This window comes from Brienomyrus brachyistius, chromosome 4 (assembly GCF_023856365.1).
Source record: "Brienomyrus brachyistius isolate T26 chromosome 4, BBRACH_0.4, whole genome shotgun sequence".
Taxonomy (NCBI): Eukaryota; Metazoa; Chordata; class Actinopteri; order Osteoglossiformes; family Mormyridae; genus Brienomyrus; species Brienomyrus brachyistius.
Window position 1 is genome coordinate 25,569,686 of NC_064536.1, and position 57,772 is coordinate 25,627,457.

Here is a 57,772-nt window from a genome sequence, read left to right on the forward strand (position 1 = left end):
AGTCCGCAGTAACACTATTGATGCTGTGAGTATAAACGCGGTCCCGGTGATGGCCGTGGGGGAGGGGGGGACACGCCTTTTTGTGTGACGCCCGACCTTAAATCCCTCCCGGCCCCGCTGCCCCAGCTCTGGTCCGCTGAAGCCTCTGCAGTGACCACTGATCGCCTCCAGTTCTGACCAGCGGAGTGAGCCTCTACTTGGCCGCCCCACCTTTCCAGGTCGGACGTGCTCGATTATACGATATACTTACAGTAGTTAATTGTTTATACTAGTGTATTACTCAAACTGCCCAAGTAAACAAACAAACAAAATACTTTAATTATAGTTATCATACTGTCTAGGTTACTTAGTGGACGTCATCAAACTCCCTTAATGCTTAAAGTAAGCCTTACTCACGTGTGCGACAGGAAATTGTTACCAAAGCAATTCAGGTTAAGTATTCGCTCAAAGGTACAACAACAGAGTCCTGGAGGAATTTAGCTCGCGGCCCCCAATTCGCAGGTATTCGCTCCTCCACTCTGCAGCTACTCAGCTTACAAACTACAGGAATTTATTGAAATTAGGACAGAAATTTCAAACAAGAAAGCCACTCAGAAGCAGTGACCAAACTTTAAATGCTCCTAACCTCATAATCAGAAATTTCAGTTTTTAAAGTAATTACTTTTCATAGATGTAGTTTTATTTGGAGCGATTTATTAGTACTATAAGGTCTGTTGTTGTTGTTACGATTAAGGCAATCGCCGTTAAATTATAGCTGCAAAGTGCTGAGATGCAGAATATCTGCGATATTCTAGTAAATCTTGACATATATTTCTCATCATATTTTAGGGGCACTATAGAATAACCATCAATCAGAATAAAGACATTGACAGTATATTTTATAATATATTGCGCTGAAATGCAGCTTCTCCGTTTATGGTACAGTGAGTGCCTCTTTAGACACAGTTAACCCTTATAATATCAGGAACTATGTATGTGGCGCAACAGGGTGTACGGGGCATCTCTGCCTTCTAGACACACAGCTCCAGTTCTGACAGCGAATCCGCCTTGCGCTTCGGTGACCGCACCAGAGGACTGTTTATCTAAACACCCGGGTCGGAACCCAAAGATTACCGAGTACCAGGATGGGTTTAGCTCGAGGGTCAGCCCACATACAGGGTTTTCGGGATACATGGCTAATGGGTATTGAGTTAGTAAGTTTCACCGCTCAATTCGGGTTTGTTTTACACAGGCCAATCAATTCCACTTTGCGGTGCGCGCAATCGCTAAGTAAACAAACTATATAATCTAAAGTAACCGCTGAAATACATAGGGTACTATATACATATTGAAAGGCCAACGAAACGAGTCCAAGTACGGAGCATTTTAGCAGGGAAGTATAAGAGGTGCGGGAAAACGGGCTCCGTCATGGTTCGTTGATTTTAGTGGAAGATGAGTTTGCAGCTCTTTATTCTAGTTTACGTGTTTGCCCTTTATTAAAAAACGACGGGATCTTCAGCCAGCGAAATGATTGATGAGCCTGACCACATTTCCACTCCGCAGAAGCTTTTTGCACCAACGGAAAATGCGCCGAGTTTTCTCCGTCACCAACATTTGAACTTCAGGCCTATAATTGGTTAATATATTTTATTACCGTTAGGTTCTGTAAAGAGATACAAATGGTATACATCGAATATTTCTATATAGACTGAGTTAACTATGCTATTTAACAATTCTTGATTTTTTAAAAATCTAAACAATAAGAGAAAAACTCGACGATACAATATCACCTGTCTCAAAGTCTTGAAAAAGTGTCACAATATTTGCATTTATTCATTGCGTAAATAACGAGGCGACCCATCAACGCATCTTAAGATTTATAAGCATATGCATTTATTAGTTTTTTTTTTGTTAAAAAACCACTTACTGAAAATGCTTTTAAAATACACAAGCATTTTGTTTTAGACGTGCTGACGGGCTCTCGCGTTATTAAATTATTCACAACAACCTTTTACTGTAAACTACTTAGAGCTATTATAATGTTTACAGGTTGTATAAAGACCACAAAGTTTAACTAATGGTTTTAAGAAAATGAACCAAGTCGTATCATTCAGGCATACATATATCATTCAGGTAGACGGTCTCACTGAAATCATTCACAAAATACGTATTGTGACACACAAAAATAAATCTTTAAACAGAATATTACTAAAATTAATTCAACACTTAGCCTACTTCAGTCGCTAAACCAAATGTATAAATTTATGTAGACACTAAATGTAGTCTTAATTTTAAAACGCAGTTCTTTCAGATAAAGCCTATATCTTTATGAAAAGTGGCAATAATCTTGAATATATTTAAAAATAATACATCTACAGGCTTGCGTATGATGCGATAGCAAAACAAGTAGATAATTATCAAGAGTGTTTGAGGTAAAACTGAATGATTTACTGCACAATCGATACAGAGTTGGTGACATTAGTTTGATGTACAATATTCATATAGCAATTTAGCAATAAATTAAACATATATCTAATTATTTGTACCGTTATTACAATATGCCAAAATGTGTCGTGCGGCAATTAAAAAATGTGATTGTAAGATTGATAGAACTGCGTGTGCAATATATTTTAAAACAACCTATTTTAAATAAGACGAACACACTTTGAAGGACCAGAAGTGATCATAACTTTTTATTAAACATTATGAAAAGAAGTTCCAACATTCCTTTTCGAAACATAATAGCTGGATTCGCTCACACTCCGGACCATGTACAAGTCTATATGCATATTTCGCATGTACCGACGTATATACATCAATCGCATAGCGTTTGTTCAAGATAGGCTTTGATTTGTATGATTTAATGTTAAAGGTATCTTACAGAAATCTTAAATTCATTTTCGAAAAAGATTATGCCACCTTCAAATGAATAGAGAATGGCGGTTGAATGACAATATTTTAAAACATAAAATGGCATAAACTTTATGGCTACTTTTAAGCATGAAGGTTCGTTTTAGTATTTTAAGTATGAAGGTTCATCAGAAGTGTAAGATTGTTTCTGGCACAAAATAGCAAACGGTGACTTGGCTATTCTTGGACACTGATTGGTATTTTCACGTTGAATCATAATGACATCTCGGAAACTTTGACTAAAATAATAAACAATTTTGGATAGAAAACAAAGCGTAAAACAGTTTGAAATTAGTTTTTAAAGTTGTTTTTGCATCTGACGCCAAATGTCAGGTTTTCAAAATATGAAACATAGCTATGATATGATATTGTTCGGCATACACAAGTAATTTCATACCTATATACAATATTGCACTACATGTTTGCAGCAGAAAGAGCATAACGTTCGTCCTTGAAATATTTAGACTGAATTTACTTCCATTCCATTGCAGAAGGTGTTACTTTAGGGAAAGACATGTCAATTTCTAACAAGCACTTTGAGCACCGTTTTAAGACTTAGTTCTGGAAGATATATTTTTTCCAAGCACGGCCGCGGACCTCGCCAAAGCAGCCGTTTCCAGGAGAGCGTCCGTGTCGTATAATACACTTTTTAAAAGTAAAAAAATCTGTTTAAATATAGTTGGTGCATAGGGAATTAGCAGCAGTTGCAGACTTTTTACTATCTACATTAATTATATGTCATAATTATGTTACACCTTTTTGTATAACAACAATGGAACGACAGATCCGTTTAATATAAAACATGTTTTAACAATAATTTTGGATATAGTGCTTAAGTTTCGTTAATTGCACATAATAAATAGAATGAGATTATCGCAGAGTATTTGCATGCTGTTACATACAAACATTGTATTAAGACGTTTTGAAGTCAAGCAATTAAGAAAAAAGTTTTTGAAATAACACTCTAACAATACGCTAGATATGTTTACAAGTGGAAATAAATTACCCTAAAATCTGGCTCAGTTTGTCATGTTTTCTTTCAAACAACAGAAACAACTGAAATAACGCAGCACGTCTCGTAATTTACAGTTAGTCGCATTTCTTCAAGACAGTACATCATTCCGCGCTTGTGGGTACGTTAGGCGAGACTAATAATGCTGAAGAGAGAAAAAAAGAACCGTGGTTCATGCTTCCCATCCAGACGAACTGGGGGACAAGTGAAAGGCTTTGAAATATTTAAAACCATACATGTCCCGCATGCAGGGTTGTTGAAAGTGCGCAGATTTGCGTCGATCTGCAACGTCCAAGACACATCACGCAAAGTGCACGCTGCTCCATGTTGACAGTCCTCTAAAACTGCTTCGGACGACTGTAAACATGTATTGCTTTTTTCCGTTGTTTTTTCTTGCTTTTCCTTCTAGAAGTCCGGAATGGAGAAAAGGTTTATCATCCGTTATTTCCCTTAACATCTTACTTGAATAAGTTTATTATAATGGCTTAAAATAATAATTCTAATGGAGAAATTAAGACTGGAAAAGATTTTACATTTGCCACTCGGGTCATAATCTATACGCAAATTATTTTGGCTATTCTTCACAAGACTTTGAAAAATTATTTTTAAAAAGCTGTAGCTATTGCATCAGAACTTCTAAATTAGTAATTAAGGTGTAATTAGGACGATAATCCCCTTCAGCTGCCAAGTCTTTTTTCCGTTCGTGACTCACAGCATCTTCTTCATACTTGTACAGAACATACATGCGCACGTGTGTAAGGAGCGCACGCAATGTGCGCATATATAAAATTAATTTACACAGTTCAATTTTACATATAAAGTCTCTTTAAATTAATGTCTAAACAAAAAAGTCAATAAACGACTGAGATCGGTGCTTTTGTACAGTCTCTCACATAAAGAACTCATTTGCCGGGGGCTTGCCGTGGTTGCCGCTGGAGGGGTCCCTGTTATTTACGTTGAAGGTCCGGCTAGCTAGCTTCTCGTACTTCTCCTTATAAAGGTCCCTCTCTTTCGCCAGGCGCGCCACGTCCTGCTTCAGCTGCTCCACTTGGTTCTGCAGGGTGCACTTCTCGCTCTCCAGCATGTGCCGCTGCTGCACCCGCTTGTAGCGGCAGGATTGCGCGTAGCCCCGGTTCTTCAGGGTCCGGCGCTTTTGCTTGAGACGGATGACCTCCTCCTTGCTGAAGCCGCGCAGCTGCCGGTTCAGTTCCCGCACGGTCATGCCCACCAGCTGCTCGTCCGTGAAGCGGTCCTCCAGGCGGACGTGATGAGAGTGATGGTGGTGGTGATGGTGGACTTGGTGATGGTGATGACCATTAGATGCCACTGAGAGGTCTTCCCCCGCAAACTGCTGCGCTCGGAAGCCCTCGTATGGTTGGTGGTGGTGGTGATGATGGTGATGCGCGTTGCCTATGAGGGCCTCCACAGCGTCCTCGGGCGTTAGGTTCAGGGCTTCTGGGTTCAGATGGTGCTGGTAGTTGGGGATCCAATAAAGGTCTTCTAGTTGGGGCTTTCCCGTGGAGTTTTGGTTGCTGTTGTTGCTGCTGTTGTTGTTGTTGCCGTTGAGGCTGTTACCGGGATTCTGGACACTCTGTGCCCCGGGGCTCGGAGCGCAGAAACTGGGCGAGGAAGGCACGGAGGAACATGGGGTGCTAAGTGGGGTGGAGGAGAGGGAGCCAGGTGGCAGGCGGTGGCAGTACCGCTCCGCCTCGGGGGGCTCCTTCTTCACCTCGAATTTCATGAGGTCGAAGTCGTTGACGTACTCGATGGCCAGGGGACTGTTGGGCAGCTCGGCGCTCATGGCGAGGTCAGTGGCCATGTCAGTCCATGCGATTCCAGCGGCTCTCACAGCCAAAGCGGACGGTGTGGTGGAGGACCGCACTGTGCAGCCCTTGCACACACACCGCGGAGTTGGTCTAAAGAGGCGCACAAGCGCGCGCACACGCACCCGGGGCCGTGCGCAGATAACTCGTCAACCCTTAAAACAATTTCTATTTATAGTGTCGCGAATATATGTATGCATGTAACCGAAGGTGAGCACCTGCCAGTTTGCCTCCGCGCCTCTTGTTGACAACTTATCCCGTGTCAAATGCACACTTTGGTCCGTCGGGCAGAGCGGCTGAAACTTGAAGATGTTACATTCAGAAACACAAACCTGTCTTGTCCTCGCTTAAACTCAGCAGCGGGCTTGGGGTGTCTGCTTTAGGGCTCTTGGGTTTTTGCAAGTTTTCTTCGCCTTGTTTTTCTCCCCCTTTCGTTAGCTTATTACTTTTATCCGTCTTCGCCTCCGTTAATCAAGCAAAATATACGTAAATGCAGAACTTTTAAAAGTCCGAGCCGATCATCGGAAGCATGCGATTGTGGGTCACCCCTCGATGGGAAAGTCAGTAGTACACAGTGTCCGTCAAAAAATAGCAATTAGTAAAAACAACACTTTCTGCAGGGCAATCACCTGTCAGCTGTTACAAACATACCCGAGAGCTGGCTAAAATCCAGTCCTGTAGGATCCGCAGAAGAAATGACAATAAAAAAAGTGAAATTACCGATTCGTTAAAATCAAAACTGGTTCGCTTAAAGTAATCCAGGACTGGAATCCACATCTACCACGATGCATAATATTTATGCAAAATAAAGATATCGACGCGGTGTATCCAGTGCTTTTTCTATGGGAAGTCTGTATTGCTGTTATGTCTGCAGAAAGAAGTCCCTAACACAAGTTTCTACAACCTTTCTACTGCACAGACTGTCTCAGACCACAGCCACTACAGTGCCGTAGAGGTAGTCTGCTTATTTATAGATAGCAAAGTTCTGACCCGCCCATCTGGAGGTGTCAGGAGCCAATCGGAGGAAGTGCATTTCCCTATAGCTAGCCAGGGAGCAGCAGAGAACACACGGCAGCTTTCAGGACAGTCGAAAGCCCGCCCTCTAGCGACTGGCATTATGTAATTACAACTGGAGGCAACGCTGCAGGTGAGAGGAGCCAGCCTGAAGCAGTTTTGCAGGGATGGGAATTACGTGTACTTACGTTACTTCAGGTTGTATGAGCGGTACTTTTAACTTTTAAAAACATGTTACATCACACTAACTAAATATAAATGTAGACCTCACACGAAAACAGAAATATTTAAAAATACAAAATAATCTTTAGATGTAAGACGAAAGTGAATAATGAACAAAATGACCTGCAATGATCTATTGGATGTTTAAAAACGTGCTCGAAAATTGAAACCTTGTCTCCTCACACCGCAAAAAGCAAGGGCACAAGTGCTTTTCAGCGCAATCCAAGCAATTTGGTGTCTAATCATTTGCCACTTTCTGCCTTCCGCGTGTCTACAGTGAAATATTAGTGCAACGCATTAGCAAGTAATAATGGTAAAGCCATATTAAAATATAACATACAATCATTGCTGTCATAAAACGATGGCTTTATTTTTCATTCACAAACAAATTCTCGTTTTATTCTCGTGTTATGCAACTAATACCATTTCTCCATAAAGCTTATTTGCATATTTCGGAGAGTCATGTGTATACACGTTTTGCCTGTACAAGGCGATATAGCTTTCTGAGATTCAGCAACAAGGCGTTAAGCTACAGATATGTGTAGCTGGCGGTGCGCTTTAATTCTACCTCCTTGGCAAATGTCCATAAAGTTGACTAAGGAATTTCAGCGTATAACTTTTCTCCTCTTGAAACACCGATCACGTATTAAGTTGCAAAATTAATAACACGTTCTTAAAAATCGTCTGTTCAGGTTAATTGCTGGCTTCACCAACTAGCGGACGTATTTTGTTTTTACTTGGGTCAAAAATATATTTACATTGGAACTGAATTAAAATAACTAATATTTTATTTAGTTATTCTACGCACAAAGCAAAACAACTTTGGTCATGTATTGCACAAACGTAACAATCAATCAAAAACGAATCAAAAACACACAAAAAAAAATCACAGCTCATATGGTGAAAAAAACTGTCGGATTTATGGTAAAAACTATGTAATAAACTGAATAATATATATATATATATATATATATATATATATATATATATATATATATATATATATATATATATATATATATATATATATGTTTTGTTCACAATCATCAATACAAGCTATGTAGATAAGCTCCATTTTTATTTAATAGTGACGAGAAAAACATTTAATATGCACCAATATTGGCCTATATACGTTTTCATGCATTAAAAACTAAATTAAAACTGTAAAACAAAGCTTTTCAGCTTTCGCTTTTAAAGTATAGTTAATTACTAACACAGAAATGTAACTTCGGTATTTTTGCATATGTTACACTAATCCAACAAATACTACTAATAATAAATGCATCGTTTTACATTAGACATAAGTGATGTATTTTTCCTCGCACAGATTTAAAAACCCGCACAAATGAGCTATATGAATGTGTCCTAAAGCCACTTATTTTTGGTTCGAACTCCTGAAGACGGCAGTAGAGGCAAAAGGTGAAGCTCAGGCTTTTCTGAAACTGATCTAAATCTGGCTGGATTCAGTAGCGTATGACATATACGCCATTATCATAAATAATTCCCTGGCATAATGCATCTGTATGTCCCCAGGCCAATGAGAAACAAGGCTAAGGGGACTTCAGCTCCTCTGGGTGCGCTTCCCCCCCTCCGTCAACTCATTTACAATCAGGGGAATGTGTAATTAAGGGGACAGCCACAATATAATATACACATAGGGGTCAACACTGAAGATCCCCAGTATATCTGGGGTAATTTACACCGTTTATGTAAGAGCAGAAGAAAACAGAGTTCCGAAAGTAACATATTTTCGTAAATGTCTTTTTTTTGGTCAGTTCTCGAAGTTTAGTAATTCTCAATTAGCGCCTTGAACTCGTGAAGTACGAGAAATGAGCGAAATCTGTTGATCGCTAGAGAAGCGCATTAATAAAACACGCACCACCCGCCGAAAATTTGCTGGCGATATAGGAAAAGTAAGTAAAGTATGGAGCGGAAATCGCATCAAAGTGTTTCAAGTTTAAGGTGCGCGAAAGTCGTTTTAGGGTTTTTTTTTTCAAATAAGCAGGAGTGGCCCTTAAAGTCCAAGCTAAGCAGTCCGCATTGAAATGCCATTTTCTAAGACGATCAAGCTCAGGCCATTTATTGTGGCGAGAAGCGGGAAGCCGCGGCTTGAGACATAAATTTTGAAGTCAGTGGTTTTCATTGTGTCTCCGCGTATTAAGACCTCGCTGCTGGTGCACTTCTGCCCATTTAGGCAAAGTGGACATCAGCATGCCGGGGCTAGCGAATGACACCCCGGGTTACCCCCACCCCCCCGCGCTCCGCCCTCCGTTCAGGTAGGGTGGATGAGAGTCGGGGAGGAGAGCCCTGCCTTATCATCCGCTCTTAACCTGATGGTGCATTTTATTGCTCTGTTCTCCAGTTTAGCAGTTAAGTTTGTAAAACCTCCATCACGCCAGGAAGTGCAAAGCCTCTACAGACCACAGACGGGAATCTAATGGCGCAGAAATGATGGAATCATCTTGATCTATGCCAGAGAACTGAGCAGCCACTGAGCAGTAAGGGAGCCCCGTAACTCACCCCGCTACGGTCTCCGCTCTTTGCGGCCTTTCACGCTGCAGGCGGCACCCAGTCCTGTACGCGGCCACAGACCACTGACATTTTGAGTGAGTGCGGTTTATAGGGTGCGATGCATTCGGGGGGGGGGGGGGGGGTGTGTGCATATGTTGATCCCATAGTCGGTGGGTCTCGTTACTCGAGATTGTAATTTCCGCTGGCGTAACCCGAGGTACCTCGATCGTGACGCCTTCCTTCTTCGCGGTGGTCCGGCAGGCTTGTGCCCGTTCTCGGCTGGGTCTCGGTGTAACGCTGCGGAGCCGTTACTCCCCGGCAGATACGTACAGCTGGTGGGGGCGGGTCTCGGGTGAGGCTGATGAATCACTAGTCCCAGAGAAACTCGGATCGTTATTGATGGGACAGCCTCTCCGTGGAACTATAAGTTTGTCTTTTTTATATTTCTGCAAGCAGTCAAGGGGGAGGAAAAATTACAGTTGACCTTTTTTTGTTTCCGTGAGTTTCCACGCAGCCAAGCAGGTCCCCCCCCCGTACCCCTCTTCTCTCTCACTTTGACTAAAACTTCAAATATTGATCTTAATTAAAGCCTGCAGAGCTCAGCACGTCGGTCGGGAGGAGTGAAGGCAGGGAGCCATAGTCTCCGCCTCGTCACGGGCGCCCTAGCAAGGATCTTAAGTGCGTGCCGGGAGGGGGGCGCAGGATTGGCGGTCCGGAAACATAAGTGGCGCAGCACGATGTAATATGTCTGAATTATGGGTATTTCGGGGCGAGGTTTCATGGTGCCTGCTCCAGGGAATCAGATCACCCCGCTTCGTAAGGATGGTCAAAGATGGGTCCCCAAGGAAAGCACGTACCCCACTGACCACGTCATTACACCATGACTGAAGCGTTGGAGGACGACCTCCATCATAACCACAGAACATCACAGAGACAGGTTTTAATCAACAGCATATATAAATAAAATCTTTATTTGTCTTTTAATTCAGCGTTTATAAATTAAAATTCATTCGTTGAACAGGCCTGTCATGGCACAGGAGAGTAAAATAACAAGGTCAAAAGGGGCGTGGATAACACATCAGGGGGAGGAGCCACAGCAAGATTTGGAGGAGGAGCTGTGGAATGACTTTCTCCGGAAACGCCCCGTGACTGTTCTAGAAGCGAGGCTTAATCTGAAGCTTCCTCTCAGGAACAGCAGTTAAAGAGGACCTGTCTGTATGGGGGGAAAAAAGTAATTAGAAACTTGTTCCTTTTCTCTTAGCTAAATCAAACTACCCCCCCCCCCTTAAGAATGACCCCATGCTTCTGGCACAAAGGTTCAAACTAGAGCTGTTACGACTACTTAATTAAACTTGATTTCTTGATTATTACAAAATATTATAATTAAATATTAAAATATTAAAACTTTCATCCTTGATTACTCGGCTATATGGTGGAAGGGAGATGGAGCATAGAGGGTACGGGTCCAAATAATGAAATTCACAGTACAGTGGTACCTCGGCTCGCAAACTTAATTCATTCGAGGACTCAGTTTGCGGCCCAAAAAGTTTGCGACCAGAATCAATTTTTCCCACTTAAAATAATATAAATACAAATAATTCGTTCAAACCTCAAAAACACAGATTTTTTTCAATTTTTAAAATGTTTTTCTGTGACCAAGAATATAGACTTAAAGTAACCTTAATTATACACAAATAATTAAATAAAACAGTACGACTGAGCATACGCTTGTTGTCAGGCTGGTCGCTCGAAAGACGCCAAAACACGGAAAAGAACCACAAAACATCCCCCCAAAAAACTAACATTAAAAGACAGAGTAAACAACAATACAGTACTTTCGAAAATGTGATTTTTTTTTTATTATACTGTACATTATTTTCATATGCCTGAATTTTTTCGTAATGCCACGCGCTGTATGGCGATGGACATCTTTCTTTGTACTGCAAACAAACAATACACAGTTGTCACTATGTGTGAATGGAGAATATAACAGAAGTAGGAGTTACTTAATAATTTGTTATTAATGAAGTACTGTGATTTTATGCATTGATATGTGACTGTTAAAAACCATCACAAACATGTTCATCAATCACTGAAAGGTACCGCTATAACAGAACGTTCCGTCTCTATTTTTTTTCTTTTTTCATATTTGACTTCACCAGGGTTCGAGTCTCCGCCTGGGTCACACGCCAGACCTGTGTGGAGTTTGCATGTTCCCCCCATGTCGTCGTGGGGTTTCCTCCAGGTACTCCGGTTTCCCCCCACAGTCCAAAGACACGCTGAGGCTAACTGGAGTTGCTAAATTGCCCGTAGATGTGCATGTGTGAGTGACTGGTGTGTGAGTGTGCCCTGCGATGGACTGGCCCCCCATCCTGGGTTGTTCCCTGCCTCGTGCACATTGCTTCTGGGATAGGCTCCGGACCCCCTGCTACCCAGTAGGATAAGCGGTTTGGAAAATGGATGGATATTCGACTTCTGAAGAGATATAGTAAAGACATACATCTACAACAAGTTTTTTTTCTACATTCTACAACCATTCTTGGGCATAATGTTCACTTCTTCATGTTTCGGGTGGTTCTTTCTCTGGAGCAGTAGAAACGTGTTCTGCGGAGTGACAAATCAAACGTCTCTGTCTAGCAGTCTTTGGACGAGTCTGGGTTTGGCAGATGCCAGATCACTACCTACCTGTCTGCATTGTGCCAACTATAAAGTTTGGTGTTTTTCAGAGGCTGAGTTAAGCCTCTTAGTTCCAGTGAAGGGAACTCTTAATGCTTCACTATACCAAGACATTTTAGAGCCTGATCGCACAAATTGCTGTTCTAGATGAATGGGCAAAAATTCCCATAGATACACTCCAAAATCTTGTGGAAAGCTGTCCCAGAAGAGTGGCAGCTTTATTATTGCAAAGAGGGATCCAACTTCATATTGACTCATTTGGATTTAAAATGGGATGTCATACAAGTTCCTGTAGGTGTAATAGCCAGGTGTCCAAATACGTTTGTCCACATAGAGTGCATCTTAAAAGAAGGCATTCAGGTTTGACGGGCTCACCCGATAATCCAAAGTTAGCCATAGAAATGTGCCACTTAGTCTCTTGGAGTGGCCTAAACTGTCTGTCATCAGATTGACAAATTATTTTGTTATGATTCCTGTATGTCAAAATTATCACTGCTAAAACGAATGATAGCCTGTCACTTAGCCGCATCATCTTACATAATACAGTGCATAATAACCATATAACTCTTTTTTTGTGTGTGAACATATTGCATGTTTTGAGCATGGATTTATAATACTGGAAAAAGTTCACATTGTGATATTTAGGAGTTGAAAAAGAATTATATAGATAATTGACCTTATTATCGACTAACCGTGTGCGAGATAAGTTTGTAGTGTAGCCGAGTTGTGCAGACTATTCTCTTGCTTTTGCTCAATATCTAAGGAATACATAATATTTCCATATAGCAGAAGACGAATATCTTTTTGTGACCATTTCGTTTGCTTTTTTCCACTTCACTCATTTTTGTTTAATTTCTCACAACAGCAAGGGTGAGAATGATTATGATTGTCTCCGAGAGCACATGCAGCGCATATGCAAAAGCAGTGGAGGCAAACTTAAGGCTGATTCTTAATTTTTTTGTATTAGATAATGTTGAAAAGGAACTATCATTAAAATTGCAAAGCCTGCTAAATTTTGCTTCCTGCAACTGACTGAAAATGGCTTGAACTCGGCTGACAAGCTGCCTTGCGATGTGACAAATGCATGTGCATGAAATGCCATGTCGTCATTTCCTTCCACTGTCCGAAAACATCCAACTTAAGTCAACTGGTTGCATGTGTGTGAATGTGCAACCTACAATGGTTAGTTGGTTCTTTCCTTGCACCAACTGCAATGTATATATAATATTATAATATATTTCATTATATTATATTATAGCAGTTATTTGACGTTAGATTAACTGGTAGATTACTCGATTATTGATTTAATCGTTAGTGACAGCCCTAGTTCGAATGCAGGTACATCATGGGCCTTATGCTAAGCTATGAGTTAGCCACGCCGGGTCCCCTCCCCCCAAACGCCGCTGAAGCAGGGCTCCCCACAATCCTGCCCCAAACTGCAGCCAGGGGGTCGGGACAGTCAGCACCAGCCCCCGATCCTATCCAATAACAGTCGATACTCAATATGGTGGCTTTTCAATATGGAGTCAATACTGCCTCCTCCTCTGGGAGCTGAGCTGGCCGGTTGAAGGGTTATACCCCCAAAACCTTATGCTCTTCTCTCCTGCCTTTGCTGTTCTCTCCCGCCTTTGCTGTTCTCTCCCGCCTTTGCTGTTCTCTCCCGCCTTTGCTGTTCTCTCCCGCCTTTGCTGTTCTCTCCAGCCTTTGCACACATTTACGTGGCTGTGTCCCTAAAATATACTGCAATACGTCCTCCTCTACGGTACATGTTTTCCAGAAGCAAAGTGGACCGTGTTAAACACCCACTGAACTGGGTACTTATCTGGTTCTTTAATCAAAATGCCAGCTCCTGTTTCATTTGAAACACTGCGGTTTGTGTTTTATACCGCGGACTGCTAAGCAGAAGTACGCAGTCCTTACCAGAGCCCTCCAGTCCCTCAGCAGGGGATGCATCCGATGGCTCAGGTGTTTCCGGGGAGCTGGATAGGGAGATGAATGATGGCAGCTTGTTAGGGTCCGCAGGCGTCCCCCCACCTGCCTGGCTGCATTCAGCCACCTCTAACCTGGGGATGAAAGGGTGCAATTTATCTCATTTTCTCAACAGTCGCAGTTCCCAATGCTACACAAAAAAATCCCTAAAATGACAACCGTAACCCCTAACCATTAATAACCAAACAAAACGCAAAACTTTTTGGCTATTTTAGTTTTTGATTGCATTCACAATATCTTTTATAAAATTGAGCTCGACTGGAAAAATGTCCCCACATGCTAAAATATAACAGGTAATAAAACCACACTGTGTGGACACACACTCACTCACACACACACACACACACACACACACACACACACACACACACACACACACACACACACACACACACACACACACACACACACACACACACACACACACACACACACACACACACACACACACGCTCCCGTCCTGCCCTGAGGCGTCTCTCCACGCAGCGTTAGCGTTTCCGGTGCCACCGGCCTGCCGGCTCACCCTGACCTTTCAGGGCTCTCCGCTCTGTGGTTCCGCCTGGCTGGTGTGGAGGTCTGGCGCTGACCCGGGCGCTTGGACGGCAGACGGTGCTGCAGCTGGCACCTGGAGCCGCGGGGGCAGCCGTCGGCGCTGGAGAAATCGGGGCACACAAGGGTGTGCTTCTTCTTACACTGGGGGGGGGGGCAGAGAGAGCGGTTAGGGGTGGGGCAGCCGCGAGGGGCTGCGGTCACATGGGAACATTCAAGATTCAAGATTCTTTAATTGTCACATACATAGTCATACAGGTACAACATGCAGTGATATGTATCCTGAACCACTCCTTTGAGTGAGCAACTAGTTACAAAGGATATGAAGAAAAAAAAAGACAAATAAATTAAGTTTTTAAAATAAAACTTTGAATATAATACCGCTTAGGTTGCTGTTCAGTATAGTATAAAAGTACTATAATAATATACTGTTATACTATAGTGTAAAGAGAGTGGGGGGCGTGTCGGGATTGAGAAGTCAAATGGCCTGGGGATAAAAACTCCTTCTGAGTCTTTCTGTCTTGGCCATGAAGTTGCAGAACCTGAAACAGTTTGTTACTAGGATGAGAGGGGTCTTTACAATCCTTATGACTCTGGATCTACACCTCCTTGTGTAGATGGCCTGCAGTGAAGGGAGAGCTGACCTGCAGTGAAGGGAGAGCTGACCTGCAGTGAAGGGAGAGCTGACCTGCAGTGAAGGGAGAGCTGACCTGCAGTGAAGGGAGAGCTGACCTGCAGTGAAGGGAGAGCTGACCTGCAGTGAAGGGAGAGCTGACCTGCAGCAGCGTTCCGCTACACGGATCACCCTCGGAAGCGCTTTTTGCTCCAAAATGCAGCTGTTGCCGTACCAGGACGAGATGTTCTGAGTGAGGATGCTCTGCACAGCGCCGGAGTAGAAAGTCCTTCGGACAGCAGGGGAGACCCCGAACTTCCTCAGCTGTCTAAGGTGGTGCAGACGCTGCTTTGCCTTTTCCGCCTGAAGGTGGATGTATGCAGCCCATGTCAGGTCCTCAGAGATGTAGATGCCCAGGTACTTGAATTTGCTCACCCTCTCCAGTGGAGCTCCGTTGATGACAAGGGGCTTGTAATCATGCTGCTGTCTCCTTCTGAAATCTACCACCAACTCCTTGGTCTTACTGGTGTTCATCTGGAGGCAGTTTTCCCGACACCATAGTGCCAGGTTCTCCGCTTCGTCCATGTAGGCCTTCTCGTTGTTGCCAGAGATGATGACCAACACCACTGTGTCGTCAGCGAACTTTACAATGGAGTTGGAGCCATGAGTGGCCACACAGTCCGAAGTGTAAAGGGAGTACAGCAGTGGGGAAAGTACACACCCTTGTGGAGCTCCGGTGATGCTGGTGAAGCTGCCAGAGACCCACCTGCCCACCCTCAGCACTTGAGATCTGCCTATGAGGAAGTCCAACATCCACACACGCAAACAGGTGTTGAGGCCCAGATCCCTCAGCTTTATGAACAGTCTATGGGGCTCTATTGTGTTGAATGCTGTAGTCAATGGATAGCAATTTCACATACTTGACCTGTTTCATGTCCATGTGGCTGAGAGTAGTGTGCAGGACGTGGGAGATGGCATCCTCTGTCGATCTGTTGGAGCGGTAGGGGAACTGGAGTGGGTCGGGGGTAGTGGGGATGGAGGAGGAGCCTCTTGAACACCTTCATGACCACCAATGTCAGGGCGATAGGCCGGTAATCATTTAGGCTTGAAGGCTTGTTGTTCTTGGGCACGGGGACTATGGTAGATCTTTTGGAGCACGTAGGAACCACGGACTTTGTCTGGGACTTGTTGAAGATGGAAGTGAGCACCCCTGATAGCTGGTCAGCACAGCAGTGAAGCAGGCGCCCGGTCGTTTCCTGGTGTTCACCCACCTCAGCGCTACGAGGACGTCGTGCTCTGCGATGCTGATGACATCACCGCCTTCGGTCGTCAGGCTGTAGGTAGCACTAGCTGCCTGGCTAACCTCGAAACGAGTGTAGGACGCATTCAGTTTGTTGACAAATGAGTCGGCGCTGTCTGTCGTGATGTTTACGGACTTATAGTCCATAATCGTGCGCAGTCCGTGCCACATGCTACGTATGTCGCCCTGGTGGAAATGAGACTCCACACAGCACCGGCATTTAGCGTCTCTTACGACTCACCGTAAGCCACAGGAAGCTGCTTTGTAGGCGCTCATATCGCCGGTAGTGAAAGCGGCGGAGTAAGCGGCAGTCTGTGCGATCATGGCGGCACGGATCGATCTGTCAACCCACGGTTTCTGATTTGGGAACGATCTGATTCTCACCGAAGGGACAACTGTATTAGCAAGCAAGCTAACGAAGCTAACTGCTACCTCCGCAAACTCGTTGATGTCGTCTGCGCAGGTCTGGAACATCTCCCAGTCTACGTCTTCAAGCGCGTCCTGCAGCGTAGCTTCTGATTGGGCAGACCAGCGCTGCACCTCCTTTGTGACTGGAGCTTCGCGGCGAAACCTTTGTTGGTATTCCGGTATGAGGAAAATGGCGTTGTGGTGTGATTTCCCAAATGCTAGATGTGAGACAGCTGTGTAGCCCTGCTTATACAGTGTGTAGCAGTGATCTAGAAATTTAACTCCCCTCGATGGACATTTATCAACACATTACAAGTTCGGCATTACCTGTCTGAGATTGGCTTTTTTAAAGTCCCCTGCCACAATGGGCGCAGGGTCCGGGTCTTTGTTTTGGACTTTTAATAAAGCCAGTCTCAGACAGGTAATGCCGAACATGTATGATTACACAGAAACAGTAATCATCACACGGACGCAGGCATCATCACACGGACACGACCATCATCTCATGGACGCGACCATCATCCCACGCATATGACAATCATCACACAGACACGACCGTCATCGCAAGGGAACGGCCATCCTCACACAGACGCGGCCATCATCACATGGACATGACCATCATTACAAGGACACGACAATCGTCTCACGGACACGACAGTCATCCTTTGGACGTCACCGCTCATCCCACGGATGCGACCGTCATCCAATCACAGAAAAGTTCACAGTCACACAGAAACAGGAACACAGACAGTCACACAAAAACGCTTCATTAGGCCTGCCTATGCACCTCTATTTGTCATTTTAATCTGTGCGTGGACAAACACAACAAGCACCACCACCCCCACACCTCCCAGAGCCCCAGCCCAGCACCCACCTGTCCCAGGCTGTAATCACAGCCTCATATGGGTCCAGGCAAAAGGGAGCAGCTTGGTCCTAAAATAGTTCTTGGGGGTGGGGCGGTGGATCAGTTTCCCTGGACTTTCAGCCAATGCCAACCACCCCCCAGTCCCCCAACCCCCCCGCCACACCCTGCCGCCCCCCATGCTCTCCTTAAACTGCTGTACTTCTAGTGCTATTGGCAACAATTGCCAAATTTCACTTGGTTAATTATTACATTTCCAACCGTGCACCATGTACCCAGAAAGACGGGGACCGAAGACTGCCGAGTGTGACCAAGACCCCATTTCCCTGTTCTATTATAGTTTATGTGTCACATGCGCTCAGTTAAGAGCGGGATGGATATAAAAAAGCATGCGTGCCTGGGTAGATGCACAGGCGGAGACCTGTGGGGGTCCGGTCTGACCCGGGCCACGCAAATAAACACATTAGCCTGACACTTCAATCTCACGGCTATGGATTACGTATTAGCATCTGGCCTGCCTGTAGCACAAACTCCACTGTCCTTAAAATGGGCAAAGGAGGATCGTGGTAGAAGCACAGGCGGGGGAAGGGGAGGGAGCTTCGCTATGCAGCCTACAGCCAGCAGGTGGCATGTCACTTAAGGTATTGGACGCCTGGGGAGGTTTGGGGATGATGCCGCTTTACAGCAAAAGAAGATACCTCCCCCCCAAAGTAGCGTGTGTGAAACCATGTCCCACATAGCCTCTTCCTGGGCTTATGACATGCACACACGCACACCTACTCGCACAGACACACACTCTCAATCTCCCATAGATGGGACATCTTAATCTGAGAGCACGTTCATGGGCTCCCACTTGATTTAAGTCCCGGTGCTGGCATCCCAGGGGTCTATTAGGGCCGTTTCGGCGGCAGCAGGAGGGCCGAGTCAGCACAATCGAGGGGGCGGGGCTTAACCCGCGAGTGGCCGAGGCCCGCTGGGCCGGCTGCATCAGCACTTCCCCCATTAATAATTAGGGGCTGCCATCCATCTCGCTTTGGGACCGGCGGCCTGAAGCCTCAGACTAAGCATTTCGGATAATAGAATAAATATTAATACTGCTTTTGTTTCACACGCGCTCCTTTTCCACTGGAATATTTAAAACATGCCCTGGCATCAAGAGGAGTGAAGAAAAGAGAGAAAAAAGGGGCAAAAATGAGAGGGGAGGGAGAGAGAGAAAGAGAGAGAGAGAGAGAGAGACGGCTCGATGCGGAGCTGAGGAAGCAGAAAGGGTAACATCTGAAGGGAAATCTCTCTGGTACTTATCAGGAAGCCACAGCACGGTTACCGTGGCAATTAAGTGGGAGGTCCAGGGGGGTGATGAGGGGGATTCTCTGTGACATAAAGACCCGCAGAATCCGAGGACGTGAAAGAGGTAACTGGAAGGAAAAGAGCGGGAGGACGCAGGGTGGGTGAACCCTAGGCGAGTATATCTTCACTGCTTAAAAAACAACGGCGGTCCCTCCAAATTAAAACTGTACTCTGCCGAATTACCTGATTTGCCCAACTTGCATTTCCTCAGTATTGCTCAGTGTAAACCTTATTTCCCAAGCATTACAGTGACGGCAAGGCCGATGGGGCAGAGAGGACGCCCACGGGGCGTGATGGGACCTACCTTCTCCCCCTGAGGGCAGTAGCCCCTGACGAAGTCCTGGCAGATAGCAGCCTTGCGGGACACATACACGTGGCTGTAGGGGCAGCTGCTGTTGTTGCAGATGCCTCGCAGATAAAAGGAGCAGACCGGCATCTGTGAGGGGAGTGAGGAAGGGGTGTCAACTTCTTCATCATTAATATTCAAAAGTATTCTACCTTTACATTGGCTATCACAGATTGTGACCACCTGGTTCATCAGAACACAGATATGATTATCTACCATCCTCAATGTACCATCAAGCTATCCCAGCTCTTCGCAGAACACACCCACATGCTCCACATGGATTCTAGCTAGGACATGCATGTTCACATACATGCTAAGACATGTTTCACAGTGTCCGTGTGAGGCTGATGCTGGGGGCTTCGCTGTGTGAGACTGGCACAGCTGTGGATTACCGGGACCTCTAGGACAAAGACAGACGGAGTGAAGCTGCTAACAGAGAGACAAGTGAGCAGAGAGACGGATGGATGGTGCGACAGATTGCCCGAGAGATGGATGGACAAATACGGATGACAGAGTTACAAATGAACAGAAAGACAGGTGGCAGAGAGACACACAGCAGAAAGGTGGCACAGACAGACGGTTATAGGCAAACAGCAGAAAGACAGACTGCAGAGAGACAGACAGACTCAGTAGATGAATGACATTCAGGGAGAGAGACAAGAGGAGAAAGATGGACAGGCGTAGAGCAGAGTGACTGACAGACAGAGAAATGGACAGACAGAGATGGATGGGCACAGAGATGGACAGACAGAAACGGATGGCAGAGAGACAAACAGCAGAGAGAAATCTACATAAAACAGATAGATAAACAGATAGAGACAAATGGATAGAGAGACAGACGGCAGGGAAACAGACCAGCGGAGATGAACAGAGGGATGGATGGCAGAGAGACAGACGGGCAGAGAGATGGATGTTAGATGGACAGAGAGATGAACGAAGAAAGAGGCAAGCATAGAGACAGACCCACAAAGACAGATGGACAGAGAGACGGACAGAGTCGGATGGGCAGAGAGACTGAAAGAAGGAGAGAGATGGCGGAGAGACCGATAAAGACAGATGAACAGAGAAACAGACAGCAGAGAGACGGATGGACAAAGACATATGGTACAGTTAGAGATAGACAGAAAGATAGACACCAGAGAGATGGATGGCAAAGTCACAGACAAAAAGAGAGACAGACAGAAGACTCAAAGACGGACAGAGAGGCAGACAGGCAGAGAGACGGATGAAAAGCAACAAATGTTGGAGAGAGTGATGAGCAGAAAGACAGACAGACTGAAGCCTCTGGAGAGACAGGCAAACAGAGGCTTTACTCTGTAATCGTCAGCCTATAGTGCCCATCCAGGAACACCTTCTGTATGCACTCAGTATGACATTAAGACCACTCTAAATATAAACCATGAAACAGGCTTTCAGTGGAGGATCATGTCACTGATGCCTAATTAACTGCTACAGAAATATTTACCCAGGCAGGGCCTGGGACAGATGTTGTGACGCGTTTATATGCTTGGGGTGAGGACATCTGCCAGGGACCCGCGGGCCAGAGAAACACTCCGGTTACTGGGTGAGGCCTCTTCTCTACTGGGCCTGTATCAGGTTCAGAACCGCTTCCAAACTGCACATGTGCAAGGCCCATGTGTTGAAGGGGCATTAAATTAGACTCAATTTTAGCAGGAAGGGCCTGGAGTTAAGCAGACAGTAACGCAGACAGGCAAACAGTAAGACAGGCAGGTAAGCAGATAAACGGGTATACAGACAGAGAATAAGACAGGCAGGTAGGCAGATAGACAGGTATACAGACAGAAAATAAGACAGGCAGGTAGGCAGATAGACAGGTATACAGACAGAGAATAAGACAGGCGGGTAGGCAGATAGACAGATATACAGACAGAGAATAAGACAGGCAGGTAGGCAGATAGACAGGTATACAGACAGAAAATAAGACAGGCAGGTAGGCAGATAGACAGGTATACAGACAGAGAATAAGACAGGCGGGTAGGCAGATAGACAGATATACAGACAGAGAATAAGACAGGTAGGTAGGCAAATGGACAGGTAGACAGACAGAGAATAAGACATGTAGGTAGGTAGACAGAAAGATAGACAGTAAGATATGCTGACAGACAGGCGAACAGACAGGCAGGCAGACAGACGACTGGATGTACATAGAGTAAAATGTAGGCAGACAGGCAGAGATGGAGTGAGGCTAGAAGACTGATAAACAGGCGGGCATTCCTCACAGACAAGCAGTGAAACAGAGATAGGTGGCAGGTTCTATGATGTACCAATGTCACCGCAAAGCACCGACCGCAATGGGAACACAACAACACAACAGTGCCAGGGCTCTTGCAAACCCCTAAATGAAAATACCTGTAAAGCTAATCAAAACCTGACAACCCAACAGTGCCAGGGGCCTTGCAAACCCCTAAATGAAGATACCTGTAAAGCGAATCAAAACCTAACAACCCAACAGTGCCAGGGGCCTTGCAAACCCCTAAATGAAAATACCTGTAAAGCGAATCAAAACCTAACAACCCAACAGTGCCAGGGGCCTTGCAAACCCCTAAATGAAAATACCTGTAAAGCTAATCAAAACCTGACAACCCAACAGTGCCAGGGCCCTTGCAAACCCCTAAATGAAAATACCTGTAAAGCTAATCAAAACCTGACAACCCAACAGTGCCAGGGCCCTTGCAAACCCCTAAATGAAAATACCTGTAAAGCTAATCAAAACCTGACAACCCAACAGCGCCAGGGCCCTTGCAAACCCCTAAATGGAAATACCTGTAAAGCTAATCAAAACCTGACAACCCAACAGTGCCAGGGCTCTTGCAAACCCCTAAATGAAAATACCTGTAAAGCTAATCAAAACCTGACAACCCAACAGTGCCAGGGCCCTTGCAAACCCCTAAATGAAAATACATGTAAAGCTAATCAAAACCTGACAACCCAACAGTGCCAGGGCCCTTGCAAACCCCTAAATGGAAATACCTGTAAAGCTAATCAAAACCTGACAACCCAACAGTGCCAGGGCCCTTGCAAACCCCAAAATGAAAATACCTGTAAAGCTAATCAAAACCTGACAACCCAACAGTGCCAGGGCCCTTGCAAACCCCTAAATGAAAATATATGTAAAGCTAATCAAAACCTGACAACCCAACAGTGCCAGGGCCCTTGCAAACCCCTAAATGGAAATACCTGTAAAGCTAATCAAAACCTGACAACCCAACAGTGCCAGGGCCCTTGTAACACCCCTAAATGAAAATACCTGTAAAGGTAATCAAAACATGACAACCCAATAGTGTCAGGGCCCTTGTAACACCCCTAAATCAAAATACCTAAAAACCTAAATCAAAAACTTGGCAACACAACAGTATCAGGGCACTTGCAAAACCACTAAATCAAAATACCTGTAAAGCTAACCGGGTTAAGGTTCATACACAACCCCTAAATCAAAAAGCTTGGCAGAGCAAACAGATAAGGAATCCGACATCGAAGGAGCTGAAATGCAACCAGATCCGGGATCCTCCAGAAGTCTGGAGTCTCTCCCAAAGCACTGCAGGTGTGCCTTACAGGGACAGCCTGTTGCTTATCGTTGCATTACCTCACCTTTTAAAATTTTATTAATAGCTATAATCATGAACTGTGGGGCACCTGTGTTTGCTGTTGATACCCTAAAAGATTATCTTTAATTTTGACCATTTCCGGAAGGGAGAAAGACAACGGTCTTAGCGGGAAGACCAATCCAGTGAAGAGTCCCGCCCCTCCTACACCCAATTGATTAAAATAAATGAGAATAACGGATCAAATCAGAGGCAGAGAAAGAGATGGAGGAAGAGGAGGTTGCTTTCAGTAAACCTCGGTATTGGGTGAGGAAGACTCGGGACCCCCATTTGGGGGGATGGGGGAGTGGGCATCGCTGCCAACAGAGGATCCCAGTCATGCAGGGAATGCAGGTCACCCACGATAACCCAATACGTCACAGCCACAGCTGCTCTGTGCCGTCGCCATCAGTCAGCGGCCGGATGGGATTTACACGTTAGCACATCCGAGTCTCACTGCACGGGCTCCTGGGCTGGGGGCTCAGTCCTGCCCTCGTACTAGTTTACCATGATGGTGACACAAATATCGGCTTCAAAGAAGGAAGGTGGAGTCAAGGGGTGGTATCAGGGGCGGAGCTTCAGACCGCCTCCCCGTGCATAAATTCAGCGTAATGAGACCTTCGGATCTGCTGCTTACCTTCTCTTTGGACACCTTGTGTGAGAATGGGCAGGTGCCGTCCGCCTGCTTGCATGTACCTCGCAAGAACCTGCAACGGCCATTCAGAAAAGCTTCAGTCAGCTGGTCTTAGTAAGTCACTTGTCAAAAAAAAAAAAAAAAAGCACGTATGAATGACATCAATGTGAATATTTTTATGACTGTCTAGCAGAGCAGGCCATACCTGGTGCATACGGCCACTTTGTCGGGGTCGTGGATGTAGGGACAGCCCTCTCCTCGGCTGCAGCGACCAAAGCGGTTGTAATACATGCAGTACTGCTTGCTGCGTTGGTGCCGCTGCAGGGCGTGCCTGATGACGGAGCGGCTGCGCTGGAGGGCACGGCTGGCAGGATGAACGGCCACATGTAAGCACATTCATTTTAGAGGGGGCTGAGGGCAGGGCAGCGAGCCGGGCTTACTGGTGACCCAACGTGCAGCCCAGCTTGCCCTTTTCACCCTAAAAGCCTCTGCTATTGTGCAAAAGATCATCGGGGTTTTCTTAAAGGTTCTCTGCTTATCTCCCTTAACAAATCCCTTAAAAGCCTGCCATCCCACCTACTACACTTTGTACTTTTCCCATAACAGAGTAATGACCTATTTGGCCCCACCCACCTGACTCAAGCCCAGCCCATCTGCCCCACCCATCCAGCCTAGCCCCACCCACCTGGCCAGGTATCTGGTGCTAGAGCCTCTGCTCAGGCCATTGGGGGAGATGTGAGCTGGCAGGTCCTGAGGAGCAAGGCTCCTTCCTGTGGGGGGGGGGGGGAGGTGACATTATTCTGTTGGCCTTGAGCGGCAAACACACATGACCCCAGCCCCCGGCGGCTCCATCCTCACCGATTCTGAGGCGGGGGCTGATGGTGGGGGAGCTCGGGGACGCCGTACGGCACAGCTTGTTGGCAGAGACACGGTACAGCGCCCCTCCGATCCAGCGCATGCCCCTCCCCCTCCACGGACGCACACCTTGATCAGGGAGGGGTCCCGGGGGGGTCCGGAGCCTGTTTTGTAGCAGCGTCCTGGAGGAAGAGAAGGGAGCGGGTGTTTTATTATAGACGAGTCATAAGAGGCAGTGTGGCTAAACTCAATAAGTAAGATCTGCATCTGAATAAACAGACAGACAGGAGGGGGGGCGCCACTGTGTGCATTCCCATCTGTGGGGGGTGGGCGAGGGGGACTCAGCATTATGCCGTGTGATGAACAATCTGACTTTGCTTTATGGGACGTGCAGGAATTGCCACCCCTGATACTGCCACAATTGCCTGTTTGCTGCTGCAGGAAATGCACAGGCAAGTTGGTGAGAGGGAGGTCAAGCACAAACAGAGTTCATGCCGCAACCTCTGGCTTGCGCAGAACCAGAGGTTCTTGAGTTCCAGGTTTAAGAAACCCTGAACAGCATTGTTTCAGAGTGAAGCCCTGCATCCGGAACGTTCTTCAGCCTTCAGAAAAAGGGTGTCATTGCTGTTAAGTACATTCAGTCTGGCTTAAATAAAGTACTACATCTGCATTATTTATAATATTATTCTCGTCCCTGAGTCAAACAGTTTCGCACAGCTGATAATTGTAGACTTCTGCTCCCTAATAGGACTGGATATTTAACATGGCAGTTTGCGTGCAGCGGTTTTATCAAAGGTACAACAGATAAAACCTACTCAGGACACGCAGTCAGTCCGGGACGATCCAGATGGAGATGGGTGATCTACGCCCCACGGGCCACGCTACATGGATCCAAATGCAGATACTATTAATGTAGGGGAGGTTGAGACGGTATCTGATTTCTCCTGCTTGCTGGGGGTTCCTATGGGAGCCTAAATTATCCCGCATGCTGAGAATTGCGGACGAGGCGGGGGGTAGGGGGGTGTTACCTCGGCTGCAGCTTGATTCAGGAATGAGGGTGATCTGAGCGCTATAGGGCTGGGTACATAACAATCAGCAACCCAAGATCAGACCTGCAGAACCTGGGGCGCTTTCTGTTAGACCCTTAAACTGCATGTTATTTGTGTTCACCCCTACGGGTTGACGTGTGCGTTTAGTGTACGTTTCCGAGATGCGCCCACAGCGCGCGTGTTGCCAGGCACGCAGACACGTGCCAAGCCAGTGGCATGAGGCAGCCGGGTCCGATGCCAGCATTAAAAATGTGTTTTATACGGCAGTAAAGATGCAGGGTGGCGATACCTGCGCTTACTGGGGGTGTAATCTGGCCTCGCAGAGCCCATTATAAGGAAGGCTGGCTGATAACACGGCTCTGTTGACACACTGAATTTTAATGGCGCTTATTAAAGCGAATAACCATCCAGTCGTCTTAATGACCTCGTTTGTTTGTCAAGCCTCCCACTTGGGGTGAGGATGTGGGGGGGCTGGGGGGGGGGTAACATTAAACTGCAGGGGCCCTTTGAGCAAACCAACAGCTGATGCCGTGCCCAGACCCAACAGGCTGGCTCTGCATGGCAGTGCCTGTGGTATTAAACACGCACTGCAGATACTGGGAGAAAGGGGGCGTGGTTGTTAAAGAATTACACTCCAGTTACAAAGTTGAGGTGCAGATTGGCTGTTTTGAGAAAAGAAAAAAAAAAACAAACAAACACAGTGATAGAATCCACAGAGCGCAGTGCTGTGTTTAGCTCCGCCCCCTCCATGCACTCAAGCTCATTGCGGTAGATCTGAGGGGCACGTCGGCCCCATATATTACAGAGCAGGGGGCCTGGTGGTTTGGCAGGGGTAGGGAAAGCACAGTGTTAGCAGAGGCTGGGCACCAGCACGAAATTATGGCCACTTAGTGGTAGAAATTAAGCTGTAACTATACAGCTGTGATTTGGTATCTGTGATGCTCAAGTGCCTTATTTGAAATGCTGTAGCATTTGCACATAACCTACACACATATTCCCACATACTATAAATCATTTTATAATACCTAATAACTTATAATACAGAATAATGACAAGGAAAAAATGTGTTACAGACACAACCATCGTAGTACATGTAGGCTGGGGTGCACCAATATGGTTTAACTTTTAAACTGGATTACATCAAACTTTAAACCTAGCTTGAATTTAGTTTACAATTAATCCTGGTAAATCTAAACCTTTGATAATCTCAGTCTAATTTGCACTTAAACGTATATTAAATTCAGGTCTGTTGCACCAGTGAATTAAAACCTAATATAAAGGTGGATTTGCAGTCATATTTAAACCGCCCCTCGAGTAGGTTTATGTTAGGTCTGTTTCCGTTTTATTAACAACATGGCTATTTTTCTTTGCTGAGTGGGATTGGTGGATAGAGTCCAATCTAAGAAAATTTGAGACAGGTTAAACCCAACTGAATATTTTAAAGCAATACTGAGTTTTCCCAGCGGTGTCGATTTACAAAAGAGTGCATCATTCCCAGTGGGAAGGTCAGACCAGCTATCATGCATGGAAGTGAGAGGAACTCCGCTGTACCTCCACTTCTTCAGTTATCAGATGATTCATGGGCATCTTCTTGGAGTCTGCAGAAACAGGCACCTTCGCAACTCCATAGCTTACTGATTGACTCCAAGCACCGGGACTAGCATGGAAGTTACATGGAAGTGCAGAAGAGACACAGCGGAGCAAAAACTGAGCAGACTGAATTATTTTTCTACCCCAATTACATTTAATGCATCAATTAATACATTTTTTGCTTGTGTCTCCATATTTCTGCATCGGAAAATTCGATCGCTAACCAATGTACTTCTATCTAATTTCGCAGGTGCCGGCAGTGAAACTTGCCAGCCCTTATTAGCATGATAACGTTACGTTTTTTTTGTTCTGTGGAAAACGAAAATGAAAGATAGGTCTGCTGAGCCAGATTTAATAAGAATAATGAACATGGCACGGGTCATGTAAGTAAAATATAAATAACAGGTCTGCCGTTTTCATTGCGATAAATCCCTCAATATCTAACGAATAACTAACAAACTTAACATAACTTAACTGTTTTAGTGTGGTGGTGTACTGTCATATAAAATTATGTATGAAGGTTAACCTATCAACTTTCAGCATCTCCCGTGCTTATTTTGATAACTAACCCAGGTGGTGAGAATGGGGAACTTTTTCATAATTGAAAGGACTACTGCTCTATTAATGTCCGAGGTGTTTGTAAAAGAGTAAAGTAATTCGGGATAACTCAAGCAAAAGTGCGGTAAAAAGTTCATGAGACATTTGCATTAACTTTATTTAGGGCCATATTTATTTAGCCTAGGATGCATCATGAGTTTGTCTATATTTTGTCTGAATCCATCATGGCGGACATTGAACCTAAATGAATCCTATTTCAATCATAGTTTAAACTGGGTTAACTAATCCAGGGTTAAAATTAAGATGTGCAGCGCGTCTCTGATTAATTAACCATCAGTTTAAACCTATATTTACTAACCTTACATTAAGTCTAAACCAGGATTCATTTAATCCATACTGGTGCAAGCCAGCCATAGAAAATATACTTATAGAGTATATAAATTCTCTCTCTCTATCCTCATGAATTCAATCAAGTTTTGCCTTTAGAAACTTTCAGGATTTTTTTAAAATATTTTTACATTGTGGTTGGTTGAATCTGCAGATGCGGCATAAATTCATGATTGTGAGGAGTTGCACCTCCTGGGAGAGCATGGTCACATGACCAGCGCCTGCCATGAGGGGGTGGTCACATGGCCAGCACCTGCCACACAGGAGTGGTTGCATGGCTGCCTCCTCCCCCCAACGCATGGTCTCATGGACGGTTCACAAAGGGGCCATCGCATTGTCTGCACCACCCATGGGGTGTAGTCACATTGTAGGCTCATCCACCAATCAGAACGACAGAGGCTGTTTTGTTTATTATTTTAATTCCTCAGGCTATCAGGGCATTACATTCCCTGACTGAGAGCATATCTGATGTACACGCCCCTTCTGAGGGGGGAGAGCGCGGCAAACCGAGGCGGTTATCAAGGCAGTAATGCAACACCTGAATGTTATCAGATGGTCACTGTGGTCAAGCACAGGCAAATGGCGGTGACCTTTGACCCTGTAACTCCCAAGGATGAAACAAACAGGCAGCATAACTAACCAGCTCTTGATTTCTACCGCTCGCTCTCTCTTTCTCTCTCTCTCTCTCACACACACACACACCTCTGTGCTCTCTAACGCATACTTATTCCCAGACACAGGCCTGCTGTGTGTAATTACACCTTCCATACTGAATTATGTTACCACCTCTGACGAGAGTAATTAAGGAGACAGCAGAACGTCGTTGGTGGGGGATGGGCTCGTTCCGGGCAGTCGTTACTCAGACCAGTGAAACGAGCCGCTACGTTTGTGTCTCTTCAAGTGAACTGAAAACCAAAGCCCCCCCCCCCCCCCCCCCAAATTCAGTCCCAGCCAACCCCCGGTGTGTCACAGCGAGAGTGCAGACAGTGCCCCAAGTGGACAGCAGGTGGTGCAGCGACTAAAGGCAGTCTCTCTCTTGAGGAAGGTACAGAGATCTAAGAGCATCACCGCCCGAGCAGCCCTCCAGAAAGCGCTGCTAAATAATGGAGCCGGCCTCTATAGCTCCCCGGGGAACCCTGAATAAGGCATCCCATAATTTAGGCTCGTGGTCTTGGCGACGGTAATGGCCGGACGCAGATTCTCAGTAGAGCCCCTCTCAAACTTGCATTCATCGTTTAATGACAGCAGAGGAAGCAGAGGAGGAGAGAACAGAGGAGTCAGAGGGAGAGTGTTTTTGGAAGGACTGATTTGTGTGTCTGTGTGTATGTGTGTGTGTGTGAGAGTGAGTGAGTGAGTGTGAGAGTGTGTGTGAGTGTGAGAGAGTTAGTGAGTGTGTGTGTGAGAGTAAGTGAGTGAGTGTGAGAGTGTGTGTGAGTGTGAGAGAGTTAGTGAGTGTGTGTGTGTGTGTGTGTGTGTGTGAAAGTGAGTTAGTGAATGAGTGTGTGTGTGTGTGTGAGAGAGAGAGAATGAGTGAGTGTTGGAGGATGTGTGTGTGTGCTGTGTTTACCTGGCACACTGCACCTTCTTGGTCCTCCAGGAGAGAGTAGGGCCGTATGACGGGCTATGCGTGGCTCCAGGGAGCCCTTGACGGGTCACGATCTTGTACCGCGTCTTGATGACTCTCAGGGAAGCGGGGCTGCGTAGCGTCGGGGAAGATGGGCCTGGGGAGGGAATCACATGCACAGCGGAGTGAGGACAATCGCACACTGACAGCTGTGGTGTTTAGTAGGCTTAGCCAGTATCTAATTATTCATACTGGTTTTTGGTGGTTCAGGCAGTGCCCAGGGAAAAAATAAGACGCATTCCTTCAGTCAGCCTTCAGTCAAATGTGTACGTCAGAACAGGTGCATAAAGTTGTAATATAGCATCAGTTAGTCAAATGTAGTATGGAGTACTTAGTATAAAGTAGGGGTGGAATGGTTCACAAAATTCATGGTTTGGTACAAATCTCGGTTTTGGGTTCAGCATTTGGTGCAATTTCGGTACAGCAGGAAAAACAAAATTTGGTTTGAAATTTATTATTAATTATGCAAACAACCCAATTAAGACATGTCTAAATAAAACCTAACAGATGCATATTTGCAAATTGTAACTCTGGGACTGCCTGTAATAGGCCTTATGGCAGTCCTTTGTAAGTATGAGTTACATCAGATGTTCACCCACTGACGTCCAGGGCTTTCTAAAGCAATTTTATTCCAGTGTCTTGCTGATGAAATTTAAATACTTTTGCACGGTATTTCGACTGAATACCGTGACAGACCCTCAGACCACATAAAGCCTCAAATTTACGAAATGGATGACAACTAACTTAACTATTGCGATACAACCAAAGTCGGTGAACAGCTCAGGCGTGCACCCCCTTCTGGTTGTTGGTGGTACTGCAGTGTCAGATAACGGTCGGGCAGCCAAAGCCGTGAGAGTGACTATAGCCAGCTTATGTTTTCATGCTGTAACAGCTACTGACAATACTTCAGTAAAGCATATTGGACATTCAAGCTCAGAATGTCATCCTGCACCTATGGATGTAATGGGTTTGTATGAATCTGTGAAGGGGGGTGTGGGGTTACAGAGCTATTGCTTCCGAGCCCCCCAAGAGGGAAACAGAGGGCTCTCAACACTAGTCAGATGAGTGTGTTCAAAGGGAAACCCAGAGACCTGTGCTGGGCTCAGCGCTGAGATACCTTGCTCACACCATAGCAGTGCCCAAGTCAGTTCCAAATCCGGAACTAGTTCCACATGTTTCCACAGCAAAAACTGGCCCTGAACCAAAAAAATGGTTCTAAAATGGCACCATAGAAAAGCTGGTCTCAGAATTTGTAAGCATAATGTCAGCAAAAGTGGGACGGGCTATCACGTATAAACCTTCCGCACACCTGAAAAATTCAATACATGACTGACATAGTTTTGTCTAATATTGCCAGGGCCGGCAGTGAAGGTGAGGGCCCGCTGGTTCTGATCCCCTGTCTGGCCAGAACCGGAGGCAGTGAGCCTGGTTAGGCTCCTCAACTGTTCCTGGGTCACTGTTCCTCCCCCCTCCCCCAAACACAAGCAGCTGTTTGTGGGCCTGATGGACCATACAAACTGGCCGATCCCAGAATCGGCAAGGCGCTGACCCCAGAGGACGCCTGAGGTTATGAGCCTGACCTTCCCCTCCCCCACCTTCTCCATCATGTGATGGGTCACTAACACACTTAAGCTCTTGCTTAAATGGGGCAGCCACGTTTCGGAGGGAGGGGGCAGTGTCGCACACAAGTGAAAGTGAAATCCTGCTGGGAGGTACAAGCAGCAGCGACAGCCGGGGGCGATGTGAAGCCCACCCCCCTGCTGGACGCTGACTCCCACAGGGCCCATCTTCACGCCACTGTCACCGCAAGGGGTGGGCTGTAATTGGAGAAGCGGCAGGCCACAAGGCAGGGGACTGGCATAGGGGCTGGTTGCACAAACCCTAGAGGGCTCATTTTCAGCCCGAAATAACCCACGGGGAGTAACTAGGGGGCAAGTGAGTCCTAATCTAAAAACACAAACAGATGCGGTCATGATCACGGTCAGGCACACGGAAATGGTCCAAGGAAGCCTGACCGCATGACTGGGATTTTGAATTGGGGATCACCTGACCACAAAACCATGTGACTACACAGTCACCTGACCACATGAACACCTGGACGTGTGCCACTAGGCATCACACCGGCCATGAAATCTGTAGTTATGGTGCTGGCAGTGGAGCAGTTCGGGGTTTGGTCAGGCCCTAAGCCCACCTGGGAATTACCCCTCTCCCCCAGTCCATAAAAACGTCGCCCTCTGCTGCCGCCTGCAGGAATATGCACTGATTAAATGCGTTTTACATGAATTATTCAGCCCAAGCTGAGGGGATGTTGCCCCCTTTCCCAACGGCCATAAAGCAAGAGGCCAGAGCCCAGCTGGGGGAAGGTGGGGGGGGGGGGGAGGGGGTACCATGTGGGAGCTGGGATTTATTACTGGAATAGGAGTAGTGGGGGGACGCAGGCAGAAAGGCCCCACCTGACATGGGAGGGGAGATTATTACACTTCACTCCGCTGAAACACATGGCAGCGAGGCAGACACAATCGCTAACCCCTCCCCACATGCCCTCCCCACAAGGACCCACGCACTGAGAATGACCCCGTGACTGTGGGAGGCCTTTAGTGAGTGTGGAGATAGTGAGTGCACCAGCCTGCGAGTGTGTTTGTAATTATTATACTGTGGGGACCAGACAGCCTCACAATGTGATAAAAACATGTACATTTTTACCCTGAGGGGACATTTTTCCAGTCTCCACAAGGATATCTTGATTTTCTAAGAATCTGAGAATGCAATCAAAAAACTAAAAATGCCAAGTCTTGTATTTTGTTTGGTTTCTTATGGTGAAGGTTAAGGGTGTCATAGTTGGCATTAGGGTTATGGTCATAGAAATGAATGGAGAGTCCCCACAGAGATATGAATATATGGACCATGTATAGGGAGATTCCTGGACTGCCTGTCGGTGAAAGAGCATCTCTAGGTAGGGAGTGTGTGTATGTATATCTGTGTGTGTGCATGCAGTGTTGAGAGCTGCATGCCATTTATTGTGAAGATGAGATAAACTGTAGTCTTTTGTACTCAGGTCAGAGGTGGCTGAAGACGGTCGGGCAGGTGAGAGGACGCTCACGGGTCCTAAGACGGTCGGGCAGGTGAGAGGACGCTCACGGGTCCTAAGACGGTCGGGCAGGTGAGAGGACGCTCACGGGTCCTAAGACGGTCGGGCAGGTGAGAGGACGCTCAAGGGTCCTAAGACGGTCGGGCAGGTGAGAGGACGCTCACGGGTCCTAAGACGGTCGGGCAGGTGAGAGGACGCTCACGGGTCCTAAGACGGTCGGGCAGGTGAGAGGACGCTCACGGGTCCTAAGACGGTCGGGCAGGTGAGAGGACGCTCACGGGTCCTAAGACGGTCGGGCAGGTGAGAGGACGCTCACGGGTCCTAAGACGGTCGGGCAGGTGAGAGGACGCTCACGGGTCCTAAGACGGTCGGGCAGGTGAGAGGACGCTCACGGGTCCTAAGACGGTCGGGCAGGTGAGAGGACGCTCACGGGTCCTAAGACGGTCGGGCAGGTGAGAGGACGATCACGGGTCCTAAGACGGTCGGGCAGGTGAGAGGACGCTCATGGGTCCTAACGAGCTGCCTTCCAGCTGTGCTGGAAGTGACTGAACACTCAAGTTCCAGTGAGCCCGGGGGGCAAACATATGCACCTGCATTCACACTCCATCTATCCATCTGCTAACTATTTATGTGAGGGGGGGGAGGCAACGCAAAAAATGCAAGTGCCCTCTTGTGGCCCTTAAGAGAACAAACCCTGGATCGCAGCATGAAGCCTTAAATGAGCATCGAGGAACCTAATTAAATTCATAAACAACCACGATTTGGATCCCTTATAAGCAGTAAAATGTCACCATGCAGGAGTAACAGGGTCATTTTAATTACTGTTCATGCATCTTCAAAACTATGTGCGCATGTGGTATAATAGAAGCTTAATTATCTTTTATGATGCTTTAAAAATATTTTTTATATAGCTGTTCTTCTGTAAACTTTAAGAAGTGCTGAAGTGAGGCATTTGGGGGAGGATCGCTCCCCATCCACAACATCGGACTGGGGGGGGGGGGGGGATGTCAAATCTCAAATTAAAGAATGGATCCAGACGGACCACTGATCTGTAGATTTAACACGAGATGGAACCAGAAAGAGAACCACACTTGGGAGAGAATCACACCGAGACGATCAGACTGATCAGCAGATTTCCACCAGATTCCCGGTGGAAAATAGAATCTGGTTCTGTTTCAGCTGGAGGATTTCCACTGAAGGACGCCTGGGGGTGGGTGGGTGCCGGAGCGACTTCCTCAGCAATCCCAGCATGCCGTTTATCTGCTTTATTGGCTTATTTGCGCACGTCGGGTGCGGCCTGCGATTCATTACACCGCTAACTGCTCACTTACGCTTATGTCGCCTTTAAATTAAACGGCAGATAACCCAGCGCTGGAATACCGGCCTCCCTGCCAACCTGGGAGGGGGTCTGGGGGGGCAGAATAAAGAGGCAGCCCAGCACAGGATGGGGGGGGGGGCACGTCAGGTTGCTTTAATGCTCATCTTTAACACGCTCGACGGCCTCGTCATTAGTAATTCAATTTGCTCTTTATTAGGCTTCCCTTATCTACAGGACCGTGCACAGACCACCAGCCCCCCCACCACAAATGGCATCCTTCTCATTTGGGGAGGGGGGGGGGCATCAGCGACTAGAGAGAGACAAACAAAGGAATGGAGAGACCATGCAGGTTTATGTAGCATTTAGCCAAGACTAAACACTTTGTCTATCTACGGGATGTGTGGTAATGTTCAACTCCATCTGAACCCCTGGAGGCATTTCGGCAGAATCATGAAACGAGGATCCCGGATCCTTATGTTAGACAGTGCCGAAGGATGGGGGGACTCACTAGATTGTGTTTGTACATTTAGCTTTTTAGCTAAGGCAAGTAACCCATTCATAAGCACCTTCTCAGTGATAAGATGCCAATCCCGCTTTGGGGACTGGAACCGGCAACCTTCTGGATAACCTTAACGTGACGGCTATGCATGTGTCAGTGTTGGGATGCTAGGAAAGGGTGCGACTACGCCATGTAACAGGGTGGGGTCTCTGGGGGGGGGGGGGGGGGGGGCATAGACCACAGGCTCAAAGGGGGGCCAGGAAATGCCAGGTAGCAGACAAAAAGAGCCGTATTATCATTGTTTTAGAGCAGTATTTCTCAGCTTGGTCTTGAGGGATCCCCAGACGATCCATGTCTTTGCTCCATCCTTGGGGTTGGGGGGGCAACTTCCTGCTCCCTGCCACATTTATGTTTGCTCCCTCAAAATGAGCAAGACTGTGAACCGACTGGGGAACGAGTTGGAGAAACATTTACTGGGACACGGCACAGAGAAAGTGCAGAAAAGGAATACAGGAGGAAGAAGACAAAAAAAGAGGAAGAGGAGCACAACAGAGGTAGCTCACCCCCGCCCCACCCTCTACAAGAATAAAACATCTTAATGGTGCCAAACGTGTGTGGATATTCATTCACTGGAGGCAATTACACTGAGATAGGGACGTGGTTAAGAAAGGGCTGTAAAGGCGTGATTGCGTTCCATCAGGCCAGGCCCCTATGCCGTACTTAGTTAAAACAATCCAATTTGCAAGGGATAATTATATATTAGCTCCCCTTTATCGTCTGGGCCGATGGAGTGCATGGGCTCGATAGGGGCCCGGTACCAGGCCCAGAACGGCTGCAAATTATCCTCTATCGGCACCCGCTTGCTACTGCTGTTGAATGGGCCGATCCATTACAGTCCGCCTACGACGAGTGAGGCATTGGGGATGCTGACACCTGCTGGAGGGAGAAGGCAGTGTGCCTCAGGTTCAGCACATGGTCACTTAAAGTTTGCTGCGATGAGGTCCTCTTACATTTACCTGGGTTCTAATTCACCAGAGACAACTGCCATTTTACTGTATATTTTGGAACTTGCTGTAGTTTCTATACAACTGACTGCTGGAACCACCTCCCAGTGAATATCAGAGATGCCCCAAGAATAACCCGCTTAAGACTAAACTTAAAAGCTTTTATCCATCCATCCATCCATTTTCCAAACCGCTTATCCTATTGGGTCGCGGGGGGTCCGGAGCCTATCCCGGAATCAATGGGCACGAGGCAGGGAACAACCCAGGATGGGGGGCCAGCCCATCGCAGGGCACACTCACACACCATGCTCTCACACATGCACACCTACGGGCAATTTAGCAACTCCAATTAGCCTCAGCATGTTTTTGGACTGTGGGGGGAAACCGGAGTACCCGGAGGAAACCCCACGACGACATGGGGAGAACATGCAAACTCCACACACATGTGACCCAGGCGGAGACTCGAACCCGGGTCCCAGAGGTGTGAGGCAACAGTGCTAACCACTGCACCACCATGCCGCCTTTAAAAGCTTTTAATACATTTTAATTAAACCTGCATTTTTCATGATTGTGGATACTGCACTTTTATTCTTTTTTTATGTTTATATTTTAATTTGATATAATTTTACTTCTTAATTTTAATGGATGCAGAGAACAGAGCAGAGATAACCTAACCCAAGACCCGGCAGCAGGGGGCAGCAGGGAGACGTCCCTGCCACTGCTCTGCCACCAGGAGACATTCTGGGGTTAAAGGGGCAAAACACTGATAATTGGTGACCCTGCAGCTGACCTATGGGCACTGGAGGAGGTGCGGCAGGCAGTAATGCCAAAAGCAGGTCAACACCTACCTGTATAATCAATTCTGTTCTTTATCCCAAAAACTAACCCCCAAGGACTGTTACCCACATAACTGGAACCCCTAGAACTGTTATTTTACCACACACAAGGGCTGCCGCGATTAGTCGACGTAGTCGATGACATCAACACTGAAAATGCGTCAACATCAATTTCAAATAGACCCGTTGTTCTTTTTCTTGTTTTTTTAATAAAATTACCTTTGATGTTTCTAAAACACTAATTATAATAAATGTTTTTCTTCAATACAAGTACGTAATTATGGGAGCAGTTCAAATTATCGCAAAACACAAAGGTGATTTGTACACTGTGCAAAGTTTGATGGCTTACCATACTGGCACGAGCGCTATGCAAGAGAGAAAACACAGAGGTTCAATTGCGGATGATGGGCTGCCAAGACAGCCAAAGGCACGTGAAGTGTGGTCTAATCACGCTGACTTATTCTACACTGATCGACAGTGCCAGATTGTGTTTGTGCGTGTCGGGCCTGTTGGGAGCAGTGTAGTTATCGAAAGAAAAAAACTGAAAGGAATACAGGAAGTAAAAAAAATTAAAATGCGAACTATATTTACCACAAGAAAATGACTTTAATCTGCAAAAAGTACAGCCACCCAATGTCTTTTTACCTTGTTTATCCAATATATCGTTGCTTGTTGTGGTTGCTAAGCTGTACATTTCTTCACCACAACTTCAGTTCTTATTGCTTCCACGATTTACCAAAAGTCACATGTGACTCGCTCCGCTAACCGAATTTAATAAGCATAAAGATACGTTTTGGGCACCACAATACGCATCTCATTAATACTTTAGATGCACTACTAATCTGCTTATCGAATTCTGGGCAAAAAAGATGTCAGAAGAGTGCTGAAAAGCCGGCGTCCATTATCGAAAGCCATATAATGATATACAGTTTGTTGTAGTCAAAATAAAATGTACTTAATTTAAACGGTTAATTTAAACATTCAAGTTGATATTCTGAAGGAAAATCAATCATTTAGATTAATCAACCAATTGGTAAGACCAGAAAATCAGTAGAAAAATAGTAATTACTGGCAGCCCTACCATTCACTACTTAATAATTTACCACACATTTACAGGCACCTTATACATGCACGTTGTCGCCATAAAGAGTCAGTGAGTGTATTTCATATTTACATTGTGTGAGATGTAACTTTGTATATATAGTAACCAACACAAACACTGTTTCTCCACTGCCTGCATTTTATGGGAACTAAGTGCTGTTTGGTCTTTTAAATGTTTTTCTATTCATTTTTATGGTCGTTTTACAACTGCTGGACAAGCAGAAATCGCAACACAATTTCACTGTACCTCAGATGCTCTCACACACCATGTGTCCATGCAACAAGTAGACACGAGAGTGCACTACACAGAATACAACTGCGACAGAAGAACGGAATCCGATAGGACGACATCTCGAGCTAAATGAACAGCCCCAACATTTCTGCACAGGCACGAGACACCCCCATATTGGTAAACATTCCCAGCCCCCGCCATGTCGGCCTCCAACTCCACCTACCTGCCCTACAGAGGCCTGGCGAGGCCGTCGGTGAGAGACGGCACAGTCTGTGCCTCCCGATAGCGACCAGGCCCCGCCTCCCAGCCGGCTGACTCCGCCTCCTCACTGAGAAATAGCCGCCCATCACAGCCGGAACTGTGCTCACGCTGCTGGAGAGAGAAAGTGTGAGAGGAGGTGTTACATACAGGGAGGGAGGGTATAAACAAACAGGCCTGGCCATGATAAAGTTAGGAAATGGTAAAATAAATTTCACCTTCGATAGGTGGGTGTCTGAAAGCCGCCTCCATGCTTACCTGCCGTAGGGCTTCCCCCGGATGATCTTCATGCGGCTCTTGAGTCTGAAACTGCCCGTTATGGGGGACGTCCCACGTGGTGTCCTGTCTGAGCTCCAGCGGTATGCCGAGCTGCCACCCTTAGCCACTGCGCCCTTAGCTACAGCGCCTGCTGCCTTCCAGCAGTACACTGAGCCTCCACCCTTCGCCATCGTGCCCTTAGCCACCACGCCCGCCGCCTTCCAGCGGTAGCGGCTGCTATGGGCCGCAGCGGCAGCAGCAGCAACAGCACTCGCCCCAGACAGAGAGCCTCTCCTGGGCTTGGCCGCCTGAGATGGGCTGGGTTTAGGCTTCTTCGCGGGCATGTCTGGTCCCCGAGGGGACTGCAAACGCTTGGATGGCCTTGCTTGCCGTCCTGCCACCGCAGACACCCATGTGTACTTCCCGGCACTCGTGAGCCGGCACTGTGGTGGCGAGAGGCTTGGCCTTCGGGGGGGTTTTCTGTCGATGCCTGGCACTCTGCTCCCGGCAGCTTCTGAAAAGGAGGGGGCGGCGGCCGGCACCTCGCTCCCCTTCACCCAGGTGAATTTGGACCTCTTAAGTGGGGCTGGGTTGCCAGGCAGTCTGCCAGGATTTGCTTTCGCTCCGGAGGGCAGCTTGTGCTGAAGCTGACCAGAGGGAGCTGGAGGAGGAGTAGTAGGAGCGGCAGGAGCTGCGGAGCCAATTTTGGGCTTAGCCAAGGAGCCTGAAGTCCCCAGGAGGAAAGGCACACTGAAGCTCGGCCCACTTTGGGCTTCCTGTTTCTGGACACTGGATGTCACCGTGCCTGCAGGCCTGAGGCCTTGCTGAGCCATAATTAAAGGGGTAGCTTCAGCTGTGGGAGCAGCAGCCCTCGATAGGCCGGGCTTACTCACTGCAGACAGGCTTGGTTGTCCTGTCGCTTTTGGGAGACCAGCAGTACCTACAGGAGACCTTCCCTTTATTCCCTGGCTACTTCGCTCCTTGGTTATAGTTGCAGGATGATCGGTATTTGTGATGGGGGCAGGCTGAGAGCTTGCAGATGTGGTTGGCGGCCGTGCCACCACTAGGGGACCCTCTTGTCCAAGGCTGGAGCCAGACGAGGAGGGATCTGTGGCACCACTTAATGCTGTGGCACTCCGGTTGTTGAGAGAGTACTTCTTCCTCCAGTGTCCCACGGGCCGGGGTGCATACAGCCCCGGCCGAGTGGGAAAAGAATGGGGAAACTCAGCACCATGACCTCTGCCTCTAGAGGGCACTGGATTCCGCCACTGACCAGCACCTGATGGTGTGTTGCCATGGATACTCTTGTGGTTATTGATGAGACCTGAGTTGGAGGAGACAAAATAAATTAAAAAAAAAAAAAAAAAATCGAAATTTAATCTATAGGATTCTACTGATATGTGTGCATTAGACATTTGAATTTTCCCTCACAAATGCAGTGAGTGTCTTAAATGCAAATGATTTTCTGTAAATTTGCTGTTTACATCGATTAATCAATAAATGCACTTTAAAAACTTTCCAATAAAGCAATGTATGAAAAATAATCATACAACCAACTTTATATATCAGAAATCTACAAAATGCCAGCTGAAAAGTAAAAATCTTTTTGGATGTCTATCGTTGCGATCTTTTATTTTTAATCTCACATCCTAGCAATTGTGCATATAACACGCAAAACAATTTACTTGCTGACGGCTGAAAGTATTTTTAAACAGCATCACGATTCCTTTTCTTTAATCAGAGAAAAACAGCACGAAACACACAGATAACTATGTTAATATGTGCTACAGTGCGTGTGTGTGTAATATATATATATATATATATATATATATATATATATATATATATATACACACACACACACACACACGTAATGGGCTGTACAGAGCATTCTGAAACTTACAAACATTAATATTTAATACTATAACATATACAGTTTACTAACTGTCTCGTAGGTTAACAATACTAACATTCGTTGATGTTGTTAGCATTCACTCAGTGGGTGGTGGTTTGCTAGAGAGCTAGCTAACTATGACTTAATAGCATATTTTGCCACAAGTTATATAAATGTTGTTTGACATTCCCAGCACATCCACTCTTTATTACTACATAGATTTGAAGGCAGTCACGTGCGTGAAGAAAACGATCCAGTAACTTACTTTGTAACAGTTCGATCTGTCTCTTCAACGATTCTCTCTCCTCCATTTCTATAAATGCCAAACTACGCGTCTACAAGTTCACCCAATCAGAGGAAGGAATCGTCGGGTCGTCATCCAATCAGGCAGTTCAGACTTCTTCGGCATGCCTTATGGGAAAATGACTTTTTTCGATGACTTATGGGAAATTGAGTTGATTTTTTTTCCAGCCGTTCAGAAAGATTTTCATTCTTAATGTTTTGTCAGTTCGCTTTGCATTGCTAAGCTCTCACTAAGAATCGTTTTCATATACGCAGTGTAAAGTGCATTACTTTTCTCTTGTTTTGTAAAAGCACGATTGTGTTTGTAGACATGTCATTTCTGGAATTGATATTCTGGCTTCATACTTGCATGTGACGTCAGTGACATTAGTTGACAAACAGGCTGACTGCAGGACGATATTTTGGTGAAAACGAAAGCGACGCAGGGATTATCGTTTTTGTTGATTGGGAATCTGGAGGGGACACGTTTACGTGACGGGGACACTGGCGGTGAGAGTGTTAAGCAAATCTTAGCGGTGCTGATCAGCTGAATTCAACTAGGAAGCACAGTGACAGGAAGAGCTGTGTCTCCGATCGAAAGAAGCAGCGCAAACTGTAAGGCGGTGATACATAATTCATCTAGCTAATGGGGATAAGTGGAGCTTGAAGTGGCTGTCGTTCTTTTATAATCGTTATTTTATAATATTTTTTTGTTATCCAGCAAAGTTGGTGTCAAGGCGATAACAGAAAATGTATGTATCCCACAGCAGTGGTTTCATTTTCATTTTGCTCGTTATCTAGTAATTGTCATCCATAAAAAATAGGCACAACGATTTATTTTAAAGCACAATCCATAGTTACTACCGTATTTTCTCTAGATGTACTTCACTATAATTATGTAGCTTTTGTGGTGAACTAAGGAAATCAGGCTAGTTCCTCAAAATGTGCCGAAAGCTGAATGTCTCGCGATGGTTCGTGCAGCTGTGTTTCTGCCACTTTTAGTTATTCTAGGTGGCATGCAACAGCAGCTCTACTATTATTCAACAAAATACCACATGGGCCACGAGGGGGAGTGTTTTCGTGAGCGCTTCTGGTTGCTTCCGTCGAAATACAATTCGGCATCCTATCTGGGGTATTCTTTTCCGTTGTGACCTGTACTACCTGGAAGAAATCCCAGGCTCCCTGTAACCCTGTTCAGGATAAGTGGATGGATGGATACTTGTAAATGGATTTCTTACATTCATTGTTGTTGCAGTTTTTCCAACTAGGACTATTATCATACAGATTATTGTTCTTTTTCTGCTGTTTGTAGCTGGTTACTGCGCCCAAACAATGGCAACGGAGAACAGCAAGGAGTATGTGTACTTCATCATCTTGAAGACAACCACCCAAAACTCTTCAGTCTTTTCTGGCCATATATGCTGCATTTTGCAAAGAATCTACAATTCCATTTTGGATTCCCCGGAAGAGCCAAAGAGATTACCAGTGAGATGCATTTCTTACAGTTTTGAAATACATGTTGAAGCTGAAGCCCTGCAGCTATTAACAGTGAAAGAGGCAGAGCTGCTGCTGGCCCTGGACAATGAAGAAGAACGGCTGAGGACTTTTCAGGAAAAAGAGCGTCTGGATTTTGCCCTCACCCTCACTGAAGGCACCGCTGTGAGCGTGGAGGTGACCGGCGCATGGTGCGATGGGGTAATCCGCTACATCGGGACAATCACGGACACGAGGATGCCCATAGCACCCATATCAGGAACTGTCTTTGGGATTGAACTGGAGGTGAGGTCCTGCTGGTGCTCACTTTTAATATTTATTCATGGAGCTACGTGACAAATGTGAATAGAATGGGAAAAAAACAACAAAAACATATGCATTGGCACTGTGAAATAATACATGTTAATCAGACACTTTTATCCAACGTGATACACAGTTTGGAGTGGAGGGTCACCCTGTCCCTGAAGAAGTCGTGGTTAAGGGCTTGACTTAAGGGCAGAGGTGGGGATTCGACTAACTGACTTGCAACTCGACTTGGACTCAAGTCATATATTTGATGACTAATGACTCATCTTGGCAAAACTGATGGAAAGACTTGGACTCGACTTGGAGTAGAGGACAGGCGACTCGAAACTTGGACCTAACTTGGGACATATGACCCCAGAAGACTTGAGGTTATAGTCCCCTTCTGGATGCCATAACATTAATTTTATCATTTCAGTGTATGTTAATTCTCAGCTGTCTGCATTTTCATTTGGCTGAACTCAACCCAACTTGGACTTGATTTACACATTTGATGACTTGTGACTCATCAGTCTGCCAGCCACAGGATTTGAATTCTCAACCTTCTGATCATGGTGTCCTAACTTGCGTAGCCACAGAATATAGCACTTTGTATCCAAATTTATTAGCTTTTGCTCTCACTGTGCATCCCATCTGAACTACACAAACATCTCACTTTTTCCAAGGCCAAAAAGGCGAGTACTTGGTAGTCTCATAGCTTTCACTGCTATCTATCACCTACAGGGTTTAGGCCTGGGCTTACCCCTGGGCACTCCTGGTCAGTTGGACCAGGGCCTGTAGGCCACCCTTACTGCCTATGATTGGCTGTTAACCTTCCCGGATGTAAACAAACAGGCGTGCCTGGGTTGTGTGCCGGCATTGCTTAGCCCTTTCTCAGCAGGCGTGTCACCTTCTCTTCTCAGGGGAAATACAAAGGGAAAGGACAGAACGACGGCACATTCCGAGGCCAAAGGTACTTCACCTGTGGTGTCAACTGCGGTGTCTTTGCCCCTTTCACCCGAATCCGAGGCACGGTCCAGAAGAAACCGGATTCCCCTCCATCCAAGAAGCACGATGCCGAAAGCCAGATGGAGCCTCTCGGAATTGGGGACAGGGTGACATTCTTCATGGAGGATGACAAGGGACGCCACGGTACTGTCTTAGGGCTGGAGATAGAGCAGGATGCGAAACATGTGCTCATCCAAATGGTGAGTTCTGATTGGTCGATAGGTGCGGTCACCAGTTTATATATGTGAACGTTACATGTGACCTGCGTCTCTGTCCCACAGGATGGAAATGAGAAGGGGGAGGATGGACAGATCATGCATCTGCCCATCGACTGTGTCATCCGGGAGGAGCTGCTCTCTCCAGGTGTGCCCCGGTGTGCCGTACATGGGGCATGGGTGTCCTGGCAAATTCTGGGGGCCCAGCACTTGACAGAGGCTGTGTGAATATTTTAAATATAGGGGGGGGGGAAGGTGACATTTTGTCAGTTGGCCCAGAATGTGCCCCTCACCACATCACTTCCTGTTTTGCCCCATTATGGCATTTATGAAAAGTAACATTGACTTCATTGACAGGGCTGTACAGAGCTTGTGTTGCATTCTGGTTTTCTGTAAAATCTACGTAAGTAGGACCCAGAAATATGAATTACTTTTCTAAATAGAATTCTTGCACACCCAAAAATAAAGTATTGTTTTCACCCCAAAATCTGAATTAAGTCAGTATCAGAAGATTTGAATTTAATATCAGCAGTTCAGTATTTCAATTTTAGTCAGCTTTCAATCTGTCTTAACACCAAGTATGTTTGTAAGGTTTTTAACTCACTTTGAGGCATAAAGAGATGTTGGTGTTCAAACGTGTTTACATGTGTTTGCTCTAAACAGCGGACCTGAAAGTGAAACTGCCCCCAGATCAGCCATTGGCATCGAGTGTGGATGGAGAGGCTGATGATATCAGCCTAAACTCAATGGTGCAGGTGGAGATGACTGGGAGGAAGGCGTACGGAACGGTGCGGTGGATCGGCAAGCTGCCGGATAAGGAAGGGATCATGGCCGGATTGGAGATGGTGAGTGTGCTCATTCTCGCCCCCTGTTGATCAGAAGTAATGATAACATTGCTTCATGTTTTTATGTTTTTTAAGGGTCTAAGGGCCCTATTTTCCACAAGTGGCAAGCGCAATGTAAAGTGTTTTTGCTAGTTTCGTACTGGTACATTTGTCGTCAAAATATCATGCTTTTGCACCCGATTCCCATTTGTAAGAGTGGTGTTTCGTAAATGAGGTGTGGCTGGGCACGTTGTCATTTTAAGGCAGCGAAAAGGCCACCTCTGACGGTAGCTCATGTGCCGCTGCACTTTAAAGGTGAGGCGACATGCCATTCCGATTGGTTTATTGCATGTTACGGCAAAAACACACCTGATTCAACTCCTTGCACCTCCATTGTGCCAAATACCACAAAGCGCTTGAGCTAAATCATTTGTGCTGGAACAGGGAAAGAGCTGAGCTACACAGGGCTCCGCCCCCCCCCCCAGGACTGGAGTTCGACACCCCTGCATTACATTGTCAAAACAGAGCCCCAGAAAGATAACCTTGAAAATACTGCCTGTGATATTCCAGTGCACAGGCTTCTTGCCTCACGTCTGTGTCCGTGTCTCCCTGCCCAGGAGGAGGACCTTGGCGTCAGTGACGGCTCCTTCAAGGGTCGCCGGTTTTTCTCCTGTCCTGCCAGAAGAGGCCTGTTCATCAGGCTGTCCTCCTGTCAGCCCGACACCCGCTTCCTCCCCCCGAAGGCGGATGAGGGGGGGCCATCCAGCAAGTTTTCAGGTCACAAGACAGAAAAACACGCTAGAACCTACCACAAATGACTACTTTTAGACCAGTGTTTCTCAACCCAGTCTTCAGGGACCTAAGACAGTCTACATTTTTGGTCCCCCCCAGCTTCCAACACACCTGTACCAGGTATTCTGTGTTTTTGATTGGCTGAGAGCTGGGAGGGAGCGAAAATGTGGACTGCCTGGGCGTCCCTGAGGACTGAAATGACAAACACTCATTTAGACCAAACTCAGATTCATCTTATACACGAATGGGCTAATGTCATGCGGTGTTGTGGAAGCTAATGCATCCCAGATTTAATCAGTATCAGATTCTTTACTCGCAGATTACAAAAAGCGCAACGAATTTCTTTTGACGCAGATGGTGGCATGACGTACCAAATAAACATACGATTTAAACAGGGTGAAGTAAATTATAAATAAGATGATATTCTGTTCTCCTTTTCACAGGCAAAATGAACTGGCTGGATTCGTTTTGTTCCCCTGTATTATTTTGTGTGTGACTTTGAACAATTCCGGATTACATCGGGGTCCTAGTATGAGTTTGGTTTAGGCTGGTTGCTGCAGGCCGTTTATTCCACAGCTGTTTCCACATTAAACACTTCTTCTTTTTCTTTAGACATAAATGGAGCTGATGACAGGTCCGTGTTTGGCAACGTCGCCCCCCTCAGGACAGACCAGGTACAGCAGCTGCTGATAGGCAACATGAAGGGCATCCAGGGACACTGCAACTCGTGCTACATGGATGCAGCCCTCTTCAGGTCAGAGAGGCACAAGGCTCCTGCACACGTCGCGACAGCATGTCATGTGGGAGGGGGGGTCCGACCGTCACCCTGTCCCTCTTTCTTGCCCCCAGCCTGTTTTCCTGCTCCTCCGTGCTGGACTCCTTACTCTTCAAGTCGGCTGGCTCAGTAGATCAGTCCGTCCAGACCATCCTTCGAGAAGATATTGTCAACCCGTTACGCAGGTAACCCCTCCCCCACCCGGTCGTTGGTTAAGAGATCATGACACCCCCACTAGGGAGTTACTCGTCCTATGCCTCTTCTATGCAGGGGGGTCATAAAGGAAAATTCCAAGGGCCGCTGACAGACACCATTTGATTATTCAGAGTTGGGAGGTCCATGCAAGATGGCGCCCAAAATCCAAAGTGGCACCCCTGCCTCCATGACTCTTTACTCTGGCTCAATGGGCTAAACCTGTATGCCTGTAGCCAGAAGGTCCTTGATTCAAACCCAGCCTCAGCACGTCTGCAGGTTCTTGAGAAAGGCCCTTAACCCCCAGCTCCCTGGGCGCCCTGACAGGTGGCTGCCCCTCACGGACAGCTTACTCTACAAAGAGCAAGTTGAGGGAGGCGTAAAAAAGAATTTTCCCACGGGGACAATAAAGGAACTAAAGGTGTTAATTGCTATATGAGTATTTATCACTGCAGATAAGAGACAGTACTCGGTAGTTTTAGTTAATTATACTTGTTAGGCTGTTATATTTTTTTATTTTAAAATTTATTGTAGATATTTTTACAATGTGTAAATAAGCATGTATTAGGTTTTGATATCCAAACTCATTCACAGACACATTGCCTTTGGTTTCTCACTGTTCTTAATTGTGTTGTTTTTATAAAAGTTTTAATAATAAGCTAAATAATGTCAAAAGACATTTAGGTTTCCTTAAATATTGAAATTACACCAAGCCCTGAACCTAAAACCAAGGTTTGTACTGAGGTGATGTGTACCATTGCAACCCTAGAATTTATTTGTAATGTGCAAAAATGTGCTCCACAAAGTGTAATGACATTGTGGGATATTTTTCCGCTGCCGAGTCATCCTGGTAAAGTCCTCTTTCAGAATTTACCTCACGAACTGTCTGCGTGCGCCTGCAGTAAGGGCTTCGTGGCGGAGAGGAGCGTCATGAAACTCCGCAAGAAGCTGCAGGCCAGCAGATACATGACCACAGGCCCCACCTTCACCACGGACGAGAAAGGTAGCATAGCGGAGTGCTGGGACAAACTCGACCTGGTCCAAGCGCGGACTGGTCAAGGGGGACTTCCTGAAAGCCCTTCGATCACAGGAAGTGGAGACCATCTGCCGGTAAACATGACGTTCATTCTCTCACAGATCCAGAGGAGTTCCTTAACCTGATTGGCCACATCCTGCACCTGGAGCCGCTCCTCAAGCTGTGAGACCCTACCCTCTGGCAACCTGCCATCCTGGCACGGCTAACAGTAGCTAACGCATTTTCATGTTTACATAGGGTGACCTGTGGGGCTTCGGGTCCTTCATTTAGGTAGCTTGACGTTTTCCTGTCTGTAAAACGAAATATTACATATATATGGTGTTTCTTTTATATATGTAAAAGCTCACATATCTGGCAATGTTGGGATTGAGACAACTTCCGGACAGTTGAATGCTACTCTTGTAAAACACCGAACTAGAACATTAGTTCTTTTATACGCACATTAGTAATTATTACACTGTGAGATAAACAGCCGGACAGGTGGATACACAACTAAGGTGTGTTGCTGCATGAGTGGCACTGGGCATGAGCAGTAACTGTCATATATATAGCTCAGCAATTGTCTTTGTCATTTATTTGTTATTTTTCTTAGGTTATTGTAAATGTTAATAGAATAATCTTATTATTGATAATCTTTATTTTTCATACTGATGTTTTAGAATCTTCCCAGTTACTTGAATGTCAGATATGAGGGCTTGTACTGTATCTTCATGAGTTTAATTCTCACTGAATAATACTTCACCAAACTGTACAGACACCTGGACCCTGTCCTCCCTTTCGTCCGTGACAGACTGTCTGTCAGACATCGGCAGGACAGAAGCACCACTCACTGGACACTTAATGTAATTACTGTAAGGTACTGTTCTCTGAGCCAACAGGTCGACGGGGAAGAAAGTGCAGGAGAGTTTCTGCTATCAGATATTCCTGGATCAGGACAGTCTGGTGCTGCCCACAGTCCAGCAGCTTCTGGAACATTCTTTTTACAGCAACTCCCTCAAATTAGCTGAGGTAAGTGTGTGAGTGTGTGAAGGGGGAAATATTTGAATGACTTCCTGGGCTTTATATATGTAATTTATTATATCTGGTGGAGACGTGGAGTTACAGGCCACTGATTGCATTAGCATCTGTCAGTGGGAATTCCCCCCTTCTGTCCAGGGTGTCTCCCAGCCTTGTTCCTCTCCCCCCACAACCCTGGCCAGGATGAGAGGCTGGAGAGTGGATGGATGGATGGATGCAGTGTGTGTGTGTGTGTGTGTGTGTGTGTTCAGCATGGTTCAGATGGGCACAATGAATGGTGTTGGTTCAGTATACCCACCACTACTTCACCTGTCCTACATGACATGTACCTTGTGACCGAAGCTGAACACGCCACATCCTCTTCCCCACAAATGTCTGTCCAGGTACCTTCCTGCCTCATCCTGCAGATGCCCCGGTTCGGAAAGAAGTTCAAGATGTTTGATAAAATCATCCCCTCCCTTGAGCTGGACATCAGTGACCTTTTGCTGGAGAGTGAGTGCAGTGCCAGCGCCCTCTGGTGGATGCTTGGTGTAATGCATGCCATTCCCAGGTACAGTGATACTGCTTGTTGCAGATCCTCAGGAATGCGTGCTGTGCGGAGAGCTGGCTGCAGTGGAATGTGCTGACTGCTTTAGAGACCCTGTCTTTGGGAGCACGGGCTTCAAACAGTTCTGCAGCACTTGCACAAAGCAGGTAGGTCGGTCGGCAAAACCTCATAATCTGTTAATGAAGACGCCTTGCCTCAAACAGGCACTGCCTCTTAACTACTTTTATGCCTCCATCCACTATGCTGTGATGGGTGCATGAGCTGTGATGTGATTGGCTGATGGCATTCAGCAACAGATACCGTTCGCCCTGTGATTGGTGTTTAACTGGGGTTCCCACCCCTCCAGGTACACCGTCACCCCAAACGAAGATCCCATACCCTGTGTACGCTCACCCCCCCAGAGGGATTCCAGCAGTCAGTCATCATCCCCAGGGAGAAGCTACAGCTGTTTGCAGTGCTGTGCATCGAAACCAGTCACTATGTCTCCTTTGTCCGGCATGGCTCAGAGCCCGAAGACTGGATCTTCTTCGATAGCATGGCCGACCGGAAGGGTGAGTGGCATCTATGTGCCTCTGCCTGCCTGTCAGACTTTACCTGCTCATTGTGAATCTTTGACCACCTGTGACTCTCTTTCTGACCCTCTGTGACTCTCATTGACCATCTTTGACTCTGGCAGTCTATGGCTCTCTCTGATAATCCGTGAATTTGACCATCTATGGCTCTTTCTGACAGTCTGTGACTCTGTCTGTGGTTCTATCTGACCATCTGTAACTCTAGAAAGAGTCAGAAGACCATCTTTGACTCTGTCTGTGGTTCTCTCTGACCATCTTTGACTCTCTGATCATCTGTGACTCTGTCTGTGGGTTTCTCTGACCACCTTTGACTTTAACTTTGACTCTTTCTGACCATCTGTGACTCTGACCATCTGTGTCCCTGTCAGTCCCTCATCTGATGCTTGCTCAAATCCATCTTGAAGAAATACCCACACATTGATCATATTCAGAGAATCTGGCTGTTGTTTCTGGTAATCAGCATATTTCAGCCCACCCCCTTGACTAAGCCGTGTTCTCGTCTGCAAAACCCAGGCGACCAGGATGGATTCAATGTTCCCCGGGTGCAGCTGTGCCCTGAGGTGGCACGCTACCTGACCATGCCGCTGAGCCAGCTGGCCAGTCAGAATCCGCGCGAGATGGAGGGTGTGGCCAAGCGCCTCTTCTGCGACGCCTACATGTACCTGTACCAGAGTCCGAGCATGGCGCTGTACCACTGAGGGAGCATCGCCCAATCCCATTTTGCCCTGGTCACCGGATCGTTTGTGATGGGTCATGGTCTCCGCTTGGTATTTCTATGATACCAGTCACTTTCTGTCTTACTGGCGCCTGCCTGTGTCTTGCTGACAGGCTACCCGGCTGTCCTGGCTGTCCTTCATGCGATATGTTCTGTTTAGAGACCCCAACAGCCACTGGAGTTGCTACATTATGGTGACCACAGCGTCAGTCGGCCAGCTCGATCTGGAAACTTGGAGCCAGCTGCGATTTCAGATTATTTGCACTGCTGTAATTTACACTGAGACAGAATGAAGAACACTGTACTACAGAACTGCTGTCTGGGAATAATTAAGCTTACCGGTCCTAGGAAATGTTTTTAAGTGCCTGTCGAATCCTGTTCCCAAGAAGTGCCTTCTGTTAATCACAGGGAGCAGAACATACCTGCTATTAATCATTATAAATGGGAAGCACCTGCTATTAATCATTAGGAACAGGAAGTACCTGCTGGACCAAATAGGATTTGCCTTGGTTTGCACATGAGATCACATCTCCTGTCCATGACTTCGGCTGCCACACGGTGGCGCTCTCTGTTCTTAAACTGCTTTTTGAGACACAAACAAGTCTAGATGTGCCAAAATTGTGCAGTATATATATATATATATTTTTTTTTTTAGTCGTGCACAAGAGCTAGATTTGGGTTTCATCCCAAATGTTCGTGAAGGTAAATTATAACTGACACTGTCCATTGTTTGGGTTTTTCACAAGATGATGCCCAAAATGTTTTGTAAATGTATGAATTCTGTAAAAAAATAACCCGGTTGTGCTGAGGCTCTGCTAGGTGATTTCCTTTACCTGCTTTGTTCAAAGCCAGTGAGTTGTTTGATTAAATAATTCTGCCGAGAAGCTGCTTGCCGCTGGTCTACATAAAGATACCGGTGGCTCTGGGGACAGGGTTGGGGTAGCCCTCCCTCCCAGTTTAAGTTTGCTTTGCATACTGTATCTTCAGAATGTTAATAAATGTAGGCCAGAGGCCTATGAAGGAATTGAGACCTTATAGTCTTATCTTCTTTGCTGTCTGAAATACAATGCGGATCGACATAAAGTATTGAATTGATTGCTTGCTGCCATGACTCCATTGCCCCACCTGCTGGTGACTGTGAGGCACAGCGCACGTTTTGTGTGTTTATGTTCAGTATTTGTATGGATTTGACTGCATGACTACTGCATAAGTGGGTGACCGAGAGAGAGAGAGATCAGTTGGGTCCACATGGTTTTAGTTAATCTTCTAAAGACCCCCCCCATCTTTCTGGTACCTCCATCCTCACTGATGTCTAACATAGATCTTGCCCCCCCCTTGTCCCCTGTGGTGTCAGCTGGATCTGTACCAGGCAGAATGGAAAAATAAATCCATCTAGGGCATCTTGAAAGCTGTGGCATTAAAAGCTCGTCGGGGGGTAGCGCGGGGGCAAAAAGCAGCGGGGCAAATAACGATGAAGGTCTAAGAGAGCATTGGCCTTAATCAAAGGAACATCTAGAGACAGAGATACAAAATGAATGTGACTATCTAGATTCCTGTAGACAAATACATAAGTAACATAAGTATGAATACTCAGAATGCGCTGCTGAGTAATGGGCATTGAAAACATCGGTGTGATGAATGGGAAGGCACGACTGGCGTGGAGATAATTTATGATGGGGAGGCAAGATGGCAAAGCTGGTCAGATGAAGGATTGGACTTCAGAAAGAGGATAAGCTGGACATTGCAGAAGCAGTCAGATAGCTGGCTTATTTACGCGCTCGCGTAGAGTTAATCACATGACTCTGTTTACACAGCTGGCTATGTTACTAACGTGACCCCAAGCTGCTTGCCCGAGCTGTGCACCATTTTGGGGGACTGCGCGTCTGTGGGACTGCGGGAGCCTTCCTTAATACAGTGCAAGACTGTCCCCAAGACTACGTTGCAGATCTACAACATCAGTTTTTCCAGAGAACCCACTGGCCCGTGACAAAGGCATTTCAAGGCTCTGAGTCTCCCAAAAGTGTACAGAAATGTATGCTGCCCAAGAAAGTAAAAAACATCAGCTAGGACTGTACACCGGGCTGCTTTTGACTATAGAAAAAACTGTGATCTTTTTGGATGTTAGAAAACCAGTGAAGGTCATGGGCTAGAGGGTGTCAGTGTCTTATCTAATGCCGGAGTCCTGGCCAGCTCTCTCCATCTCTCCATCTGTGCTGGGGGGGCAGAGCGTGCTGGATTACACTCTGGAGGAGGGGGGGCACAGAATCAGGGAGAAGCTGTTTCTTTTATCCCCATCTAACATCCACAGTTTGCTCCACCTGAGAAAGTCACGACCTTGAGATGAAGGTCTGGGGCGTGTAATCTCTGGGAACATGCCGAAGTTCCTCTCGGCTGTTCAGCTCTGTGTCCTTTCTCTGCCATCGATCGATGTGCTAACCTCTCCTGACGACACTCCTGTTAGAAGCTCCGGGCCGCATATCTAATGTCAACAGATGTGTGATTTATTCCTGAGCTGAAAGTGAAGCCAGGGAACATGCGTTAGACTCTGGGAATGAGGCAGGCAGCAGAAAACAGGAAGCTTTTGGGATGTTTCACACATCAGGTCCTGCTAAACACCTGGCACCAAATGTGTTAGTCTGGGGGGGGGGGGGGGAGTTATTTTAAGGTGTCAGGAATCACCTTGCTGGAGTTTCCTTCTTAGGATTTGCACAGTCAGATACTGAATGAGATCTGAGGGAGACGGGGAGTAAAATGCAGGACGGGGGCTTGTGAGACCTCACTCCCAAACAACATATATTTAACAGACACTTTCATCCAAGGCTACGTTCATTTGAAAAAGCAGGATCAGACCCCCCCCCCCCCCCCCCCAGCTCTTAACCCAGGGAGTTAAGGGCCTCGTTCAGGGGTCCAGTGGTGACATCACTCTGCCGACCCTGGGGTCTGACTTAACAACCTGCCAATCATAAGCACAGCATCCTAACCTGCTTAGCGGAACATCAATTAAGCATATGAGCCAACGTGACGGCTGCTTTATTCATGTGTGAGAAACAAAATGGCTGCCCACTTTCAGCTGCTCCAGAGTACAGCTTTACGGGGGGTGGGGGGTCTGTTTGATCTCTGTGTCCAACTGTCTATCTGTCTATCCATCTGTGTCTGTGGGATGGCCAGAGTGCTGGAACGTGAACCAGAAACCTTTAAGCCTTGAGTATAGATACAGGGCTGGTATTCAGCCCCCGCCGCTTGTTCACAGACCTCGCGGGCTGTGAAAGCTTCTCCATGCCGGCAGTGGATGACAGGTGACGGATGGAGAGTGGGTCGCCGTGGAGACAGAGTGGCAGTTCGAGCGCCCCCTCAGGGTCACAGGAGCTTCCAGTGAGTGACAGGACAAGACAGTCAGTAGATCGTGTGAAATGGAAAATCAAATAGGTGACATTGCTACTGGGGGTGTCCCCCCCCCCCACATCTCTTGTGTCCTGTTTAACAAGAAAAGCCAATGGACTGTGCTGTGCTATGAAACCACGTGTAATGCAGACACGCGAGAGGAAGCGCATCGCATCACTCACACAGACACTGAGAGTGTCCAGTCACTTTGGACTGGCTGCAGCCATTTTAATCCTTAACGGCCCACAAATCGCTGGTGGTATTTATGAATTATAATAACTGTCACTAACTGTCGCTGCACAGTTGCCCCTCACTCTGTCACCTGTGGAGTTTGCATGTTCACCTCATATCTTCTGGGTTCTCCTGTTGTCTTTCTATAGCAGGAAGCCACACAGTACAGCTAACTGGCATCTCTAAATCAGCCTTATTTCATCCATGTGTAACTACAGTGTATAATCACCCTGCTAGAGAATGGCATCTCATCTAGGCCTACATTTCTGGTTCCATTATCCTTTATATGTCTTTATATTTTTATTCTTGCTCTCATTCTTTTGCTGTCTAATTAATGCTGCACACATTCGTGCATTTTGTGCAGATTAATACCCCAAAGCAGCTTCGTTGATTGGTCAAGGAGTTTGGCTGATTTTTGTTTTTTATTTTTGCATCTCCATGGAGACTGATCAGCAGACCCAGAGTAAGGGCGGCAGGTACTGAACCCCAGGTAGACTTCTGTATGCTCCCGTTCTCATTAACGTTTAAATGTGCTCAGCTGGCTGGATTCTAAGGCACGCGAGCTGAGATTACTTTGTTTGCAGTAAGCCCTATGTTTGCTAGAAGCTTCTGTGCGCCTCCGTCCTGCCCTTCTACCCCACAACGCAATGCAGCACCCCTAATGTTTTTGGGTTAACAAGTTACAAATTAAACAGAGTAATAACTGAAGCAGATGGAGGGTGTGACTGAATTAATGTGCGTCTGTGTGTGTGTGTGTGTCTGTGTGTGTCTGTGTGTGTCTGTGTGTGTCTGTGTGTGTGTGTGTGTGCCACCCCCACCCCAACCGCTTACAGAGATTAGGACAACAGTCTCCATTAGGAACCGTTAATTGGATTTTCGTAACAAAACACAGTCCATGCGTTGGAACAAGAACCTCCCCCACTCCGAACAATATTGCATGCATATCAACAGCTCTATTTTTAGGATGCATGGAAAGTGATGGAAACAGTGATCTTTGAACATAAGCATAAATGCCAATACACAGCATGTGAGTCTTTTACGGAAAAGACTGTAAAGTCTAATTATTATAATATTGTATTATTAATGATAATTTGTCTGCGATGGCTTCCCTGCCTTTCGCTCATTGGTTGCAGGAGAGGCTCTGGACCCATCTGCCCCCCCGCCAGCCTGAATAGGACGAGCATGATTGAATGGATGAATACAGTGTACACAGTGTTACATTTGGACCATTTAAGCAGGTGAGCATTCTCACACACCCATTCATGTTTAGCAGCTCTCTGTGTCACTGCTATTGATCGTCTTTGTTTGAGCAGTTGCTTAATGGCTGTGTGACTTTGCTCTACACCACTACTTGTCTCACAACCAGTAAACAGCCCCAGACCACGACTGCCGAACCGTCCCCTCCTAGCCTTTGTTGTCCCCCTGGCCGTTCAGTTTCGCCGTGTCCTCCGGCTCGTCCTGACGACTCGCCAGCTGCCGTTTGTTTTTCATTCCTTCCCTCCTGGTTCGCTTAAGCCTATTTGACACTCGAACCCCGGCAAAGTCCCCGTTCCTCTCTCCCTTCGCCATCTCACGTGGTTCTGTTGTCCGTCCTGCCTGGAGCGAGAGCATGGGGGAACAAGGTGTTCTGGAGAACATCTCAGCATTTTAATGTTGATCTCAGTGCTGTATATCTCACTGCAGATGCTACTGCAGCTGCCGATGCCTGCATTTGCCTCTTGACTCAGATCACTTCGCTGCTTAAAACTCAAAATACTCAAAGCACATTACATTACACTGATATTAATGCACTTTATGATGCTGTTGTGGCTCAGTATTTGTTAAGAGTTTTTAGGGCAAGTGAATCAGGACGGAGGCGATATACAGTAAATATAGATTGAATCAGGTGGTAACTATCTATTCCAAACTGATAGATTTCTTATAATTTAAGGAATTGTTTATATGTGCTTTGTGATGCTGGGGGAGGGACAGACATCTCGGCTGCAAGACCCGCTCAGCTCTCAGCTATAAAACGTTCCAGAGCCTGCTGTGCAGTATATACATATTGCTGCTAGCTAATGAAAAACACGTATCTCAAACAAAGTGCGTTGTTTCAGGAATGTGAGAAAAAAATGCATTTTCTCAGAAAACTATGTCTGTTCAGAAAATAAACCTTAAGTAACGTAATGAGAGCTGTCGGTGAACGGTTTAATGTTTCAAATGACTTATGCGGATTGTTTTTAGCGAGGCAAATTTATCAGTGTCAACAAAATACAAACTAAACTTGCTTTATTTTCATAATTAGCAATAATTTTACATAGCTAACTATTTATATGTCAACATTAGGTCGTTAATATTAGCTATATAAAGTAATCCATACAAATGACCGTCATGAGTACAGAATGGTAGATAGCAAACAGAAATACAGGTTAAAACATCTTTTCTTTGGTCAATTAGGTATCAGACTCTAACAGTAGACAGAGGAGAACTGGCGTATTCCGTCTATAAAAAGTCACAACCGTCAAAAAGCGGACGTAAGCGCTTTTCATTGGACACTGATAATATAAAGGTTAAATCGCATAACGATGCCTCATTATGCCGAAACCAACAATGGTCCTCAGATCTATATCTATCAGTCCCGCATAATGCAATTAGTTCAGCTCATTAACCGCACAAAAACAGCTGTAGGACGTAGGCTGCTCCCCACAGCCGGATCACTGCTCCATCTCCTTAGAAATGTCAAAATAACTCGTATTAATGCTCAGCAAGCCGCCGTATCCTTGTTTGCTCGCGGACTTGCTCTCGCTTTGTTTTGCTCCTTGTTCACTTTACGTCTTAATTCCCCTCAGGGAAAATATAAAAAAACAAAAGAAACAAAGAAAAAAACTTCTGTTCTGCAACTTTCTGGGGCTCCTGGGGGTGGCTGTTACTTTACTGTGTCCATGGCAACATGATTTTTTTATTATTTATAATGAATTTGAACTTACATTTTGGCAACAACGACTTACCACGCATCAGACCTGGTGTTCTCTAATTAGCTCATTTTATTCACTATGAACCAATAGGATCCTGAAGATTGAGGCATGTGATCATGGGGGTACTCGTGACGATTTTAGCTAGCATTTAGCTTAGCATTTATTTAGAGCCATTCCCATCCATCTATCTTAGCTTCTCATCCCATACAGGGTGACGGTGAGCCTGGAGACTATCCCAGGCAGCACAGGGTACGAGGAAGGGTGCATTCTGAATGAGATGCCAGTCCATAGAAGGGCACATACTAACACTATGGGAAATTTAGACACGCTAGTTCACCCAAGGAAAGGAGAAACCTGAAATATTTGGAGGACAATAGACAAATATGTGCAGAGCTTGCAAACTCAACATACACACAGCTTGGGGAGAGACTCCAAGCCACGTCACTGGGGGTCTGAGGCTATGGTGCCACTGCTCAGAATTTTAAGTTATGAAAATGATGACCGACTATTTGTACTTAAACTTTTCCTCCAGCAGGGTCACAACCCGTATTTTACTGCAAGAATTACCGCAAATTGATATGTTAAAAATGGCTTCGTGGAGTGTAACACAGTCCTTTAGTGGCTAATTTGAAATCGCATTCGACGAGAAAATCTTTAGAGAATGAGAAACAAACAAAATCCAGAAAGAAAGCTGCAAGCGCGCCCCCTGCAGGCGGGCGTCATGCCGAGCGGCGGGAAACGGAGGCCTGCACAGCGAGAGGAGGGCTTGGTGAGGAGGAGAAACCTTCCCAAATATTCGAGTGTCTGTTTGTGAACATATTCTGCTCCAGGAAATCTAATTGCGTTTAATGCACTGCAGAGAGTGGCTAATTAAAATGCTCGACTGGGAGGGAAGCAGCCAGCATGGCTATAGGCGCTAGCCGAAAATCTCACCCCGGCTGCAACCTGGTGTTTGGAGAAGGGGGAGGGACTGGGAAATGGGGCTGGGGGGGTATGAATGACACGAAAAAGGCACACACAAAGTGGATGATCACATGCTTCTAGGACTTTAACCTCTAATGATGGGCATCCGGCGGAATTCAGGCCCAGGAGGAAGAAAGTCCCATT

At 46.3% G+C, this 57,772-nt stretch overlaps 3 protein-coding genes and 1 long non-coding RNA gene across 12 annotated transcripts; 1 reads left to right on the top strand and 3 right to left on the bottom strand.

Annotated features, from left to right (window-relative positions):
- Positions 1-2,659: 2,659 nt before the first annotated feature.
- Positions 2,660-6,654, bottom strand: mafaa (v-maf avian musculoaponeurotic fibrosarcoma oncogene homolog Aa). The gene has a single exon (XM_049010454.1). It carries the CDS (start codon positions 5,718-5,720, stop codon positions 4,791-4,793), a length of 930 nt encoding a protein of 309 aa, XP_048866411.1. The 5' UTR covers positions 5,721-6,654; the 3' UTR covers positions 2,660-4,790.
- Positions 6,655-10,409: 3,755 nt separating this feature from the next.
- On the bottom strand, positions 10,410-40,728 carry zc3h3 (zinc finger CCCH-type containing 3). Of its 2 annotated transcripts, none has more exons than XM_049010419.1 (12): positions 40,614-40,728; positions 38,455-39,778; positions 38,162-38,307; positions 29,804-29,957; positions 24,656-24,834; positions 24,483-24,567; positions 24,003-24,161; positions 23,801-23,870; positions 19,520-19,651; positions 14,666-14,829; positions 14,068-14,210; positions 10,410-10,684 (listed from the first exon to the last, which is right to left on the bottom strand). In XM_049010419.1, exons 1-12 carry the CDS (start codon positions 40,657-40,659, stop codon positions 10,626-10,628), a joined length of 2,661 nt encoding a protein of 886 aa, XP_048866376.1. In that variant the 5' UTR covers positions 40,660-40,728; the 3' UTR covers positions 10,410-10,625. The 2 variants fall into 2 exon arrangements, with proteins under 2 accessions (XP_048866376.1, XP_048866375.1); XM_049010418.1 differs by having other exon boundaries at positions 38,162-38,310.
- LOC125739905 (uncharacterized) lies at positions 19,680-23,790 on the bottom strand. Of its 5 annotated transcripts, none has more exons than XR_007397377.1 (3): positions 22,760-23,790; positions 22,001-22,276; positions 19,680-21,931 (listed from the first exon to the last, which is right to left on the bottom strand). It is a non-coding gene; the product is annotated as an uncharacterized LOC125739905 (long non-coding RNA). The 5 variants fall into 5 exon arrangements; XR_007397375.1 differs by having other exon boundaries at positions 22,001-22,295; positions 22,710-23,790; XR_007397378.1 differs by lacking the exon at positions 22,760-23,790 and adding an exon at positions 22,622-22,683.
- A 110-nt stretch (positions 40,729-40,838) lies between the features above and the next one.
- Positions 40,839-51,127, top strand: cyldl (cylindromatosis (turban tumor syndrome), like). Of its 4 annotated transcripts, XM_049010423.1 has the most exons (16): positions 40,839-41,245; positions 41,352-41,382; positions 41,943-42,409; positions 43,330-43,614; positions 43,696-43,777; positions 44,293-44,474; positions 45,071-45,230; positions 45,858-45,999; positions 46,095-46,205; positions 47,115-47,215; positions 47,350-47,410; positions 48,127-48,256; positions 48,649-48,757; positions 48,840-48,958; positions 49,159-49,363; positions 49,898-51,127. In XM_049010423.1, exons 3-16 carry the CDS (start codon positions 41,963-41,965, stop codon positions 50,080-50,082), a joined length of 2,319 nt encoding a protein of 772 aa, XP_048866380.1. In that variant the 5' UTR covers positions 40,839-41,245; positions 41,352-41,382; positions 41,943-41,962; the 3' UTR covers positions 50,083-51,127. The 4 variants fall into 4 exon arrangements, with proteins under 4 accessions (XP_048866380.1, XP_048866381.1, XP_048866382.1 ...); XM_049010424.1 differs by lacking the exon at positions 41,352-41,382; XM_049010425.1 differs by lacking the exon at positions 41,352-41,382 and having other exon boundaries at positions 40,839-41,140.
- Positions 51,128-57,772: the final 6,645 nt, after the last annotated feature.

Excerpts from the sequence above, each read along its gene's own strand:
- zc3h3 (XM_049010418.1), bottom strand. The coding sequence starts at position 40,659 with ATGGAGGAGAGAGAATCGTTGAAGAGACAGATCGAACTGTTACAAA. Across the intron at positions 23,871-24,002 it reads AAAGTGGCCGTATGCACCAG|GTTCTTGCGAGGTACATGCA; the intron begins GTATGGCCTGCT and ends TGGCCGTTGCAG. Across the intron at positions 10,685-14,067 it reads TGAGGGACTGGAGGGCTCTG|ACAGGTCCTCTTTAACTGCT; the intron begins GTAAGGACTGCG and ends CCCCCCATACAG.
- cyldl (XM_049010423.1), top strand. The coding sequence starts at position 41,963 with ATGGCAACGGAGAACAGCAAGGAGTATGTGTACTTCATCATCTTGAAG. Across the intron at positions 44,475-45,070 it reads TCATGGCCGGATTGGAGATG|GAGGAGGACCTTGGCGTCAG; the intron begins GTGAGTGTGCTC and ends CTCCCTGCCCAG. Across the intron at positions 47,216-47,349 it reads CTTCACCACGGACGAGAAAG|ATCCAGAGGAGTTCCTTAAC; the intron begins GTAGCATAGCGG and ends ATTCTCTCACAG.
- mafaa (XM_049010454.1), bottom strand. The coding sequence starts at position 5,720 with ATGGCCACTGACCTCGCCATGAGCGCCGAGCTGCCCAACAGTCCCCTG.